The sequence below is a fragment of the Pocillopora verrucosa genome, chromosome 11 (genome assembly GCF_036669915.1).
Source record: "Pocillopora verrucosa isolate sample1 chromosome 11, ASM3666991v2, whole genome shotgun sequence".
Classification (NCBI taxonomy): domain Eukaryota; kingdom Metazoa; phylum Cnidaria; class Anthozoa; order Scleractinia; family Pocilloporidae; genus Pocillopora; species Pocillopora verrucosa.
The window spans coordinates 2,530,245-2,588,842 of NC_089322.1; the positions used below are offsets into that span (position 1 = coordinate 2,530,245).

Below are 58,598 nucleotides of genomic sequence, written 5' to 3' on the forward strand. Positions count from 1 at the left end.
ATTAGTCACTGAAGCCGAGTTTTACGGCGCTGTCATCCCGAGCAATCTTTATCTTCCTGTGAATTCGGCTGTCGCTTATACATATAACACGGCCTTGAGCAGTTTGTTATCTACTCGCCATGTGAAAAAAACTCGCGTGTTGTTATGAGATTTAATTCGTCCGGAATTTAAGGAATATTTCACTTTTAAATTCTGTATTAGAGAATAAAAAACTTTAGGCAAAAGTGCTAAATTCGACCTGCTGCGCCGAATAATTTCAGTTTGTAAACTTTGCAAATCGTGAACTTTAATGGTTTGACATTTTTGACAGCTTTAGTCTTGTTTAACCAATTAAATTATTTGAACCATACTAACAAGGATTCTGATTGGCTCCTTGTTGCATGCTTTATGAGAGTATGGAGCATGCTTATGACACTGTTGTTCGCTTTGAAAATAAAATTTGTTTTGAAAATTGAAAGTGATGCGTAGGGAATTGAACGGATTCTGTATTTTAAAACAAATAGAGAATCCGTGGCTGTGCTCTATTCTGTTTTAAAGTACTACGTCTCGTGTTTCTCCCTACACTTCTTTCCTGCTCTAGCCGTTTCCTGCGTGCTTTACAGCAGAACAGAGCGCAGCCTTCTCTTCTGATTTGCATAATTAAGATTCTGCAAATAAAATGCAAATTAACCAGACACGGTCTTCAATGGACCACACGCTCAGCAGTCAGAAATTTTCGCAGAATTCACATTAAGTATTTCTCTGAAACTTCCTAACTTAGTATTAAAACTTTGTTTAGAAATGTGAAGCTAATCCAATAGTTACTTTGGTATTTAGAGGAGGAAGTTTCCGAGTTTGTGCACACACTAAAATCCACTATTTTTTGCTTTGTACTACCTTAATTTCTTCTGCATTGTGTTGCATGCAAACTGGATTTCCCTCAGCAAATCATAATGTAGAGGTTTAATATTTTTAAAGGAAATGTAGAAGTTCAAATTTTTATAGGAATAGCAAACATTTATGTGGTGCATGTCGCGCGCTGATTGACTATGAAAATTTCTGTGAAATTTGTTTTGAAAAATATTGGGGAAGAAAGCGTTTAGTCGTTACTGCGAGCAAACGATTGAAAGGTCTCTGCCCCTTGCTGAGGCGGCCAACAATTTCCGAGAAACACAAGCTTAAATGTTGTGACTTTCACAGTCACCACGCTTTCTTCCGCATCCACTTTTAGCCAACACCAGCACTTACCTTTACATGGAAAATCCTGGTGCCACGTCGAGAGAAATTTTATTTGATCCTTTTTGGCATATTTTCCTTAGTTCATCCCAATATAACAAATAATACTGTCTAATTAAGAATCCGTTAGATTTTAAGACCGACGAGGAAGAGCTCTAATTAATCATTACCTTGCACAATGAAAGTGTTACTTTGTCAGAGAGTTCAGACAAAAATTCTTCTTGTCTCGCTAGTAATGATCAGTAAAACTGTGTGAGAGCTTTTACCTGCTTGACTAAGAAACTTCTAAAATAAGTCAGTTTTCTGCCATATCTCATTTAAGAGCATGCCAACAATTACAAAAAAGTGATTTTATTGATATCGGCTTGTAATACTCTAGGTATCTTTACTCGAAATAGAAATAATCAGATGTGAATTTGCTTCAGCCTTTGGATCGGCAATCAAAAAATAGAATACGAGAATAATTCCTAATTGTTCAGGTCAAATTTCTTATCAGTCGTTACATTCTAGAATTGAATAACGGTTTTAGTAACTTCTCCTAAATTTAGAATAATGCGCGGTTCGTCATCATTGTCTGTGTTTAAATATCCTCTTCAAGCACACTGAGTAGAAATTGGTCTCTATTTAACAAATGGAGAAGCCTTGACTGTGCTCGGTTCTGTTGTAAAGCACGCAGGAAGCGGTTAGAGCACGAAAGAAGTGTAGGGAGAAGTTTTGGCATTGTTTATATTTTTGCTCGGGAAGGACGAGTCTTAAAGAAGTAGTTCAGTTTCCCAGAAAGTTTAAACTAAAACACTTTATCTAAACTTGCGTTTCCAAGGTCATACATACTAATAGTGCATAAAATTTCTATTCGACTTTGTAACAGTCTTGTAACTTTACCCACTTTACAGCAGTCCTGTTTCTTTACTATCAAGTACTCAAGATTTGACAACTTGCCCAATATTTGTTTGCAATTTTTCTTTCTCTTGCATCAGCACCAATGGCAAGATAAACCAAAAAGACCACTGCACAAAATTTCATAGCTGCCGTGTAACTGTCTGAGTACCCCCTGATTTCAATGAGTCGCCATCTTGGATTTACCCATGATGCGATATGAATTACAACGTTGGTTTTTTTCTTGTTTTTCGATTTATCCTTTTACAAATTTTTACTTCTGACAACTCCGAGGAAAAAATACAAATGTTTTCCTCTTTTTACTCTCTAAAGATCATTTAAAACGATCGTGACAATATATTTAAGGGATTTTATTCTGAGCCTCGTTTCCATGTTAAATCGAAAATTCTCCATCAAAGCTACTCATCCACAAAGGTTATCATACAAATTGAAAAACACCCTAGGCAGTAGAATCACATGATAACACTTAGATTTTGTCCTTTGGTTTGGTACCGAAAAGTGGCTTGGCCCCTAGACTAATAGTTTCGGCCATGAATTTTGCTTGGCCTTGTCATGAGTGTATAGAAAGCCTCCATCAAATTACAGTAGAATGGGAGCATGTATATGTCAAGCATTCCTACCGTACAGATGTTGATGACGTTTCCTTATTTCTTCCAAACATATCCTTACGGAGGGTTTTCAATACATTCGTAGCTGATCTTCAAGATGGCAATCTGAGAGAGGAAATTGATTCAAGGCACGGACCGATTAGACTCGTGTACCATGTCCTATTTAATTCTATTGTGGGTACCTTTCCAGATCCAAGTCGACGTCGACGAGGGGGCCGAATTATACATTATGAAACCTGTTTTGTTAAAGTCGTATGTGATTCCTCGAGATGCCTCCTCTGTGGCCGTCGTTTACCTCGCGTGGTAGTCACCATGTTTCCACATGAAGACCGCAACTAAAGACACCGCATCGAGAAAGAAGCTTATGGAATATAAATCCAAAGTTTCGGCAAAATCAGATGAAGAACTTGTTATTATACTCATAAAGTGCAAAAGCCGGTCAAAATGAAGCCGCTCAATCAATGTAATCGTTAGATACTAGATTATCAAATCAAGAAACAAACAGAGCTATACCTTGCTAATGCAACTGAGATATTTTCATTAAGTTGTAACGACATGGTTCAGTTGCTGTGAGCGTTTTTAACTCCAGATCAAGTTGAACTCCATCATGAAGTCATCTGGCCAAACTGACTGAAGTTCCATGTCCCAAGTACAACTAATTTCCCTAATCTTAGAAGTAGAATGGATGTAATTTTTGAATATAGGAGATAATGCTGGGTGCAATGGAATTTAATCAATAAAATGACGATAGAAGTCGATCATAAATTCGATATCTGTATCTTTGACATCATGTTGAATCAAAGCTATTTTCCTAGCTATGTATACTAGTTTGATATTCCTAAAGACGAAAATAATGAGAGAGAGAGAGAGACTTCATGCATGCCATGTCCATCTTAGCAAGTGAAGAAGATTGCTGATGGGTGGTACTCCCATATAAAGTTTGAGATCTTTCACATCACTGTGGGGCTATTTCTGAATCGAAGCAGTGTATTTCTATCTTCGATCCCTAACGATTGAAAATCGAATTAAATTCCATGACAATCCTGTACTGGCTCCGTTGGAAGCAACGTGACAGACTAAAATTCTAAACTCAAAGATTTATTTCAGGTGACTGAAATAAATAAAAGCCATAGTTATTATTTTGATGATTGTATTCTAAATTTCATTTTTTTAAAACTGTGTGCAATATATAATTATTATCGTGTCTATACTTGTGCGAGTGGTTTAATTTAATGGCTTGTAAGAGACCACTTAGAGTGTTTTCTTTGAAGGAAATGGTTGAATGCTATATTTTTTATGTAGTTTGATTGTTTTTATGTGATTGTTTTGTAGCAACTTGCACAAGACTTGAGCGGGAAGATGTTGCAAAGAGGAATTAAATGGTATGGTAAGATTTTGCTTTGCCAGTGTATGCGGCCATTAGATTAGCAAAGAGTGAGGAAGTGCAAAAACATGCCCGATATATTGCAAGATTGACAGTCAGGTTCATGCTTTGATAGAGCTCAGTTAGTGGGTGAACACCCTGTGGCTGGAGGGCGGTTGAAAGTCCAAAGCAGTAGGCTGAGAGGGGGGCAGCAAAATCTTGATGGATAGGGTTAGGAGCATACCCCGCCATCAAGCCATACTCGCCGATAAAAATGCAGAGGGCTTAACGTCAAGCTTAGTACCCTGCATGCAGCCAGCCACTATCCAAGGGTGGGTTGAAAATGGCTCTGTAAGGAGAGCTCTAGGGGTGGGTATGTTATTGGACCCCTTGTCCAACTGGCAGTTTTCTATGAAGCTAGAAGGGACTTGTCTTATTCATCTTATTTGACTGCCTGCATTACAGGATGGGTGGTTATGCTTGTACCCTTTTCACACCACAGACACTAGGCTAACACTCCATGACTGGAGGGTGGTTGAGTGTCAAAAGCATACCTTTGGGGAGAAGGCTCTATTGACATTGCAAGAACCTGATGTCTTGGTTTTCGCTTGAAGGTGATTATCGCCATAGTGGCCTTGACTATGCTTTCAATGAAAAGTCTTCTATTAATGCATTACTAAAGGCGGATAATTCTATAACTGTAAACAGAATAATTGCTATTGGTCAGTTGGTTGTAGCAAATTGATAAAAATAGCCTTTTAAGATTGGTCTGATGAAGATAGAAATCCTCTTAAAGCGTAAAACACACCAAAATCAAAATTTCAAAGTACTGGTAACTAAACCCGTCACTGAAAGCGATCGGAACCTGGGACTAGGTCTGTCCTGCTAATTAAGGCGCCATTTTTGTAACGATGCAACGTACATTTCGACAAGATGCAGAAGCGCATAAGTATGAGCCACCCTGGCAAACCAAAGGATTTAGAGCTAGTGGGCATTTTACAGAAGAATTAGGTCTGTTTGGTGGATCAACTTCATTAAGTGCCCTATGGAACAGGAAATCTTTAACCCAGGAGATGAGATTCAAATGGCATGCCTCTGGTTCTCTTTCGCTCAATTACTTCAAGATGAACTGGATAAAGTTAAACAACACTGGTACACACATTTAATAAGGGGCTGTAGCCATGACACTATCAGTGGAAGACCGGATAAACTATTCTTTCTCCCAGAGCTTCATGGAAAGTAGATGGCCTACTTCACCCAATCCTGGATGATGAGATCTAATCCATGAGGGAGAACCTGACGCACGAAGAGGAGAAAAGTATCTACCAAGAGTACTTTGAATATGTAATTGAAAACACTGAGTTGCAGCTGCCCCACAATTGAAGAGTGACTCTTTCTGTTTAAAAGAACTCCTTGAAATTGCCAACGTATGATGTTTGACGAACAAGAACGAGCTGTGCGATATCGGTGGAGGTAGGTTCGCACATTAAGTGTTCCCTTTGTTATAAGCCCATCACACTAATGATCATATAGCCATGACTGATTTATGCTTTTTATTTTCCATTTCACTACTTTGCAAGTAAAACTAAATAAGGTCCGCATCAAACTCGACTTTAAAATCTTTTAAAATAATTATCCATCACAAGTGGTTACCAGTACATCTCACAAAGCAGTTATCTTTTGACAGCAAGTGTTATTTTCCTCGAAGTGCTCATAGGAACAAGAATGAGATCAGTAGATTTCAACTGGACAATATATAGATTCAAGTAAATGAACAACTTGGAAATTTGCTTTCTTTCTCATCATACTAAAGCAATGATATCTACTAATGACATTGGAACCAAAACGATACCAACACACACAGGGGTTTGCTACTTAAATTCCATTACTTATGGCAAAAAATCTGCCATCTCTTCCCCTACACTAGCAGTCAATTTTTATAGTCCTCCCTTTCTTTAGCAAATAGAGAAGCCATGACTGTGCTCTATTTCTGTTGTAAAGCATGTTGGAAGCTGCTAGAGCATGAAGGAAGTGGTAGAGTCCTCAAGCCACTTCTTAAGTGCTTTACAACAGAACAAAGCACTGTCAAGGCTTCTCTATTTGTTTTATAATAAAGAATGTTAAATAATGCATTAATCTCAATTTTCAAAAGAAACTTAAGGCAATAAATTATGACTGGTCTTAATGGGGGCATAGTTTTTTTACATTTTTGTTACTAAATTTGTCTTCCCTCTAATTTTGCCCACTCCTGTCTGTTTTAAATGCCTTTTTTGAGTCAGTTTTTGTTTTGTTTTGTTTTAGAGGAGATCACATTAAACCATCCTAGATATAATGCAGTTGGTCAAAATGCTTTCCTAGTCTTGATACAGTAAAGATATTGTGGCACTTTATATGGCACTTTTTATAAACAAGGATATCCTCTGAGATTTTCTTAAGCTCATGGCTCAGCCTTTTGTGACTTTGATAGAGAGTAACTCTTAAATGTGGTGCACATTTTTATTAAGTATTTAAAGTAATCACAAAAAAACAATCACAATGACTAAATAATAACTCTAAATCAAGACACAAACAAAGCCTACTTTTCAAAGAGCAGGAAGACTTGAGTGATTAATCTTCTGCACCCTAACATCACAATATACATTCTCCATAATATTCTATTTATACAAGAATGATTTGTTCAGCAATCAAGAGCTTCTTAAGTTGGAGATTATTTTCTTTATTCTCATGATATTCCTGTTTGATTCAGGGTTAATAATGTAGGGAGAAATCAGATGCTGGTCAGCTCTCAGTGATTGAAGGGTTAAGTCATGATTGGGCTAAGTATAACATCTGACCAGGTGAGAGATTGATGTGAGTTTGTTGGACCACTCATACAGCAAAGTGAAGCGATACCAATGCACTGGATACTAAGTTGAAAATTTCCTTATCTTGCAGGACACCTTAAGTTACGATTCAAAAGCGTGGTCTTCCAGATCTTCAGTTCCTCCCAAAAATGGAGTCACAGGATTGGATCACTTGGAGACTGTGTTACCAACCTACTGGAGCACATCCTTTGCAGTTCCCCTTATTCCAGAATCGGATATGGCAGAGGAGGATCAGGATATGAAAATGCATGAGGAAAAAGAGCTTTGTAGAGGGTAGACAATGGAGACAAAAATATCAAGGTATTTGGATACATTTTTCTTTATTTAAGACACTGAACTGCTCTGCTCCAAGAAAAAGCTGCATGCAACATGGAGTAATGATCATGCTCTAATTTCAGGTGGAATTTTAAACCTTTAACTCCCAGGATCCAATTGTCAATTCTCCCCTCTGGCTGCTACACATTTTTTTGTAAGCTAGTTATAAGGATTTGATGGTAGTTCAAGATAACAACTTCTACCTGATAAGTTTGGGTATTCTCATTAACTTTTTACTGGATAATGACTGGATATTATAGGGAGAAGTTACTTGTTAATCACTTGTGGGAGTTATAGGGTTAAATATGGGTTTTTGCTTTTGCTGTTAAATGAAGGGAAAGTAAAAGTGGGTCAGTGAATTAAGACAGGTTTCTCTTTGCATTGTAGTTACACAAAGGAAAATCTGCCTTTCTTGGGAAATTTATCACTTTTACTCTCACAAGTGGCCATTAAGTTACTTCTCCTTTAACCCTTTGAGTCCCAGAAGTGATGAACATGTAACTTCTCCCTATAATATCCATAAATTGTCCAACAATCAGGTAATGAGAATACTCAAACTTATCTGATAGATAGAGATGATTTTTGGGGGGATCACATGGTTTTCAGGTGAACGGTGAGGGGATCTGTCATTCACAAACAGACTATAGAGGCATTGTAGAAAATTGAGTGTTTTTTCTTTTGTATTTTTCCAGTTCACCCCCATTCCCTTCTTAAGAACCTCACCACACAAGCCACATTTACCTGATAGGGGTTAATCATTGAAATTCAAGTAGTAGAATGTAGGAAAAAATGCATTTACAATGTTGCCTGATATTCCATTTGAATAAGCTTAGTTGTCCTGCAGCTGTATCCTGAAATTCCACTTGAATAAGCCTAGTTGTCCTTAGTTGAGATGACTTGATACGCATTATTGTGAGTACAATTTAAGACCAAATTTTGTCAATGATGAAAACACACCTCCAAGGGCTTCTTTATTTCAACAGTTACAAACATTACTTAAGACATCATTTCCATAACAAGTTCTCAATCTTATCCAGTGCAGCAGCTCCTGAGATGATCTCAATCAATTCCCTTGTAATCACAGCTTGGCGAGTTTGATTGTATGTCAGAGTCAACTTGTCAATCATTTCACCTTTAAGTTCAGATCTTGCACCAAGATCTCATTAGTAATTCTCCTTACTGTCTACCATACAGTTCTTGTGATGTTAGTTTTGAGAATTTGGTATTGGATCAACTACTAATCCCCTAACTGATATTATTTCTTTATTTTTGTCACTTATTTGCTTGATATTGTATTGATATCACAAGGAGAAATTCTGTGTTGGTCACTTATGGGATTTAATAGGGTTAAGAGAGATGGAAACAGTAAACTTTGATGAGGGTAAAATTCTTTTGTACACCATTCTGGGGTTGAAATACTCATTCTCTGACCAAATCACATGAACAAGGGTTGATAATGTAGGGAGAAATTAGATGCTAGTCAGCTCTTAGTGGTTTAAGGGTTAAATCATGATTGGGTTAAGTATCACATCTGACCAGGTGAGAGATTAGTGCAAGTTTGCTGGACCACTCATAGAACAAAGTGAAGTAATACCAATGTAATGGATACTAAGTTGAAGATTTCCTTATCTTGCAGGAAACCTTCAGTTACCTTCGGGTCTCCAGTCTCAAAAATGGAGTCACCAGATTGGATCAGTTGGAGACCCTGTTTCCAACCTACTGAAGCACTTCCTTCACCAAGATATGTCATGGCATGAAGGTTGATGGGGTAACCAGGTTCTTGCAATGGGTGTCAATGGCAATGAACAAGATGATTGTAGTTCCCATGATTCCAGAATCGGATCTGGTGAAGGAGGATCAAGATATGAAAACACGTGTGGAAACAGAGCTTTGTGGAGTGCAGACAACAGAGACAAAAATATCAAGGAATTTGGATACATCTTCATTCAATAAAGACACTGAACCACTCTACTCAAGGAAAACGCTGCATGCAACATAAAGCAATGATTATGCTTTAATTTCAGTATTGGGGATTTTAAAATGTGAGTTTTTGCTTTAGCTATTAAATGAAAGGAAAATAAAAGTGTGTTAATGAATCAAAATCATGTTTCTCTTTGTAATGTAGTCACTCAAAGGAAATCAGTTTTTCTCGGGAGATTTGTCACTTTTACTGTCAAAAGTGGCCATTAAGTTACTCCTTCTTTTACACTTTGTCAACAGATTGTCTGGTAGATGACAATTTTGAATAACATCAAGTGTTTAACCATTTAACTCCCATGAGTGACCAAGACAGAATTTCTCCTTACAATATCAAGCAGACAAGTGATGAAAGTGAAGAAAAATATCAATTGGGGATTATAACTTGATCTAATACCATATTCTCCAAACTAACATAACAAGAACTGTATGGCAGACAGTAAAGAGAATCACTAATGAGATCTTGGGTGTTAAAGGGTTAAGTTAGGGCCAGACATGAACACTTAAATTACAGGAAATAAATAGCAGACCTTGAGAATAAGCAACCAGTTATCATTTTATCATTAAGGGAGGGGGGTTGGTGGTTATTTTGGGGGATCACATGGTTTTCAGGTGAATGGTTAGGGGTTTTGTCAGTCACAAACAGACTATAAAAAGGCACTGTAGAAAATAGAGTTTTTTTTTTCCATTCACCCCTATTCCCCTCTTAACCTTTTAACTCCCATGAGTGACAGAGACAGAATCTCTCCTTACAATGTCAATACAATATCAACCAGACAAGTGATGAGAATGAAGAAAAATATCAATTTGGGGATAAGTAGTTGATCCAATACTCAATTGTCTGAACTAACATTATAACAGTTATATGGTTGACAGTAGGGAGAATTACAAATTTGGTGTAGGAGTTAAAGGGTTAAGAACCTTCCCACACAGGCTACATTTACCTGAGTGGGGTTAATCATTCAAATTCAGTTGGTAGAGTGTAGGAAAAAATGCATGTAACCTGATATTCCATTTGATTAAGCTTAGTTGTCATGCAGCTATACAAAGTACTTGTTGTTCTGCTCCCATTGACACCTGAACTGCCTGTAACCATCCATGTCATGCGGTGGACTTGTGTGAGAGATCCTTCCCCCACCTACCCTCCTAAGAATAGTTTTGTCCCTAAAGTTCCTCTGTTGTAAGAGGATCTATAAACCAATTGGGATCTGTCTTTTGTGCAGATATTTTGATGACTCCAGGGGGTACAAGAAAGGCATCATTTTATGTGTTCACAAGAATTGATCAAATTTGAAATCAAAGGACACTGTGAATAAATCATGGGTACATTACCTTTGAATGAGTTTTGAAGATAAGTAAACTCCTCTTTACAAAAACATACACTTTTACATGTAAACATAGGCAGCCAGCGGGTAACCCTCGGATAGAGTTGAAACTACTCAGAATTACCTTTAACTGCTAGGGTAATGTTGGATGGACAGTTAGAATTCACATTTTGGCTATTGTTTGACCTACACCATTCCTTAAACTTAACTTTTTGCCGTTAAATCATATACTACAGCAGATTTCTGACATAAAATTTGTATGAATGTGCTTCAGGTTGTGAATGAATAACTTGCTCCATCCTTGTATAACATGTGTATTAGCCCATGTACCCTGGTGCGAAATGTTGGCTAAATACCTTGGCCACGAATGGTCTGTACTACTTTTGATGAATCTTTCTGGATTGTTTGTGATATATTAAACACCAGTACTACGAACATTCATGTGATAGTTAGGTTTACCATACAACTGATGAAACACAACTCTTAAGAAACAATCACTTGCACCACGAACATCTGATATTCTCTAGCCATGTTGAGGTAATCGAGATTGTAAAATTACACTTGTTTGTTTATTGTTTTTCAATGCCGAGGGAATTTCAACTTTATGGCGTGTTTCGAAGTGATAATCTTGAAAAATCGGATCGAAAGAGCATTTAAAGTTAAAGATGGTGTAAATCCCAATGAAAAAGAAGGTAGGACAAATAAAATTTCGCTTTCTTTAGACTTGATAAATGTGAAAGATAGCCATAACTTCTCTATCGGTGTTTCGAAACCTTGATTGTTTGTAGCAATACCTTGATAGCCATAACCTTGATAGCCATAACTTCTATATCGATGTTTCGAAACCTTGATTGTTTGTAGCAATACAACTCTACCGAAACTTCAAACTGTATTGGTTTTATTTTTTTCCAAATTCTGTGCTTCCAAATCGAGGGGTGCAGCTTATCTACGGATGCGGCTTTTACATGGACGTTTAAGGTAATTAAGATGGTTTGGATTATTTCCTTGAGTAACAGGTCCCGGGTTTAACTCGATATCTCCTGAAGTAAGTAACTTTGCCTTTGAAACAAAATACTTTATGGAATAACATTGAACAACAAGTACAAATTCATTATGAAAAATAACTGATACTTCACGTCTTTTTATGCTTTGCAGTTCTTGTTTTGAAAATATAAACAAGACTATTAGCAAAATACAACCTTAACCCTTATGCACGAGTGATTCCAACTGGTTTACCTCTAAACATTCTGGTTTTAAGATAGTGATGGTAATCAAGCGATAAAATCGTTTTCAACGCTGACGAATGTGGTAAACTTTGCACAATATGAGACCTAGCATACCTCTTAATTGCTTCACTCTAGTTCAGTAAGTTCAGAATTTTTTTCCACGGCAATCTTGATGGTTCACCATCACGACGGACACCTTTGCTGATACGATTGGACTTAGACCTACTTCTTCGATCCTGTATGATTTCTGTGACCATCAGATCAGTCTTCTGACTGCGTTTCGTTCGGCTTGGCCACAAGAGTGTTTTGGTTGGATATTATGGACTGATCAGTTATGCTACTGCTACATGTTTCTAATGTCTCTGTTTAACCTTATGTTCGAGTGCTCATAGGTTCCCTCGTGAGTTCGATCAAAGTTTCGCTGGTAAGGTTCACTATTTATAAACCCCCTGTGAGCTTGGAGGATCGACGCGCAAACGTCTTGAGAGGTCAAAGACTCCTCGCATTCAGCGTCTACACAGCTTACTACCACATGCTTACTGCGACGAGTATACGTCGAAACTTTCTCGAAGAAAAGACGAATTCTAATTCACCGTCGTGGCATTTACTTCGGAAAGTCAACAGACGCGTCCCGGTATTATTTCGAAAAGTTGATATCAGTAGACCTTTTTACCGTTCCCAGCGCCATATTGGAAATGCAACCGCGCACACGTGAGAATGAGGCTGGGGTTGACTCGCGTTAAATCTCTGTGAGTGCTTTTGGTGAAATTCGTACGTGGGCAGTAAAATTGTTCGATTTTTAAGGAAAATGGATGGTCCTAGCCGAAATCTCGATAAAGCTAATTTTTCTCCCAAAAAAGAAAGGAAAGCAGTGTGCCGCTTTTGGTTGTTCAAATACATTTTATGGCCCCAATGGTTTGCCTACGTGCTTTCACTTCTTCAAGTTTATGCACGCAGGCATGTATTTTTGCTAAGTATTTATCGTTCTATACTTATCTTATTTTCTGTAAATTATGGATGAGCGTAACTATTGTTGCAAAATTAGTACAAATTTTCTAGTAGGTGCCTGAATTTTTTTAAGTTCCGTAGAGTATTTTTTATTTCGGCAGCAAGTCAAGAAGTTCAGTGCTAATCACTTGTTTACTACAAGGCTTCACTAAAACACTCCAAGCAGAGAAACTCTTGGAAAGTAATTGCTTTTAATAAAATAACCAAGACACTGTATCTTCAGAGTTTTCACTTATTTTGGCACACCCAGGAAACTGACTCAAATTTGGTAGCAATTGTGACAAAAGAAGTTTTCAGTAGTTGTTGTTTTTGTTTTTTATGATAGCATAGCAATCCACAATGGATGCCACATGGAACTCTCAAAAAATATTTTGTGTGCTTTATGTATCAATCAATTCGATGCTTCAAATTGAAAAAAAGAAAAAAGTGAGTTTCAACAACTAAAAGAGTTCTTGACAAAGAGATGAACTATGACACTAAATTTTATTATTCACAAAATTGTCCTCATAATAAAAAGTTTGATAGAAGTCTCACAAAAAATAATTTCTCATACATTTCGATGGTCTGAAAGATTCTCTTTCAAGCAAATCAAATGGTATCTATAACAGGATAAAATATCTTTATTTGGATATATTTCTCAATCTTTAAAGTACCTTCTTTACATTGCAAAATTATATCATAACATTGGTTAACACATGCAATAAGAACTAGTATAGCAAACTTTTGAGTAGGAAGGCCTCTGAGTGCTAAGAATGGGAATATTAATTCACTGAATGTTTGTCACCCATGGAAACTTAAATGTGTGTAAAGGACTAGCATTGTTGAGATCAGTAGCTGAGAGGAAGCATTTCTGTTCTCTTCCTTTAACCCTTAAATACCAAGATCTGATTGTCAATTCTCCCTTCTAGTTGCTACACATTTACTTGTAAATAAGTTATGAGAATTTGACGTAAGATCAAGATAACTTCTGCCTGATAAGTTTCAGTATTAACATCTGTTTTCTGGATAGTGTTTGGAAAAGTTACATGAATCAGTCACTTCTGTGAGTTTTTAAATTGTCTAATATTTTGGTCTAATTCTTTCAATGGTGTCTTGCCACCTAATAAATTACCATGAGTCGCAAACTGAAATGGTTTTCAATGTATCACGAGCATAAGTTGTCCTGAACCAGATTCGTATAAAAATATTATGACATCTGTTAGTTACAGTTTTCCTCATGGGTTGATAGAAACAAGGGTTGTAATCAAGTGGTTCTACGGGCTCTATTGTATAGTTTCCCATAAGATAAAATGTACAAATGGCAAACTAAAAGACATCTTGGTGAACAAAATGGGAACAACTTTAACTGAAGAATATGGTACAACAACAAGTACCACATCAACAACAGCAGCAATAACAAATCTCCTCTACCTAGAGCGCTGCAGCCGTTGCCTCGCTTTCTAAGCCATCCTGAACAGCTTCTATGGTACTTCCTGTAATGCGTTCTTCTCAACACGATGTGGCGATATTCTCGTGAAACAACGGGGTAATCGTAAAGCTGATTGAAATTCATCTCAGGTAAATTACGGAGATTACTCGCCCATCCAAGGGCTGAAATCCCTACCATTGTTACTTCGTATCTGAAGTCGCTCTGGTTTTGTTCTAAGTCCTGGACATCTGTAAGAAGTTCTCGGTTTTCTCCACTACTCGATGGAAGGACGTGTCACATCAGCAAAGCATAAACTTGCAACACTAAGTCGACTCTAATTCAGCCCGTCGATTTTTAAATGAGATCAACCCCAGCCTCGTTATCGTGTATGCGCGGTTACTAATCCAATATGGCGCCGGGAACTATAAAAATGTCTATTGTTCTGCCGTTGACATATCGACCTGTTTACGTCTGAGTGAGTGACAAATTTGCATATTCTGACTCCTAAGAATAATCGTTTCTACGCTTCGCGTATCTACGACTAAAAATAAAGTGAGTCGATGGATCAAAAGTACGCTTCTCTTTATAAAAAGTTAGCCGTAAAACTTTTCCTATCAAAAAGAACAGAAGAAAATTAACTGTTAATTTTAATTAACTGTTAAAATGCAAATTAGCTAAGCTTCATAAATAATTAAAATCTTGAACCTTTTTAAACCTTAAAACCTTTTAACTTAAAGAAATTTACGGGTAAGATATTTGTTTAGGCAGGTCTAAACTCATCTCCTGTTATATGAGTTTATATATGTCGAAGTAGTGGCATGAAATTCTGCATTGTTTTAACTCAAAGTTGGTCAATTTAAATACTTTGCAAAACTTTTCACTTGTTTTCTTCTTATTTTAGGGTTTCAAAACCATTTCGTTAACGTTTCACGATGATTACAGTGAAGGCTGCATTAAATGATGGAGCTTCGGTATTCAATTCGGGTATGTAAAAGTGTTTCCAAGTGCATTTAACTTTTAGATACATTTTCAGATTAACTGTCTGTAGTGTTAGAACTTTGTTAGAAATGTGACGCTGATCCAATAATTACTTTGGTGTTAGGTGGACGAATTTACCGAGTTTGTGCACACACTGAAATCAACTATTTTTTTGCTCTGTATTACCTTTATTTCCTAGGCATTGCGTTAAATGCAAACTGGATTTATATCAGCAAATCATAACCTAGAGGTTTAAATTCTTTTAAAGGACATGTAGAAGTTTGAATTTTTAAAGGAATAGCAAATATTTATGTGATGCATGTCGCGCTAGGTGACTTGGAAAATTAGTTAAAATTTGTTTTCAAAATGTTAGGGAAAAAAGCCTTTGGTTGCAAGGTTGCAAGTTCCCTGCCTCAAGCTGTTGCTAGGCGACCAACGATTTCCGAGAAACACAAGCTTTAGTCACCGGGTCGTCTTCCGCATCCACTTCTAGCCAAAACCAGCCCTTACCTTTACATTGAAACTCCTGGTGCCATGTCGAAGAAAAAATTAATTGATCTTTTTTTTTCTGTAGTTTATCCAAATATAAAAGTAATACTGTCTAATTAAGTATCTCTTAGATATAAAAGATATTACAAAGAATTCCGAGAAAAATAAAGACAGTCGGATTCTGAGAAATGCGCTTATAGTACAATGAAGAAAGATTTGCTTGTCACGCCAGTAGAAATTAAAAGACAAGGAAAATTAACATACTACCCATGGTGTCATTCAAACAGGGACTTTCCTGAGGATATGAGTCTTTGTTTGTCTGTTTTTTTAACCAATGATAAGCTTCAAATTTTGTCTACACAATGGGAAAAATATTTTTGATTTGTAAAATTTTCTGGAAAGTTTAGTAGTGTTCATAAGCGCAACTTGTCACGCCAAGTTTATGTATGTAACGCTTGTCATCGAAGCACTATAGCGACACTTAGTTCCGTTAGTAACTACCAAGTTCATGATCAACTTAAGACTAAGATTTTGCTGCTTACGAATGTTGGTTTTGAATTGTATTTTAATAATTTTTTTTCCATCAGTAATGAGTTTCACATCAACTCTTTTTCTAATATCCTCTATAGTTTTACCAAAGACACTATTATTCATAAGTTTGAAGAAATCTTTCTCAAATGAATTTTTGGCGGTTGTTCGTTTCTGCGTGTTGAAATCGATGTATTGTTTTAACCAAGGCGACTGTTTAAATTGTAATGCTCTATGGAATTTCTTCAAAAAACGAAAACCATATACAATTGAAGGATTCTGTAATGAAGCACGTAATTTATTTTTGTTGATAATGTCGGAACTAGCTTTTTAACTTGGCCGATGCTCATATTGTATTTCTTTCTTATTCTTCACAATAACTGGAAAGTATATTTTGAGAAACATGGATTTTTTTCTACGGCTAATGGGTAATCATCATGCAATTCTTTTGGGTATTCAAGGTCGACCTCCAATGATATTTATCTGTCTGTCTTCTCCTTTCATGTTCTTATTTGTGTATTTATTAGCTATTTGACTAATCTCCAGCTGCATGATAAAATGGCTGTCATAACCTGGTAGTTTATGGAAAAGAACAGATATCTTCATATTTTCAAATTCTAATCGGAAATAATTCAAATTACAACCTTGATGTGCTGATCCCCTGTATTTTCCAGTGATGTGACAGTGGTCTCTAACTCTAATATCTTTCTGTGTGTACTGTTTTGCGACAAATGTGGTATTCTTTTGCCTGTCTGAAATGGATTTCATCCTCTTCAGACATTTTTTATGGTTTTTTTTTAAATGCTCCTCGGCTGTCTTTTAGCAATCTTCAACTTCTTCAATCATCTTTTCCAGGAATTTATAAACTTCATTTTCTCCTCTGAACGTAATTTTTCATACAAGGTAGCTTTGCTCTTTTTTTTTTTTTTTTTTGTGCGTGCACATAGTGCAGTTTGAATAAGATACACACGAGTAATTCAGGTTTTAAAGACCGAGGAAATCTCTGAAAATAATCTACAAAAGCTTGTGAATATTTCAAAGTAGACAAATATTGACACGTAAGATAACACGTATGATATATTTCACGGATTTTTGTGAATTAAAAATCACCACTACCAGACAAAAATCATTACCCTTTGCATCACTAGTAGATTGATAATCACTGGGAAAAGTTGGCAGTGAAGAAGTCTTGCAATAAATGTTCCCAACTGTTCTTAATTGTTCTTCTAATTTGCAATCAGTGACGAATCACTAACACATAGTGACTGGTTAGACAGATGTTTATCTAATCTCGGCCATCAATAGACACGTCCAGGCAAGACATTTCATTACATAGCCATTTTTTCCAAGCAGGAAAGAAGTTTTAAATCTCCGTTTCAAGTTCCTTATCAAACTCTATTCCCCCGTTGAGTGAGTTTATGTGAAATCTGTTGTATGAAATTCTGCACTTTTTTTAACTTAGTTAGTCAATTTAAATACTTAGCAAAACTTTTTATTTGTTTTTCCTCTTATTTTAGGGTTTCAGAAGCAGTGACTTTGTCGACGCCGGCTTCTTTTGCGTCCGTCGTTAACGTTTCACGGTGATCTGAGCGAAGACTGCATTAACTGATGAAGTTTCAATACTAAATTCAGGTATGTCAAAGTAGCCCGATTTAACAAAAATTCGTGTGGAAAAACCATGAAATCAAAGTGAACGTAATTTTTCATACACGGTAGCTTTGTTCTTTTTTTTTTTTTTTTTTTGTGCACATAGTGCAGTTTGAATAAGATACACACGAGTAATTCAGCTTTTAAAGACCGAGGAAATCTCTGAAAATAATCTACAAAAGCTTGTGAATATTTCAAAGTAGACAAATATTGACAATAGGGGATAAGTCCTCGAGCTCTTATCTTGTCTCAGTACTTATTTTTGTATTAAAATTCAGATATAACGCGCGCTGTCATTGGTTTGAAGAGCGTGCTCTATCAGAGTACAAAGCATAGAGAGCTGAGCTAAAGCTGTCACGCCATCTGCCAAATTGTACTTTGTCTGACCTTTTCCGGGACCTCTCTTTAACTTTTTTTCGTCAACTGAAAGTGAAATTTCGGAACAAGCGAGCCGGCAAGTAGTAACAGAAGAACCGGAAAAAGGTTCGAGCAGAGAAAGCAGAAACGAAAATCCTCAAAGAGAAAACGAAATGGACATGCCGAAGGTTTTCCCGCTCAGTTCGATTGCCAGGTTGCGTAGGGTAGTAAAATTCAAACAGAGCTAACACTCTTTAGTCTAGATAGTATCGTGTTCAAGAACAAAACGGAACAAAGCGAGAATGATGAAAAACATAACCAAACTAGCAAACCTTTTGAAATTCATACTAATCATGAGTTGGGTTTTGTTTCCGATGGATCATTCATTGCTTGCTTATACTCATCTACGGGTAAATATTAACAATAGCGCCACATTTTTGTCTCTCTCAGGCGCATTTAGCAAAGATCTTGCGCCAGCATTCTTCCGCTTTAATCGCGCTGACGGACTCAACATTAAGAAAATAATCATCTGAATCTTCGGACAATTCTTCTACTCCGTGAACTAGTTTGCTTTTTGCAGGCTTTCTGCACACCTACGATCTCGGGAAAAGGAGAACCAAAATCTTGACGGTGTTTCTGCCAAGCTGCACATAACTCTCACTTTCTTGCGTGAATCTTTAGGCAGAACTTACATTTGATTTGAGGAAGATCTGAGTCGCGCTGTCCCGATCCGAAGCCTTTATTACGTGGGACGTTGCTTCGCCACGAGCTGCCAGTGTTACTTCGCCAGTATTACTTTGCTGAGGGCTTCGCGACGTATTAACAACACTTCTTTCATCACTTACTCTTTCTTTAAATTGCTTTGATGTTTCATTTGTCGGTTCGACAAATATTGATGCATTTATTGAGAGTCAATTTGGGATCAGCAATCAATTCATTTCGGGTTAGATGATTTAGTAATCCTAGGAATATGCGATCTCTCAGGAGATTATCTCTCAGTTCTCTGAAGTTATATGCCTTCGCCAAAGAGTGTGGCGAGGTCGAATAGATATCAAATGACTCACCTCGTTGTTAGTCACGTTTATTGAACATATACCGTTCGTACGTTTCGTTCATCTCCCCGCCGCAAAATATCCAAATATAAAAACTGTCTAACTAAATATCTCTTAGATAATTAAGACCGACGAGGAAAAGCTCTAATTAATCATTACCTTGCATAGTGAGAGTATTAGTTTGTCCACGAGTTCATTTAAAAATTTTCCTCGCGTCGCTAGAAATGATCAGCGAAACTGTGTCAAAGTCTTTACCTGCTTGACTAAGAAACTTCAATGGTGGTCAGTTTTCTGCCATATCTTATTCAAAACCATGCCAACAATTTCAAAAAGTGATTTTATTAATATCGGTTTGTAATACTCTCCAAAGGTATCTTAACTTGAAATATAAATAATCAGATGTGAATTCGCTTCAGCCTTTGGATCGGCAATAAGAAAATAAAATACGAGAATAATCCCTCATTGTTCAGGTCAAATTTCTTATCAGTCATTACGTTCTAAAATTAAATTACGGTTTTTTAGTAATTACTCCCAAAATTAGAATGGTTCGCGGTTCGTCGTCATTGTCTGTGTCTCAATATTCTCTTCAAGCACCTACTAAAGACACGCACAGAGAATTACGAGGTGGTATATCATACGTTTTCAACTCAATTGTCAACACTAAATTACCTGCTATGCTCTCCAACCGACACAGCACCACAGTTTCTTTAGAAACTTACCTCATTTATTCATTTGTTACGTGCCTGGATTTTAGGCCTTTGACAAATGTAAACTACTTTGGTCATCATGCTTAGTAGAAATTGGTCTCTATTTAACAAATAGAGAGGCCTTGACTGTGCTCTGTTCTGTAGTAAAGCACGCACGAAGCGGTTAGAGTACGAAAGAAGTGTAGGGAGAAAGTTTTGGCATTGTCTATATTTTTGCTCGGAAAGTACGAGTCTTAAAGAAGTAGTTCAGTTTCCCAGAAAGTTTAAACTAAAACACTTCAGCTAAACTTGCGTTTCCATGGTCATACATACTAATAGTGCATAAAATTTCTATTCGACTTTGTTACAGTCGTGTAACTTTACCCACTCCACAGCAGCCCTGTTTCTTTACTATCAAGTCCTTAAGATTTGACAACTTGCGCATTAGTTGTTTGCAATTTTTCTTTCTCTTGCATCAGCACCAATGGCAAGATAAACCAAAAAGACCACTGCACAAAATTTCATAGCTGCCGTGTAACTGTCTTGAGTACCCCCTGATTTCAGTGAGTCTCGACGATGACTGACAAAATATTGCAAACCCCATCCTATCAACCCTTGAAACGCTTATGATTTTCCTTTCAATCTTTACAAATTTTTACTTCTGACAACTCCGAGGAAAAAATACAAATGTTTTTCTCTTTTTTACTATCTAAAGATCTTACGAAACGATCGTGACAGAATATTTAAGGGATTTTATTCTGAACCTCGTTTTCACGCTCTCGCCGTTTTTTGCGAAATTTTGAATCGAAAAATCTCTATCAAAGCTACTCATCCACAAAGGTTATCATACAAATTGAAAAACGCTTTAAGCAGAAGATGACACTTAGCCGCCATCTTGGATTTACCCATGATGCAATGTAAATTACACTGTTGGTTCTTTTCTTGTTTTTCGATTAATCCTTTTACAAATGTTTACTTCTGACAACTCCGAGGAAAAAATACAAATGTTTTCCTCTTTTTTATTATCTAAAGATCTTATAAAACGATGGTGACAATTTAAGGGATTTTATTCTGAGCTTCGTTTCCATGTTAGTGCCATTTTTTGCGAAATTTAAATCGAAAAATCTCCATCAAAGCTACTCATCCACAAAGGTTATCATGCAAATTGAAAAACACCCTAGGAAGTAGAATCACATGATAACACTTAGATTTTGTCCTTCGGTTTGGTACCGAAAAGTGGCTTGGCCCATAGACTAATAGTTTCGGCCATGAATTTTGCTTGGCCTTGTCATGAGTGTATAGAAAGCCTCCATCAAATTACAGTAGAATGGGAGCATGTATATGTCAAGCATTCCTACCGTACAGATGTTGATGACGTTTCCTTATTTCGTCCAAACATATCCTTACGGAGGGTTTTCAATACATTCGTAGCTGATCTTCAAGATGGATATCTGAGAGAAGAAATTGATTCAAGGCACGGACCGATTAGACTCGTTTACCATGTCCTATTTAATTCTATTGTGGGTACCTTTCCAGATCCAAGTCGACGTCGACGAGGGGGCCGAATTATACATTATGAAACCTGTTTTGTTAAAGTCGTATGTGATTCCTCGAGATGCCTCCTCTGTGGCCGCCGTTTACCTCGCGTGGTAGTCACCATGTTTCCACATGAAGACCGTAACTAAAGACACCGCATCGAGAAAGAAGCTTATGGAAAATAAATCCAAAATTTCGGCAAAATCAGATGAAGAACTTGTTATTATACTCATAAAGTGCAAAAGCCGATCGAAATGACGCCGCTCAATCAATGTTATCGTTAGATACTAGATTAGTCAAATCAAGAAACAAACAGAGCTATACCGTGCTAATGCAAATGAGATATTTTCATTAAGTTGAAACGACATGGTTCAGTTGCTGTGAGCGTTTTTAACTCCAGATCAAGTTGAACTCCATCATGAAGTCATCTGGCCAAACTGACTGAAGTCCCATGTCCCAAGTACATCTAATTTCCCTAATCTTAGAAGTAGAATGGATGTAATTTTTGACTATAGGAGATAATGCTTGGTGCAATGGAATAAAATGACGATAGAAGTCGGTCATACATTCGATATCTGTATCTTTGACATCATGTTGAATCAAAGCTATTTTCCTAGCTATGTATGCTAGTTTGATATTCCTAAAGACGAAAATAATGAGAGAGAGAGAGACTTCATACATGCCATGTCCATCTTACCGCCCTTCACCACTCAGAATGATAGAGCGAAAATCGACCATAAATGCATTGGTCTTCTACAGCTTAATTTGACGTTCGTTTTAAGATTAAATCAAAGCCTTGTTTTGTCACGCTCAGCTTTAGCTAAAAAGTTTTTTACTGAAAGCGAGTGAAGAAGATTGCTGATGGGTGGTATTCCCACATAAAGTTTCAGATCTTTCACTTCACTCTGGGGCTATTTCTGAATCGAAGCAGTGTATTTCTATCTTCAATCCTTAACGATTGAAAATCGAATTAAATTCCATGACAATCCTGTACTGGCTCCGTTGGAAGCAACGTGACTGACTAAAATTCTAAACTCAAAGATTTATTTCAGGTGACTGAAATAAATAAAAGCCATAGTTATTATTTTGATGATTGTATTCTAAATTTCATTATTTTTAAAATTGTGTGCAATATATAATTATTATCGTGTCTATACTTTTGCGAGTGGTTTAATGGCTCGTAAGAGACCGCTTGGAGTGTTGTCTTTGTAGGAAATGGTTGAATACTATAAATTTTTGATGCAGTTTGATTGGCTGTATATGATTTTTTTGCAGCAACTTGCACAAGACTTGAGCGGGAAGATGTTGCAAAGAGGAATTAAATGGTATGGTAAGATTTTGCTTTGCCAGTGTATGGGCCCATTACATTAGCAAAGAGTGAGGGAGTGCAAAACATGCCCGATATATTGCAAGATTGACAGTCAGGTTCATGCTTTGATAGAGCTCAGTTAGTGGGTGAACACCCTGTGGCTGGAGGGCGGTTGAAATTCCAAAGCAGTAGGCTTAAGGGGGGGGGGGGGGGCAGCAAAATCTTGATGGCTAGGGTTAGGAGCATACCCCGCCATCAAGCCATACTTGCCGATAAAAATGCAGAGGGCTTAACTTCAAGCTTAGTACCCCGCATGCAGCCAGCCACTAACCTATCCAAGGGTGGGTTGCAAATGGCTCTGTAAGGAGAGCTCTAGGGGTGGGTATGTTATTGGACCCCTTGACCAACTGGCAGTTTTCTATGAAGCTAGAAGGGGCTTGTCTTATTTATCTTATTTGACTGCCTGCATTACAGGATTGGTGGTTATGCTTGTACCCTTCCACACCACAGCCACTGGGCTAACACTCCATGACTGGAGGGTGGCTCAGTGTCAAAAGCATACCTTTGGGGAGAAGGCTCTATTGACATTGCAAGAACCTGATGTCCAGGTTTTCGCTTGAAGGTGATTATCGCCATAGTGGCCTTGACTACGCTTTCAATGAAAAATCTTCTATTAATGCATTACTAAAGGCGGATAATTCTATTACTGTAAACAGAATAATTGCTCTTGGTCAGTTGGTTGTAGCAAATTGATAAAAATAGCCTTTTAAGATTGGTCTGATGAAGGTAGAAATCCCCTTAACAAAGCGTAAAACACACCAAAATCAAAATTTCAAAGTACTGGTGACTAAACCCGTCGCTGAAAGCGACCGGAACCTGGGACTAGCTCTGTCCTGCTAATTAAGGCGCCATTTTTGTAACTTGCAATGTACATTTCAACGAGATGCAGAAGCGCACAAGTATGAGCCACCCTGGCAAACCAAAGGATTTAGAGCTAGTGGGCATTTTACAGAAGAATTAGGTCTGTTTGGTGGATTAACTTCATTAAGTGCCCTATGGAACAGGAAATCTTTAACCCAGGAGATGAGATTCAAATGGCATGCCTCTGATTCTCTTTCGCTCAATAGTACTTCAAGATGACCTGGATAAAGTTAAACAACACTGGTACACACATTTAATAAGGGGCTGTAGCCATGACACTATCAGTGGAAGACTGGATGAACTATTCTTTCTCCCAGAGCTTCATGGAAAGTAGATGGCCTACTTCACCCAATCCTGGATGATGAGATCTAATCCATGAGGGAGAACCTGACGCACGAAGAGGAGAAAAGTATCTACCAAGAGTACTTTGAATATGTAATTGAAAACACTGAGTTGCAGCTGCCCCACAATTGAAGAGTGACTCTTTCTGTTTAAAAGAACTCCTTGAAATTGCCAACGTATGATGTTTGACGAACAAGAACGAGCTGTGCGATATCGGTGGAGGTAGGTTCGCACATTAAGTGTTCCCTTTGTTATAAGCCCATCACACTAATGATCATATAGCCATGACTGATTTATGCTTTTTATTTTCCATCTCACTACTTTGCAAGTAAAACTAAATAAGGTCCGCATCAAACTCGACTTTAAAATCTTTTAAAATAATTATCCATCACAAGTGGTTACCAGTACATCTCACAAAGCAGTTATCTTTTGACAGCAAGTGTTATTTTCCTCGAAGTGCTCATAGGAACAAGAATGAGATCAGTAGATTTCAACTGGACAATATATAGATTCAAGTAAATGAACAACTTGGAAATTTGCTTTCTTTCTCATCATACTAAAGCAATGATATCTACTAATGACATTGGAACCAAAACGATACCAACACACACAGGGGTTTGCTAGTTAAATTCCATTACTTATGGCAAAAAATCTGCTATCTCTTCCCCTACACTAGCGGTCAATTTTTATGGTCCTCCCTTTCTTTAGCAAATAGAGAAGCCATGACTGTGCTCTATTTCTGTTGTAAAGCATGTTGGAAGCTGCTAGAGCATGAAGGAAGTGGTAGAGTTCTCAAGCACTTCTTAAGTGCGTTACAACAGAACAGAGCACTGTCAAGGCTTCTCTATTTGTTTTATAATAAAGAATCTGTTAAATAATGCAATAATCTCAATTTTCAAAAGAAACTTAAGGCAATAAATTATGACTGGTCTTAATGGGGGTGTAGTTTTTTTTACATTGTTGATACTAAATTTGTCTTCCCTCTAATTTTGCCCACTCCTGTCTGTTTTACATGCCTTTCTTGAGTCAGTTTTTGTTTTGTTTTAGAGGAGATCACATTAAGCCATCCTAGGTATAATGCAGTTGGTCAAAATGCTTTCCTAGTCTTAATACAATAAAGATATCGTGGTACTTTATATATACACACTTTATATGCACTCATATAGCAAAGTGAAGTGATACCAATGCACTGGTTACTAAGTTGAAAATTTCCTTATCTTGCAGGACACCTTCAGTAAGGATTCAAACATGTGGTCCTACAGGTCTTCAGTCTCTCCCAAAAATGGAGTCACAGGATTGGATCACTTGGAGACCGTGTTACCAACCTACTGGAGCATGTCCTTTGCAGTTCCCCTTATTCCAGAATCAAATTTGGTGGAGGAGGATCAGGATATGAAAATGCATGAGGAAAAAGAGCTCTGTGGAGGGTGGACAATGGAGACAAAAATATCAAGGCATTGAACTGCTAACCCTAACCCTTAAGCTGCATGCAACATGGAGTAATGATCATGCTCTAATTTTAGTAATGGAATTTTAACCCTTTAACTCCCAGGATCCAATTGTCAATTCTCCCCTCTAGCTGCTACACATTTTTTTGTAAGCTAGTTATAAGGATTTGATGGTAGATCAAGATAACAATTTCTACCTAATAAATTTGGGTATTCTCATTACCTGTTTACTGGATAATGACTGGATATTATACGGAGAAGTTACTTGTTAATCACTTGTGGGAGTTATAGGGTTAAATATGGGTTTTTGCTTTTGCTGTTAAATGAAGGGAAAGTAAAAGTGGGTCAGTGAATTAAGACAGGTTTCTCTTTGCATTGTAGTTACACAAAGGAAAATCTGCCATTCTTGGGAAATTTATCAGTTTTACTCTCACAAGTTGCCATTAAGTTACTTCTCCTTTTAACCCTTTAACTCCAAGAAGTGATTAACATGTAACTTCTCCCTATAATATCCATAAATTGTCTGACAAACAGGTAATGAGAATACTCAAACTTATCAGATAGAAGTTGTTATCTTGATCTAGCATCAAATCCTCATAACTAACTTACAGAGAAATGTGTGGCAGCTAGAGTGAAGAATTGATGATTAGATCTTGAGAGTTAATGGGTTAACATTTCATCCACAGACTGTATGGTAGTTGAAAATTTTGAATTGAATCCAGTTTTAAAGTGAGGGCCAGACACAAACACTTAAATTACAGGAAATAAATAGCAGACCATGACAATAAGTGACCAGTTAAAATTTTATTGCCAAGAGGGGGGGGGGGGGGCTGAGATGATTTTTGGGGGTATCACATGGTTTTCAGGTGAACAGTGAGGGGCTCTGTCATTCACAAACAGACTATAGAGGCATTGTAGAAAATTGAGTGTTTTTTCTTTTGTATTTTTCCCGTTCACCCCCATTCCCTTCTTTAGAACCTCACCACACAAGCCACATTTACCTGATAGGGGTTAATCATTGAAATTCAAGTAGTAGAATGTAGGAAAAAATGCATGTACAATGTTGCCTGATATTCCATTTGAATAAGCTTAGTTGTCCTGCAGCTGTAGCCTGAAATTCCACTTGAATAAGCTTAGTTGTCCTTAGTTGAGATGACTCAATACACATTATTTTGAGTACAATTCAAGACCAAATTTTGTCAAGGATGGAAACACACCTCCAAGGGCTTCTTTATTTCAACAGTTACAAACATTACTTAAGACATCATTTTCATAAAAAGTTCTCAATCTAATCCAGTGCAGCAGCTCCTGAGATGATCTCTATCAATTCCCTTATAATCACAGCTTGGCGAGTTCAATTGTATGTCAGAGTCAACTTGTCAATCATTTCACCTTTAAGTTCAGATCTTGCACCAAGATCTCATTAGTAATTCTCCTTACTGTCTACCATACAGTTCTTGTGATGTTAGTTTTGAGAATTTGGTATTGGATCAACTACTAATCCTCTAACTGATATTTTTCTTTATTTTTGTCACCATTTTGGGGTTGAAATACTCATTCTCTGACCAAATCACATGAGCAAGGGTTGATAATGTAGGGAGAAATTAGATGCTAGTCAGCTCTTAGTGGTTTAAGGGTTAAATCATGATTGGGTTAAGTATAGCACCTGACCAGGTGAGAGATTAGTGCAAAGTGAAGTAATACCAATGTAATGGATACTTAGTTCAAAAATTTTCTTATCTCGCAGGAAACCTTCAGTTACCTTCAGGTCTTCAGTCTCTCAAAAATGGAGTCAGCAAATTGGATCACTTGGAGACCCTGTTTCCAACCTACTGAAGCACTTCCTTCACCAAGATATGCCATGGCATGAAGGTTGATGGGTAACCAGGTTCTTGCAATTGGGTCAGGAAGCAGCCCCACTGTATCCTCTCATTGCTGATGGTTAATACCATGCTACCTCGCTAGATTGGGAAGCATGGAATCGGCTGATTGTCCTGATGCCTTTCTGCAGTGATGATGTAATCATGAAGGGTTCAATTCACATGTAGCAGGTAATGGATTCAGCAGGGTACAAATAAGTGTCATTGGCAATGAACAAGATGATTGCAATTCCCCAGATTCCAGAATCGGATCTGGTGAAGGAGGATCAGGATACAAAAATGTGTGTGGATACAGAGCTTTGTGGAGTGCAGACAACAGAGACAAAAATATCAAGGAATTTGGTTACATCGTCATTCAATAAAGACACTGAACCTCTCTACTCAAGGAAAAAGCTGCATGCAACATAAAGCAATGATCATGCTTTAATTTCAGTATTGGGATTTTGAAATGTGAATTTTGGCTTTCGCTATTAAAATGAAAGGAAAATAAAAGTGTGTTAATGAATCCAAATCACCTTTCTCTTTGTAATGTAGTCACTCAAAGGAAAATCTGTTTTTCTTGGGAGATTTGTCACTTTTACCATCAAAAGTGACCATTATGTTACTCCTCCTTTTACATTTTGTTTAGAGATTTTCTGATAGATGACAATTTTCAATAACATCAAGTGTCTAACCCTTTAAATCCCATGAGTGACCAAGACAGAATTTCTCCTTACAATATGAAGTAGACAAGTGATGAGAGTGAAGAAAAATATCAATTAAGGGATCATAACTTGATCTAATACCAAATTCTCCAAACTAACATAACAAGAACTGTATGGCAGACAGTAAAGAGAATCACTTATGAGATCTTGGGTGTTAAAGGGTTAAGTTAGGGCCAGACACAAACACTTGAATGATGTGCAACCAGTTATCATTATATCATCAAGGGAGGGGGGTTGGAGGCTCTTTTGGGGATCACATGGTTTTCAGGTGAACAGTTAGGGGTTTTGTCAGTCACAAACAGACTATAAAAAGGCACTGTAGAAAATAGTGTTTTTTTTCCCATTCACCCCTATTTCCCTCTTAACCCTTTAACTCCCATGATTGACCAAGACAATTTCTCCTTACAGTATCAATACAATATCAAGCAAATAAGTGATGAAAAAAAAGAAAAATATCAATTTGGGGATAATTAGTTGATCCAACACTCAATTCTCTGAAACAACATTATAATTAAATTAAGCTTAGTTGTCCAGCAGCTGTAACCTGATATTCCATTTGAACAAACTTGGTTGTTGTGCAGCTATACAAGGAACTGGCTCTGCTCCCATTGACACCTGAACTGCCTGTAACTGCCCATGCCACGCGGTGAACTTGTGTGAGAGATGCTTCCCCCCCCCCCCCAACCTACCCTATTAAGCATAATTTTGTCTCCAAAGTTCCTCTGTTGTTAGAGGATCTATAAACCAATCAGGATCTGTCTTTTGTGAAGATATTTTGATGACTGTAGGGGTTACTAGAAAGGCATCATTTTATGTGTTCACAAGAAATGATCAAATGTGAAATCAAAGGAAACTGTGAATAAATCATGGGTACATTACGTTTGAATGAGTTTTGAAGATAAGAAAATTCCTCTTTACAAAAACATTCACTTTTACAAGTAAACATAGGCAGCGAGTGGGTAACCCTCGGATAGAGTTGAAACTACTCAGAATTACCTTGAACTGCTGGGGTGATGTTGGGTGGACAGTTAGAATTCACATTTTGGCTATTGTTTGACCTACACCATTCCTTAAACTTCACTTTTTGCCGTTAAATCATATACTTTAGCAGATTTCTGACATAAAATTTGTATGAATGTGCTTCAGTTGTGAATGAATAACTTGCTCCATTCTTGTATAACATGTGTATTAGCCCATGTACCCTGGTGTGACATGTTGGCTAAATACCTTGACCATGAATGGTCTGTACTACTTTTGATGAATCTTTCTGGATTGTTTGTGATATATTGAACACCAGTGCTACGAACATTCATGTGATAGTTAGGTTTACCATACAACTGATGGAACACAACTCTTAAGAAACAATCACTCGCACCACGAACATCTGATATTCTCAAGCCATGTTGAGCTAATCGAGATTGTAAAATTAATTAAGATGGTTTGGATTATTTCCTTGAGTAACAGGTCCCGGGTTTAACTCGATATCTCCTGAAGTAAGTAACTTTGCCCTTGAAACAAAATACTTGTGATTTCGTTTCTTATACTTTATTAAATAACATTGAACAACAAGACCAAATACAAATTAGAATTTGAGGCTATAATGCAACCACAAAGAACAGCAACTGGTTATCGCATTGAGCCAGCCCGTTTGGTCGAATGTCTGCATTACCTTTACTATTGGCTTCCTAAAGAACAGTGGTGGCACCTTTATGGTGATGGCAGAAAGTATGGCAAGAAGGACACTGTTTTGATGGCTATTAGCAATGTAAACAATGAGCAGAAGTTAAATGGAATAAAATTCCAAAGCCCGAAAGAAATGTGGCCTATTCATATTTTTCATCACAAGGACAGCCGTCGAAACCTTGAGCTTAACATTGGAGATGGTCATGGTGGACCAGGTATATGCACACTTACATGTTAAACATTTATAATCCAATATTAACTTTTGATAAATTGACCAAATCACTGTTAAATTTTCCTAAAATTGAAATGAAATACTCATAAGCTGATCATTTGAACAATTCAAGAAAAATAACATGGTTCAACAAAATTGATTTCAGTCTTGTAACTTTTTGTGGTGCTTGAACTCTCTGAAATGGTACAAGAGGAATTGCAACATCTCTAAGGATAATTAGTGTTATTATAGATCATTTGTCCATTAATATTGTAGGATACTTAAATGAATGGATTAAAGACAGTCAGAACCTGGGCCACCAGGTGTTCCTTGGTGCAGACTCTAAGTTCTTGGATGTTGTTGCTGATCCAGAGCTCAGCCCACTCTCCCAAGACAAGTGGAACCTATGGATGCAATGCTCAGCATCAGAAAAGGGAAAAGTAGATCCATCCACAGGACTAAGAACAGACCTCAACCTTTCATTTGACCGTGCTCTTCCCAAGTCGCTGCTTCCTGCTCTTACTGGTGATCATATCCTTATGTGTATTGACCATGGCTTCACCAGAGTTGCAGAAAATCTAATAATGAAGGTTGTCCGGACATGTCTTGATCTGGAGTCAAGGTTGGTGTATTAGTTAACATGTGCTGTTTGGGCAGTCTGCGTTCATGATTAAAACCTTAAAAAATTTTCGATCGACTGTAGATCATGTTCATTTGTATACGCTGTGTTGTCTCACATGTCCCTGCTTTTACATATTGAAAATTATTATTGTCACCTTTTTCTATAGGTATGGTAGAGAGCGAAAGAATGCTGCATTGGCACATCTTACTGCTAACATAAATGCAAGAGATGTCAGAGGAGGTCATTTTGAACTTCCAATTGATCCAAAAGGTCACCAAGGTGACCTCAGCCTCAATAAGTCCCAGGCCTACACCATCCTAGCTCCCTCAGAGGACTTCAAAGACAAACATTACAATCACATCTTGGATAATGTAAGTTCTGGTGTTTACTTAAATCCTCAAACCTGACCAGTTAAGTTACGCAGTTATAACAAGTAACATAATTACTACAAAACACATGCTGTACATGTACATGTATACCCTTAGTGATTACTTAAAATAGTTTTCCAATTATATCTCTCAGTGATGAAGCTCCTGTATTATATTCATAGGTTCTTCCAAGTTGTGAACTACAGCAGATGTTGTCCCCAAAGCTTGCTGAGGCCCTTGGAATGACATCACAAAAGATTAACGACATTAACTGTGTGAAGTTTATTTGGTGGCATTTCTATCAGATGTATAGGATACTGAGGAAAGATACAGCTCAACTAAAGCCAGGGCATCCAAGTAGTTCAACAAATGTTGAAGACTATGAATTTGGATTACACGACTCTGAAATTTCCAGATATGTTTACCATGCCAATATGTTCCATGCTTTGATGATCTTCCGTTATGGCTGCAAAGAAGTAACTCCCTACATGATGAAATTTGTGGATGTTGTCCCAAAACATCTCTGCGGCACCCCATTCAAGTCACTCATGCGTGTAGCAACTGATGGTGGAGAACGGACTCATTACATGCATATTTGTTTTTATTATCAGGGATGTAAAACCAACACTTACAAATAACTACTAGTATTGACAAGTGTAGGGTCTAGTTCCTTACTATCATATTCTTGACAAAATCTTTCTCTTTGCTTCCAGCATTCAACACGAGATGGTGGCCTTCACAAGCCTGACACAATTCTTATGCTGTTGTCTTGGTCATACCGAAACTTGAGGGAGAGAATAAATGACTGCCCTGAACAGATTAGGACTGACTTTGAGCATTATGCACAACAACATGTTGCAGCATATACAATTCAGAAGTGGTAAGTGTCTATAATAAGATAAAAACACCATCCAATTTTCTATATTTAATTACTTTCATAGTTAAAACCAATTTTCCCTAACTCAAAGTCAAACCACAATTACAAAATTACAGTATATATATATATATATATATATATTTTTTTTTTTTTTTAATTACAGGTGGAAGATTGTCCATACCAGACCAAATCCTCCATTGGCTGTGTCTGGTGCAAGTGTGGTTAGGCAATTGCTGCCACTTAAGAGGATGGACTTTGTTTTAGTTGGAAGGATGCCTGGTAGGTGAACATTTCTAAAATGTCTAAACATTCAGAAATATTAAAATAGTTCTGATTAACAAGAAAAAAATATATACATAAAATAACAATTTTACAAATATCTCTAGACCCCCTACAATAATAATATTAATCACATGTCATATCTTTTTTTTTAAGTTTTTGCATAAACAAGAACAGCAAAATGTTTTATATATTTGATTTTATGTTAATTATGTATGTGTATGTGTGGTTTTAGGATCAACACAGAAGAAATTTAAAGAGAAAGTAGAAAAAAATGGTGGAAGAGTTATTTCAATGCCAAAAGAGAACCTACCGCATGAAAGATGTTATCTAGTGTGTTCAGAAGATGAGGTCAAAAATGATCGCTCAAAGCTAAATAGTGATTTGGTTATGGCCTGCCAAAGGGGATGGACAGTGGTGAGACCGAGTTTCATTGAGTGGGCAGTAAAAGAAAGAATTCCACCCAATGTCGAAGAGCATGCAGTAGACCTGACTCCTCTGGCAGCTTTGTCGACAGGCACATGTGGTGCAATGAAGCAGTCTGTAGAACGGTTACGATTTAGGTAATGCTTTATTTCATGTTCAGAATCTAATTTCTTGTCGTAACATCATACATGGTTACAAACATTTGATAAATGATCAGAATAATGCTAAGATATAATCAAGCATGCAGGTCATGATCACAGTCTAATGTCATATTATCACTTCCTGAGAACAGAGAAAAAATATCTGACATTTGATTGCACTGTTTCAGTAAAGAGATTTCTGGTTTTGCTGCCCTGAAGAGAACAATAAGAGAAGTGGAAAAGGGCCCAGTTGATGAGAGTGGTAACAAATCTCAGATTAGAGTTCACAAGAAGAAAAAAGACGCAATGGTTTCCCCCAAAAAGCCACCAAATGGTTGGACAGCATTTCTCAATGAGAAATTAAAAGAGGTTAGTTGAATTAACTTTTTATGTAAATTTCGACTGATAAGCTGAAATAATGTCTGATGCTTTTACTTTAATTGCTTCTAGAGAGTGCAAAATAATCAGAGTCGTGGACGAACAGAAAGGATGACGTTCCTCAAATCAATTCAAAGCATGGCAGAGGACTGGAGACAACTTTCTGACCTGGAGAAGAGAGACTATAAACAGAAAGCCATTGACCTCCATTTGTCAAGGAAAGAAGCGAGACATCAAATTCGTGAGGAAACAAAAGAGAATCGCCAGAGAGAACAGCTCAGGGAAAAGGCTTATAAAACTTTCGCTAGTATGAGAATTAATGATAACCGAACTGTAAATAGGACAGCTTAAATCGTCTCAAAAAGCAAAACGATGGTTGGAGATGTAAGAAAAATAATAAACATTTTTTTTTTGTTCAAAGGTTGTGTCAATAAGTTAAACAACATTGCGGACATTGATTGCAATTCCTCGTAATACGAACAAACTAATATGCTTCGTACAGTCAGTCACGGACTTTGGAGAAATGGAAATTATCAAGCGTGTTCTGTTTTGCTTTTTTGATTGGCGATGATGTTGGCATTTTAGGGAGAGGGTAAATGTTTTGTTCGGTTGGTCATGACTTTTATTGCATTTGGTGGCTTTTAAAAAAGCCGTTTGTGAGGCAAACTAAGATAATTTACCAATTGCTCATCAATCAGCAACAGTCAGCAGCAGTGTCTTGGCGGTAGCTGTGTTGGCGAAACGAACTGGTGGACTCTGCGAACTTAATCTTCACGAGGAGGGATCGCGACGGCAGGTCCAGGGCAAACTCTGCGAAGGTTGCGTAGAAGTAGCGGTCGTCTTGTTAAAGCTTAACGTCCCATTTTTCACCAAGCAGGGGATCGAGATCGTCGAGTCCATTCTTCGATTTCTCCACCTTGAAATTGTTTTCAACCGCTAACCCAAGTAATTCAAGATCGTGGCGGAGATCAGCTGGGCCCATTTTGATGACGAAGGTGCGAGCTGCCTTGGAAGACATTCCTCTGTAGATCTCGCAGCGAAGCTTGGCTGCCAAGTCGTACCGCCGAACTTGAAGCTGATAGGCGCGGTTGGCCATGTGTAGCTGCAGGGACTGGGACAGCCGCAGGATGGCTCCTAGTCGGACTTCTAAGACCACTTTCTTTAACTGAGACGAAAGTTTAGTGTCCTGAAGTGTGTGTACCGTGGATGCCGGGCAGGTCAACCTGAAGTTTGCTAGCGGGCGAACGGCGACACCATCTGACAGCTGGCACTTCTGAGCATTAATAAGAACCTCTAAGCCGGACTCGTCTTGGTAGAGCTCCAGGACAATGAAGACGACGTCTGCACTGTTCGGGGTGATGCTCACGAGATCTCCGCAGCTGATTTTGATACCATCAAGGCGAACGATCGTCGCGAACTGCGGGGCTATGGCTGACTGGACACTGACAGGCGCCGATACGGGAGGTGGTGGTGATGTTGCTGGTGCTGCTTGGGGCAAAGCTGCTGGTCTTCTCCTCTTGACAGTATCAGGAGTGGGTTCTGGCGGTGGTAGTAAATCGCGGAAAGAAGCAATGATTTCTTCGTTCCCGCACTCCACTGTAATGAGTTCTAGAAAAGGATCCACCACTCTGACCGCGGCCGGTTTTCTGATGCCCTCGATGCTGATGAAAACTTCGTCGCCTGGCAGCAACTTGTTGAAATTCACGCTGGGTCTCCAACGCTTTCTGGAGCGAACGTCAATCAGTGTACAGGGGCGAAGACAGTCGGCGCTGAGAACTATGTCAAACTATCGGCTCCAACCATCGAAGGTAACCTTGTACCTGTCGCCTTTTTGACTTAAGATGGTGCATATATACCATCGACCGTCATGAAGACCTTCGTATTTTTTTCCGATTTCATAAGCCATAGTTTATGTCGTCGTGTACACGCGATTAATGAGCGAGATAAATAAACGAACCAAGATTTCTACTTGTTTATCTGTCGCTATGGCTACCAAACAACGATTGTAAAGGATCCCAGAACGAGGTTGCTCATTGGCTTGTTTTGGTCACGTGTGCAAACGAAGTGTTGCTATGGTAAAGCTGAGTTGGAAGTGAGCGTGCACCTACGTGGAGCGGGAATCTACAACGTATACTTAAGCTTTTCGAAAAGTAAATAGACTACCGACGTGTTATCTGAAACTGACGGCAATAACGGGCCAAAAAGGAAGGTAAAATTCCGCACAGCCCCACACTACATTATACGTTCAGTTCTTGGATGGAGTGACAAAAACAATACATTACCATTGGGAAAACAGATTTGTTTTACGATAGTATGGGGCAGTACGGAAATTTTACTAAAAGGAATATTTCTGTAATGTTTTGCTTTCTTGGCGAAATTGATGGTCGACCTCGCAAATCTGCCGCATTTGAGTCTTAACACAAATTTAAAACCCGGCATTTGAAAGGTAATTTAATTTTACATCTGACCGATTTTTAAACAATATAACCTAATCAAGATAACGCCACTAATTACGTCTATTCTTCTTCGATGAAAAGCGCTACGTTTCGGTTGTCTGCACAAGAAACAATACTTTCGAACACTGCGTACACGGGGGATTACATGATTGACAGTCGGATTGACAGGCCTGCGTGAAGTTACGCATGCTCTCTTTCTCTTTTCTAACTTATTTGCATTTTCCCGTGCGACGATTTTCAATGGGCGCGATTCTGTAATGACAAATTCATCATGAAAAATAACTGATACTTCACATGTCTTTTTATGCTTTGAAGTTCTTGTTTTGAAAATATAAAAATGAACAATAGCAAAATACAACCTTAAACCTTATGCACGAATGATTCCAACTGCTTTACCTCTAAACATTCTGGTTTTAAGATAGTTATGGTAATCAAGCGATAAAGTCGTTTTCAACGCTGACGAATGTGGTAAACTTTGCACAATATGAGACCTTGCGTACCTTTTAATTGCTTCATTCTAGTTCAGTAAGTTCAGAATTTTCTTCCACGGTAATCTTGATGGTTCACCATCACGACGGACGCCTTTGCTGATACGATTGGACTTTGACCTACTTCTTCGATCCTGTATGATTTCTGTGACCATCAGATCAGTCTTCTGACTGCGTTTCGTTCGGCTTGGCCACAAGAGTGTTTTTGTTGGATATTATGGACTGATCAGTTATGCTACTCATGTTTCTAATGTCTCTATTTAACCTTACGTTCGAGTGCTCATAGGTTCCCTCGTGAGTTCGATCAAAGTTTCGCTCGTAAGATTCACTCGTAAAAGGTTCACTATTTATAAACCCCCTGTGATCTTGGAGGATCGACGAGCAAACGTCTCGAGGGGTCAAAGACTCCTCGCATTCAGCGTCTACACAGCTTACTACCACATGCTTACTGCGACGAGTATACGTCGAAACTTTTTCGAAGAAAAGACGAATTCTAATTCACCGTCGCGGCATTTACTTCGGAAAGTCGACAGACGCGTCCCAGTATTATTTCGGAAAGTCGATATCAATTGGTCTGCCGTTGACATATCGACCTGTTTACGTCTGAGTGAGTGACAAATTTTCATATTCTGACTCCTAAGAATAATCGTTTCTACGCTTCGCGTATCTACGACCAAAAATAAAGTGGATCAATGAATCAAAAGTACGCTTCTCTTTATTTTGTAGTTACTCAAAGGAAAATCTGTCCTTCTTGAGAGATTTTATTCTCACAAGTGGCGGTCGTGACCGAAGCGTTACATTGAATTTATTGATAGGTTCGTGACGGAAGTACAGAAACATGACAGGCGATTTGGGTTGATTGATTGTGAGATCGGAGTTACTAGTGAGTAGAAGAAAAAGAATAGAGTACATCAAAGCCAGTGGAAAAATGCAGTGAGATCATATTGTTAGTCTCCCATAATATTCCAACGCTTTGATATTATAAAATGATGCAATGAGAGTATTTCAATCTTTTATATCCAAAAAATTATTTCTATCTTTTACATCTATCTTTTGCTTCCATAAAATGGAAAGTAGTATAGAGAGTTGGCGTTTTTAAAAGATCAATTTTTCAAAGTGGTTTCGTACCGCTATATCCCATACTACTAGCTCGACGTTTCTCAGTTCGTGCCTTGCGGAAGTCTCTGTTCAGGGCGCCCCCCTGGCAATGTGAAAGAAGCGAATATTTATGCACACAAGGACCATGTGCATCGAACACAACAAAGAATCGGACATGTAATCTATTACTTCCACTGCGAAGAAGCATTTCATTGCTCCAGTTTTGACTTAAATTGCCTCATGTAGTAGCGTATGATCGCTGTCGTTAGAAAAAATTGAGATTTGAAGCTGATATATGGCAAAAACTAACAGTACAAGATTACAAGTATCTCTTACTTTATTGCAAAATAGATTATTGTAAAACGAACACAACACCAATGACAGGATAAACCAGACAATTATCTGTGCGAAACTTCTTCACCACCCAAAGTTATCCTCTCATTTACCTCATACCATTGTCAGGAAACCAGGAATTTTCGAAAATAATCGATAGCCTTGAGATATATCTTCTTTTCCGACTCCAAAGAAAAATGAAACAAGCAATGGATTGAGGAAATTCTGATAGTTCAGAGAGTGACAGAGACAGAATGCATAAACTAATTGAAATATTTAATTGCTTCTTTATCAACTTCATTTCGAGACTTTCTCAACGATATTCGCTTAGTCTCAGCGAGTAGAATAGAATTTTAGAAATCATTGCGAATTATCCCAAAATAAAAGAAGAAACATGGTAATTACAAGTTTAGGAAGACCTCGGGATTAACAAGACGGCTCTCGCTCTGGGTGTCCTTAAAGCTTCGTCGCACAACTTTACAATACTTATTACCTTTTCATTTTTTTATGTTTACCACAAAAACATAGAATTTATCATGGGATGACATATTTCGCCTTTTTGACTGTCTCTATTTGGTTACTTTGCTCAATGTGAATTCCCACGGAAATGAGTAATCAAAGAGGACATTGTAAGTCAGGTTCGAGATTCTAGGATAAATATAATTGCCACTTCATCATACATCAAACCTTTTCAGAGCAAACCTACATTTTAATTAAAAATATATCTACCTCTTCAAATGACAATGGATCTTTTCAAGATTGCGACCTAAAGTACCAATCCCCAGCGGCGACGGTATCAGAAACATCAAGTAGTTACGCTCCCAATGCAAATTCAACTCTTAATCAATAGTTCCTACCATCTCAATTTGATTATCTGATAGAGATTCCTCATGAAAACTTGAATGTTAATTTTACAGTGGAAATCATTACAGTTAGAAATCATTGCGAATTATCCCAAAATAAAAGAAGAAACATGGTAATTACAAGTTTAGGAAGACCTCGGGATTAACAAGACGGCTCTCGCTCTGGGTGTCCTTAAAGCTTCGTCGCACAACTTTTCAATACTTATTGCCTTCTCATTTTTTTATGTTTACCACAAAAACATAGAATTTATCATGGGATGACATATTTCGCCTTTTTGACTGTCTCTATTTGGTTACTTTGCTCAATGTGAATTCCCACGGAAATGAGTAATCAAAGAGGACATTGTAAGTCAGGCTCGAGATTCTAGGATAAATATAATTGTCACTTTATCATACATCAAACCTTTTCAGAGCAAACCTACATTTTAATTAAAAATACATCTGCCTCTTCAAATGACAACGGATCTTTTCAAGATTGCGACCTAAAGTACCAATCCCCTGCGGCGACCGAAACATCGAGTAGTTACGCACCCAAAGCAAATTCAATTCTTAATCAGTATTTCCGAGCATCTCAATTTTATTTTGAATGTTAATTTTACAGTCGATTGTGAGTTTCGCCTCGAACAGGGGTGTTAAAACTAAATGCTTGGGGAAGAGCTCTCCATGTTGGTTACTTCACATGTTCCAATGTAAGTTTTGGTTGGGAAAGATTGTTTTGTAATACTGATTAATTAATCTCTCAATATAGGTTTTATTACACAGATGATGCATGTTAAAAGGTCTTCAATGGGTTAAAAAGTAGCCGTAGGGCGGAAAATTTGAAAGATTTCAACCGTTGGTCGCATAAAAAGTTAATCGCAAAATTTTTTTTTTCAAAAACAGAACAGAGCAAAGTCCAGTCTTCTCTATTTGTTTATTAAGGGACGGCTCGGAAGACAGATAAGCATGATCATGATTCTGTAAATAAACTGCCGGGTATGGTCTTAAATGGACTACACGCTCGGCAGTCAAATATTTTGCAGAATTTACACTGAGTTTTTCTCTCAAACTTCCTAACTTAGTATTAGAACTTTGTTTAGAAATGTGAAGCTAATCCAGTAATTACTTTGGTGTCTAGTGGACGAATTTTCCAAGTTTGTGCATACAATGAAATCAAATATCTTTTGCTCTATATTACCTTTATTTATTCTGCATTATGTTAAATGTAAACTGGATTTCTCTCAGTCAATCATGATGTGGATGTTTAGATTTTTAAAAGAAATGCAGAAGCCTAAATCTTTTAGAGGAAATCAATAGAAGTTTGAATTTTTAAAGAGAGAGTGAACATTTATGTGATGCATGTCGCGTGCTGCTTGACTTTGAAAATTTCTCTAAAATTCGTTTTAAAAAAGGTTCGGAAAGAAAGCGTTTATTCGCTACTAAGAACAAACGATTGAAAGGTCCCTCCTCCTTGTTGAGGCGACTAACAATTTCCGAGAAACACAAGCTTAAATGTTGTGACTTTCACAGTCACCAGGCCGTCTTCCGCATCCACTTCTAGTCAACATCAGCACAAAGTAATATTATTAGTATCGACTTGTAATACTCTCCAAAGGTATCTTAGCTCGACATAGAAATAATCAATCGACTTGTAATACTCTCCAAAGGTATCTTAGCTCGACATAGAAATAATAAGATGTGAATTCGTTTCAGCCTTTCGAGCGGAAATCAAGTAATAGAATATTATAATAATTCACCATTGCTCACTTCAAATTATGAGAAGGAGAATTATTTGTGTTCCTCTAAAAGGTCGAATATAAATTTTATGTACTATTAGCATACGCATGACCTTGGAAATGCCAGTATAAATAAAGTATTGTAGTTTAAACCTTCTGGGAAAGTGAACTACTTCTTTAAGACTCGTCCTTCCCGAGCAAAAATATAAACAATGACGATATTTTCCCTTTATAGACTTTTCTGTTTTGTTCATGGCAAAATTAAGCAATGCTGATATTTACCCTGAGTTTTTTTCAGCTACAGCAAGAAAAGTTTCGCGTAGAACTCGTCGAGCTCTCAAAGAATTTCCATTTGTTTATGTCGTGCGATCGAACTGCCATGTTTGTTTTGCATGTTGACACTTTCAAAGCTCGTGCTACGTTTGCACCCAGATCTCAAGCGGTCAAAAATAAACTTTGGAGCCTAGTTGGGACTGGAAAGTACAGGTCTGGCACAGAATTTGCTGTCATGAATAGCTCGTGTTACTCGTGTAGGGAAAGTATCAAGCAACTGAAGTTACATAAAAAGTACATCTATAAAAGCACTGCGATCGTACAAGTGTTGATGACATCTCCATATTTTATACCGACATTCCTTTACCGATGGTGTTCGACAAATTCAAGGAGAACCTTCGAGCAGGCATCCTGAAAGGAATATTTGATTGTCGATTGAGAAGATTAATATATTACTTTCGCCTTGATTTTGTCTTGGGTACCTTTCCAATTCGAAGTCAACGACAGGGAACCAAAAATCGTAAAACCCGCTATGTGCGTGTGGTATGCGCCACCTCAAGATGCTCTAATTGTGGTCTTCCTGTGCCCAGAAGGGTGATCACAATTTTTCTGGATGGAGGCTGCTGCTAAAGATCTCTCATTGAGATTGAAGCTTATGGAACTTAAATCCAAAGTTCTGGTTAAATTAAAATGAAGAACGATCTATTATAGCCATGAAGAGGGAAACCCAGTCAAAATGATGTAGCTTAATCGATGTAAATGCGTTAGATACTAGCTGAGTCAAATTAAGGCTGAATTAAGAAACAAACAAAGCTGCACCTTGCTAATGCAGCTGAGATTTTTACGTTAAGTTTTAACGACACGATGAAGCAAATGTAGGAATCATCCACTACATACCACTTTAGCAAAATGTTACGAAGATCATTTAAATCTGAGCATTTTTTAAATGCGTTCTGCTCACATTGTTTGACAGATTCAATTCGGTGCGGTGTGATCATTAACTTTACTGATAGCTTATCAAAAATATATTTCTATCCCTTCTATGTTCCCAATAAAGCTTTCCTAGCAATGTTGGAAAATAGACATTCTGGAAATAAAGAACCAAATCATGTTCTGCAAGTCCACCAGTCTTTTTACGCGAGCTGATCCTATGAAAGAGGGGTTGGGGAGAAAGATGCTTTCGAAAATGGATAATTGAGAATAATCATACTAAAACTTTCGGAAACAATCAGTATGACAAATTTCTAACTGAATCAGAGTACAGTAGTCTCTGATAAATTTAATCTCGACATATTCCGAAGACATTTTGTATAACTCGTTTAGTCGAAAATATTTCTCAGGGAACTGACTTGTAACAGAGAATATGGTAATGCCATATCTTCAAATGCAGTATGTAGACCAATTCCAGTAACATTTTCAAAATTCGGTTGAGCAAAGATTCGTACGAAAAACTTCCCATTCAAAATAGTATGATAAAGTTATGTACAAAAAATGGCATTTCTACGCGAGCAAGGAGGCTTGTTTTAACTCTCCCCAATTGCTCCACTTCTGAAAGCCACTGCAATGAATACCCTTCTTTGAGGGATACCCAAGTGAAGAAAAAGGGGGATGAGGCTTCCTTTGAGGTCTACAAATTAGGTTTCAGAGCCTTGGTTTGACTCGCTCAGCTTTAGCTAAAAAGTTTTTACTGAATCATTTAAAATCATTTAATTTTGACGATGATGGCTGATCGGGAGCAAACGATTCCTGATGGGTGGTATTCCCACATAAAGTTTCAAATCTTTTAAAACACTGTGGGGCTATCTCTGTGCATTACTATCTTCGATCCACAAGGGCTGAAAAGTGAAGTAAAAATCACAATGCTGAAATAGCTCCGTCAGAAGCAAGGTGACAGTCAATAAGTCTTAAACTCAAAGATACAGTTATTGTTTTGAGAATTATCTCCTAAATTTCATTATTTTTAAAATTGTGTATAATATAAAACTTTAATCATGTCTTTTCATGCTCGTACGAGTGATTTAATGGCTTTTAAGAGACCACTCGTAGTGTTGTCTTTATGGGAATTGGTCGAATGGTAAATGTTTGATGTAGTTTAATTGTTTGTATGTGATTTTTTGCAGCAACCAGCAGAAGACTTGAGCGGAAAGATGTTACATACAGGATTAAATATTGTGGTAAGGTTTTGTCAGTGTAGAGGGCCTTTAGATTGGCAAAAATTGAGGGAGTCTTCTTTCATTTTAAAGAATCCGGGTAGTGCTTGCCGTTTTAATTTTTCTTTCATTTCCAAAAATTATATCTGATTAGATTTGCTTCAAGTTTCAAGTTCAAGTTTATTAAGTTTGCAGGAAAATCTTTGTACAATAATTACCTCCTGCAAATAGCGAGCTAATCTAGGCAGGCGGTGTTAAGGACATACAACACGAATTACAAAAACACGAATTATGCGAATTACTCGATTTTGCATACATTATTTGACAAAAGAGGGAAAAGGTGATAAAAAGTATATTAATATATTATGTTTGAATTATAATTAAGATGCCTTTTTTATTTCAGAAATAAGAGTGCTAGTGTCAGCATAACTATCCAGACTTCCTAGAGTTGCAAATAGTAATGCTTGAATTTTCTTTTTGAATATGTGCTTCGGCAGACTTCGATAGCTTTCGGGAATGCTGTTCCAAATTTTAGCCCCAACGATAGAAAAAGAGTTTTTATGATGATTAAGCCTAGAATAGTTAATATAGTAGTTACCAGAAGATGCTGATCGGGTATTATACTGATGTATGTCTTGTGTAGAAATAAAAAGATTACAGATATTTTTAGGTGCAGAGTTAGTGGTTATATCAAGCATTAAGATTGATGAAAGTTTGAAGTAGAGCATTGTTATTGGCAGGATGTTAGATTGCGCGATATTTTGCAAGATTGACGGTCAGGTTTATGCCTTGACAGAGCTAAGCTTGTGGGTGAACACCCTGTGGCTGAAGGGTGGTTGAAAGTCCAAATCAGTAAGCTTAGGAGAGGCTGCAAAACCCTAATGGCGAGGGTGAGGAGCATCACCCGCCTTTAAGCCAGGCTTGCCGATAAAAATGCAGGGGGCTTAACGTCGTGGTTAGAGCCCTGCATACAACCTAGCCACTTACCTATCAATGGATGGGTTGCAAATGGCTCTGTGTGAAAAGCTCTGGGGGTGGGAAAGGTAGGTTATTGAAAACATTGTCTAACTGGTGGCTTTCTCTGAGGCTGGGGGGGCTTGTCTTATTCATCTTATTTGACCCTGTTTCACCTCAGCCACTGCGCTAAAAATCCATGGTGGGAAGGTGGCTGAGTGGCAAAAGTATCCCTTTGGGTGAAAGGGCTCAATTGACATTGCAAAAACCTAATGCCTAAGTTTTTGCTTAAAGATGGGCATCGCCATAGTGGCCCTACTCACACTTTAAATGGAAAGTGTTCCATTAATGCATTACACATTTGGTTACAATTATTAAAATAGAAAATTCTTGAAAGATTTGACAAATTACACTGACTGACGTGTCGTTGGTATCGAGGGTTATTCCATGTTTGCCAGTAAAGGCGGATAATTCAATTACTTTAAACAGAATTATTTCTATTAGTCAGTTGGTTGCAGCAAATCCATAACAGCCTTTAAAGATTGGTATATAGCATAGCGATGAAGTTTGCAGTCAAGTTAGGAGAAATTGTAAGACATTAATGTCAAATACGTTCCAAGGGTTGATAGGATGGGCTTTGCAATATTCCTCAGTTATCGTCTAGACTCTCTAAAATCAGGGGGTACTCAGAACAGTTAAACGGCAGCTATGAAATTTTGTGCAGTCATGTTTTTGGTTTATCTCCCCATTAATGCTGATGCAAGGAAGAGAAAGAAAAATTGCAAACAAATAATGGGCAAGTTATCAGATCTTAAGGACTTGATAAAAAAGAAACAGGACTGCTGTACAGTGGGTAAGGTTTACAGGATCGTTTCTGTCGTTATGAGAGGTGAATTTCATGAAGGTTTAAACTCAGATTGTCACACTATTCTCATTTACAAAAACACTGTTTTGACAGAAGAACAAATTAAGGCAAACCACTACTTCTTGCTAATAGGATACAATATTGATGCTGATCCTGTCGCATGACAATCTCAAGAAAACACGTGAGAACGCACACGCATGAAATATTCATTGGCATGTAGCGAATGGACTATGCAAATTTACTCTTATTTTTTAATCATAAATCAGCTAGTTTGCCAGACTTATGCTTTGAAAGGGCCCATTAATCAGAATTTGAACTTCTGACGATTCCCCCTCAAAAAAGCGTTGACGGGCTCCATACACAAGCTTTCCATCAAGCAATAGCTGTAGGCCGAATGTAACGCTGAAATAAGTATTGACGGTATTTCTGGACGTATTCACTAAGACCAAAAAAAAGTACGATGTCCTTTGAGCGAAATTTGAGGCATATCTGGTCAAGTGGATACGTCCTTCGAAACCGTTAGCGCGATGGCGAAAGTATGTTTTGGCATTGTTTATATTCTTTCTCGGGAAGAACAAGTCTTAAAGGGGTAGTTCAGTTTCCCAGAAAGTTTAAACTAAAACACTTTATCCAAACTTGCGTTTCCAAGGTCATGCGTACTATTCGACTCTGTAGAGGAACAAAAACTTTACCCACTGTGCAGCAGCCCTGTTTCTTTTTTATCAAGGCCTCAAGATCTGACAGCTTGCCTATTTTTTGTTTGCAAACTTTCTTTCTCTTAATTGCATCAGTAGCAATGGCTAGATAAACCAAAAAGACCACTGCGCAAAATTTCATAGCTGCCGTTTAACTGTCTTGAGTACCCCCTGATTTCAGTGAGTCTCGACAATAACTGAGGAATACTGCAAACCCCATCCTATCAACCTTCGAAACGCCTTTGACATTCCCTACAATTTCTCCTTACATGACTGCATACTCCATCCTTATGCTTTGTTGAGAGGATTTCTACCTTCATCAGACCAATCTTAATAGGCTATTTTTATGGATTTGCTACAACCAACTGACCAACAGCAACCAACAGTGGTGGAGGTGTGAAAGGGTACAAGCCTGACCACCAGTCCTGTAATCCAGGCTGTCAAACAAGATTAATAGGACAAGCCCCTTTCCGCCTCATCGAAGACTGCCAGTAAGACAAGGGTCCAACAACATACCCTTCCCACCCCTTGAGCTTTCTACAGAGAGCCATTTGCAACCCACCCTTGGATAGGTTAGTGGCTTAGCTGCATGCGGGGCACTACCCTTGACGTTAAGCCCTCTACCTTTCTATCGGCAAGTCTGGCTTGATAGCGGGTGATGCTCCTAACCTTGGTCATCAGGGTTTTGTGGCCTCTCTTAAGCCTACTGCTTTGGACTTTCAACCACCATCCAACTACAGGGTATCTCTCAAAGAAGGATACTCATTGCAGTGGCTTTAAAAGTGAAGCAATAGGAAGAGAGTTAAAACAAGCCTGCTTACTCGCCTAGAAATGCCATTTTTTGTACCTAACTTTATCATACTATCTTGAATGGGGAGTTTTTCTGTACGAATCTTTGCCCCACCGAATTTTGAAAATGTTACTGGAATTGCTATACATATACTTCATTTGAAGAAATGACATTATCATATTCTCTGTTACAGGTCAGTTCCTGATACGTTTTTTTTACTGAACGAGTTTTACGAAATGTCTTTGGAATACGTCGAGATTAAGTATATCAGTTATACCACAGTCCTCTGATTTAGTTAGAAATGGACTTGCAGAACATGATTGTGTTCTTTATTTCCAAAATGTCTACTCTCCAACATTGCTAGGAAAGCTTAATTAGGATCATAGGAGGGATAGAAATAATTTTCGAGCATAATTCTCTATACGCTGCATGTTGTACATATTATATAAGAGGAAAATAGCTGTGATTCAACATGATGTCAAACATTCACATATCGAATTTACGACCAACTTCTATCGTCATTTTATTGATTAAATTCCATAGCACCACAAATTATCTCCTAAAATAAAACATCACATCCACTCTACTTCTAATATTCTACTTCTACTTCGGGACATGGGACTTCAGTCAGTTTGGCCAGATGACTTCTCGATAGAGTTCAAGCAGTTCAGAGTTGGAAACACCTACACACCTGAATCATGTCGTTACAAAAACGTTCTTACGCATTTACATTAAGCTACATCGTTTTGACTGGCTTTTCCACTTTATAACCATAATAGATAGCTCTTCATCTATGCCAGAACTTTGGATTTATATGCCAAAAGCTTCCTTGTCAGTGAGGGTCTTTGGTTGCGGTCTTCATATGGATACATTGATATTGCCACTCTGGGCACAAGACCAACCTGACAAAAACGATTTCTGCACTTTGAGGTCGCACAGACGACTTTCACCAAACGGGTTTCATGATGTTTGAATCTCCGCCCTCGACCTCGAACTGGATAGGTTCCCACTACGAAATCAAAGGGACAATAGTAAATCAACCTTTTTGGTTTTCCTGGTCGATCTTGAACTTCTCCTTCCAGCATGCCTGCCTTAAGCATGGTTTTGAATTCATGGAAGACCATCAATAAAGTAATGCCAAAGCGAAATAAGGATATGAAATCCTCATCTGTACCGTGACAATGCTTGTCGGAAATTTTCTTCTCGAGTATTTTCATCACATCGAAACTCTTGAGACACGAGTGACATTGGAAGGGATTCATGAATAACGTGGAAAAAGATATTATACTTACTCTGAACAGAAAAAAAGGAGAAATCGGAGGAATTGTGGGTTACCCTATTGATGGGAGCATGGTGACGAGAAAACGAGAATAAATTAGTTGAATGAAAAGCGCTTCTTGATACTGTGGGGATTAAGAGTGCCGATTGAAAGATGACCCTGGTCGACCCATTGTGAAAAAAGATAAAACAAGAGTTTATATAACCGTGGTATAACTGATATATTTAATCTCGACGTATTCCGAAGACATTTTTCAAAACTCGTTCAGTCAAAAAAAACGTATCAGGAACTGACCTGCAACAGAGAATATGATAATGTCATTTCTTCAAATGAAGTATGTAAAGCAATTCCATAAACATTTTCAAAATTCGGTGGGGCAAAGATTTGTACAGAAAAACTCCCCATTCAAGATAGTATGATAAAGTTAGGTACAAAAAATGGCATTTCTAGGCGAGTAAGCAGGCTTGTTTTAACTCTCTCCCTTCTTTGAGGGATACCCTGTAGTTGGAGGGTGGTTGAAAGTCGAAAGAAGTAGGCTTAAGAGAGGTCACAAAACCCTGATAGCTAAGGTTAGGAGTATCACCCGCCATCAAGCCAGACTTGCCGATAAAAATGCAGAGGGCTTAACGTCAAGGGTAGTGCCCCGCATGCAGCTTAGCCACTAACTTATCCAAGGGTGGGTTGCAAATGGCTCTCTATAGAAAGCTCAAGGAGTGGGAAGGGTATGTTATTGGACCCCTTGTCTTACTGGCAGTCTTCTATGAGGCTGAAAGGAACTTGTCTTATTCATCTTGTTTGACAGCCTGGATTACAGGACTGGTGGTCAGGCTTGTACCCTTTCACACCTCAGCCACTGTTGGCTGCTGTTGGTCACAGCAAATCCATAAAAACAGCCTATGAAGACTGGTCTGATGAAGGTAGAAATTCTCTCAACAAAACATAGGGATGAAGTATGCAGTCATGTAAGGAGAAATTGTAAATAATGTCAAAGGCGTTTCAAGGGTTGATGGGATGGGGTTTGCAATATTCCTCAGTTATCGTCGAGAGTCACCGAAATCAGGGGTACTCAAGACAGTTACACGGCAGCTATGGAATTTTGTGCAGTGGTGTTTTTGCAAAAGAATAATGGGCAAGTTGTCAGATCTTGAGGTCTTGATAAAAAAGAAACAGGACTGCTGTCTAGTGGGTAGGGTTAGAAGATCGTTTCAGTCGTTTACATTAACTGTTCATCATCGCTATCAGGTTGTCTGAAGGTTTGGAATTTCAGTTGGATAAAAATTGATCGTTAAAATGATGGTTTGGAATACCTGTATTTATCTACTTATGATCGATTGCTTAAGCTGATCTCTTAGCTGATCTCTCCTCTTCAGTACGGTTGCCTATTGGGGCAAAAACATAACTCAATTTCTCCAATGAAACACAACGTTTTCCAGAACTAAACAACAATCTTTTCCATAAAACAACAAAATCTTCTGAAACACGACAATCTTTTCCAGAGCGCAACGAAATTTTCTGATACAGAAAATGCAAAGCTAACAAAAGCAAGCTAAACAATTCAAAGTACTGGTGACTAAACTTGTTGCTGAAAGCGACCGGAACCTGGGACTAGCTCGGGCTACATGCTGCTAATTAAAGCGCCATTTTTGTACCGTTCATGTGGTGGAATTGAGCTAAATTAGCTTCTTCTAGTTCAGTAAGCGATCATCTAGAAGAAGAAAGCATTATCTAGAAAGATTATCTATAAGAAGTTTTTTTATAAGAAGTTTCATAATTTAAGAGATACGTATTAAGGTAGCACTGAATTTTTAGCGAAGTGTCATGGCATCACGACGTGTGTATGAACGTTGAAAAATACAGTTTGTAGGTTGAAGCATTTGAACTTTAACGCGATGATTGCCATATTTTGACATGGACGTTGTCCAGAAACAAATCATGAATGAGCTAAGTGGCCTAGGATTTCCAATACGTGGTTGTATTGATGGATGGAGTCGAAAATGATGTGGCTAACAGTCAAAAGGTCGAACAACCATCCAGAAACTACTTTCAATTTTTTAACTGCGTTGCAGGGTTAGAAGGCTGTCCAGTGAAACTGAGGACTGACTGTGGAACAGAAAATGGTGTAATGGCAGCTTTGCAATGTACATTTCAACAAGATGCAGAAGCACACAAGTATGGGTCATCTCCGATGAACCAAAGGATTGAGGGCTGGTGGGTATTTTACTGAAGAAACAGTTTTTGTAAAGCATGTAGGAAATGGCTAGAGCATAAAAGAAAAGCTTGATTGCTCAAGCTGCTTCTTAACCCTTTAACTCCCAAGATCTCACTATTAATTCTCCTTACTGTCTGCCATTCAGTTCTTTTGATGTTAGTTTTGAGAATTTGGTATTGGATCAACTAATAATTCACTAATTGATATTTTCTTCATTCTCATCACATGTCTGCTTGATATTGTAATGATATTGTCAGAAGAAATTCTGTCTTGGTCACTCATGGGAGTTAAAGGGTTAAGTGCTTTACGACGGAACAGAACACTGTCAAGGCTTCTCTATTTGTTTTATAATAAAGAATCTATTGATTAAATTCCCCATGCTTTGCTTTCAATTTTCAAAACAAACTTTAGGTGATAAATTATGACTGGTCCCTAATGGGGCCATGTTTTTTTTTTTAGTTTTTGGTACTAAATTTGTCTTCCATCTAGTTTTTCCCACTCCTGTTTGTTTCACAGTGCTTCTTTTGAGTCAGTTTTTGTTTTGTTTTGGAGAAGATCACATTAAGCTATCTTAGATATAATGTAGTTAGTCAAAATGCTTTCCAAGTCTTAATATGGTAAAGATGTTGTGGCACTTTATATGGCACTTTTTATAAACAAGGATTTTCTTCAAGATTTTCTGAAATTCATTGCTCAGCCTTTTGTGACTTTGAGATGAGAGTGACTCTTAAATGTAGTGTGCATTTTGATTGAGTATTTAAAGGAATCACAAAAGACATTCACAATGACTAAATAATAACTCTAAATGAAAACACAAACAAAGTCTACTTTTTAAAGAGCAGGAAGGTTTGGGTGATTTACCTTCTACACCCTAACATCATAATATACACTCTCCATACTGTTCTATATAAACAAGAATAATTTGTTTGGCAATTGAGAGCATCTTCAGGCGGTGATTATTTCCTTTTCCCTTGTGATCTTCCTGTTTGATTCATGGTTGATAGTGTACAGAAAAATTAGATGCTAGTCAGCTTTAAGTGGTTAAAGGGTTGTCACCATTGGGTTAAGTATAACATCTGACCAGGTGAGAGATTGATGTGAGTTTCCTGAACCACTAATAGAGCAAAGTAAAGCAATACCATTGCAATGGATATTAAGTTGAAAATATCCTATCTCACAGAACACCATGTGTTGCATGACATTCCAAATAACTACTACTGAACAGGAGTCAACAGACATGACACACTGATGCTCTCTTCTCAGGGGCAGCCTAAGTGAGGCCTATACCCTGACATTAGGCAACGGAGATCTGTCTGTGTACCGTCCCATGAATGGGGAAGAGTTTGGAGACTGAGTTGGTGGAGGATGGATGCTGGTCATAAAGATCAATGACAAACAGGTAATGCAAACATATTGAGGGCTCCAAAATGCCATTAACTCATAGAATGTTCACTCTTTATCACCTGGGAAGGGGAGGGGGTGGGACAGTTTTCATTGTGTCCAATAAAATTTGTCTGATTCTCTTTTCTCCCCTCCCCCTCCCCCAAGGGCTCTGTAATGTTGTAATAACCCCTCCCCTCCCACTGGCAGTCAATTTTCTAGAGTTTTTCCTTTCTGCTATGTTATACTCTGATCCCCTTTCTGTTAGCACCAAAAACTGTGTGATTCCCCCCAAAATCTTCTGACACCCCTATCCCCCAGGAGATAAAAAATGAGTGTTTCCTTATGGGGGCATTGTTTTTTAAGTTTTTGATATTCTCTCTAATTTTGCTCACTCCTGTTTGTTTCACAGTGCTTCTTTTGAGTCAGTTTTTTTTCTAGAAGAGTTCACATCCAGAAATCCTAGCTAAATATACTGCAGTTAGTCAAAAAGAGCTTCTTCAGTTGGTGATTATGTCCTTTACCATTGTGACCTTCCTGTTTGATTCATGGTTGATAGTGTAGGGAGAAATTAGATACTGGTCAGCTCTTAGTGGTTAAAGGGTTGTCACCATTGGGTTAATCAAGTATAGCATCTGACTACATGAGAAATTGGCGAGTTTGCTGAACCACTGATAGAGCAAAGTGAAGGGATACAAATGCAATGGATGCTAAGTTGAAAATTTCCTTATCTTGCAGGACACCTTTAGCTAGGATTCAAATGCATGGTCTTCCAGGTCTTCAGTCTCTCCTGAATATGGAGTCACAAGATTGGATCACTTAGAGACCCTGTGACCAACCTACTGGAGCACACCCTTTACCAAAATCTGCCTTACCATGAAGGTTGATAGACAAGGAAACTGTGAATAAATCGTGGACACTTTTTAAAACATTCAAATGGGTTTTGAAGATAATTAAATTCCTCTTTATAAAAAAAGTGCACTTTTACATGTTAACATAGGCAGCCAATGGGTAAATCTCGGATAGAGTTGATTGCTGGGGTGATGTTGGGTGATTAGTCAGAATTCACATGTTGGTTATCATTTGACCTGCACTATTACTTTAACTTCACTTTTGCTACCAAAGTGTACACCTTTTATGGCAGATTTTTAACATAACATTTTTATGAATGTGCTGCAGGTTGTGAATAAGTTTCACACTCCATTCCTCCTTGTTCTTTTCAAATAATATTCTATTGGATTGCAGTTGAATCCCCACAAAATTGCAACTGAATGACTGGCTGGTTGGCTATCAGTTTACAGGGTCCTTTTAAATAACATCTGACTTTTGTTGTCAAGTCATATTCTCAATTTCATAGTCAGTGTAGTCTTTTATACAAGTCTACTTAATATTTTCAAGAGATGTGACCATCTTGTTTCTGCTGCTGACAATTAGCAAAACCTGTAGCATACTTGTTGCCTTTTGTGTTACACTTTCTTAGAGAGATCTAGGCACAATTTGAATTTGTTTAATTTTTAACTTTTTTAATTATTAAAAGATGCTTGGATGCTTTGTAGTGATTGTGCCATTTATATATTGTACTGTAATGGACAGGTGTCATTCTGTCCTTATTATCAGCTCAGTAAATAGTTGGAAATGATAGGAATTCAGATTCTTTGTCCATTTATATACTTATAGGTCTGTTTCCTTCTCCTGATGCAAAAGTTATTATCTTGTTAACATTTTCATTCATATCTGGTTCTTACAATTGAGTATCTGCAGCAGTAATAGCTAGGTTCACTGAACAACTGATGGGACACAACTCTAAAGAAATAGTCACCTGCATCACCAACATCTAATATTCTCTAGCCATGTTGAGCTAATGGAGATTGTAAAATTAATCAAGATGGTTTGGATTATTTCCCTGAGTGACAGGTCTCGGGTTTAACTCGATATCTCCTGAAGTAAGTAACTTTGCCCTTGAAACAAAATACTTGTGATTTCGTTTCTTATACTTTATTGAACAATATTGAACAACATGTACAAACTCATCATGAAAAATAACTGATACTTCACATGTCTTTTTATGCTTTGCAGTTCTTGTTTTGAAAACATAAACACAATCAAATGAAAAATACAACCTTGGACCTTATGCACGAGTGATTGCAACTGGTTAACTTCTTTACGGTCTGGTTTTAAGATAATTACGGTAATCAAGCCATGAAATCGTTTTCAACGCTGACGAATGTGGCAAACTTTGCACAATACGAGACCTTACATATCTCTTAATCGCTATACTCTTGTTTAATAAGTTCAGAATTTTCTTCCACGGTAATCTCGATGGTTCAATATCACGACAGACGCTTTGCTAATACGATTGGTCTTTAACCTATTTCTTCGTTCCTGTATGATTTCTGTCACCATCAGATCAGTCTTCTGAATGTGGTTCGTTCTGCTTGGCCACAAGAGTGTTTTGCTTGGATATTACGGAATGATCAGTTGTGTTACCCATGTTTCTAATAGCTTTGTTTAACCCTATGTTTGATTTATACTTTAGCTGATACGAGTGCTCATAGGTTCCCTTGTGAGTTCGATCAAAGTTTCGCTTGTAAGATTTGAGGGGTCAAACACTCTTCGCATTCAGTGTCTACACAACTTACTACCATGTGCTTACTACGACGAGTGTTAGTCGAAATTTTCTCGAAGGAAAATCGAATTCTATTTCAACGTCGCGGTAAGTGCTTCGGAAAGTCGACAGACGCGTCCCAGTATTATCTCGGAAAGTCGATAGCAATTGGTCTGGCGTTGACATATCGACTTGTTTACATCTGAGTGAGTGACAAATTTGCATATTTTGACCCCTGATAACGGTCGTTTCTACGCTTCGCGTATCCACAACTAAAAATAAAGTGGGTCAAGGAATCAAAATTACGCTTCTCTTTGTTTTGTAGTTAATCAAAGGAAGATCTGTCTTTCTTGAGAGATTTATCACTTGTACTCTCACAAGTGTCGGTCGTCACCGAAGCGTTGCATTGGATTTGTTGATAGGTTCGTGACGCAAGTACAGAAATATGATAGGTGATTTGGGTTGATTGATTGTGAGATCGGAGTAACTCGTGAGTAGGATAGTGAAAATGGTGTACATCAAACCAGTGTTATTGTTTGTCGGGAGATCATTTACGACATGGCCATTAACTCACTTCTCCTTTAACCTTTCATCAACAGATTGTCTGGCAGATGACAATTTTGAATAACTTCAAGTGTTAAAGTGAGGGCTAGACACGAAAGCTAAAATTACAGGAAGTGAATAGCAGACCGTGACAAAAGCGACCACTTATCATTTTATTGCCAGCGGAATTTTTGGGGGATCACATGGTTTTCAGGTGAACAGTGAGGGGCTCTGTAAGTCACGAACAGACTTTAAGAGGCGCTGTAGAAAATCGAGTGTTTTTATTTTTTTTTTTCCCATTCACCCCTATTCCCTTCTTTAGAACCTCGCCACGCATGCTACATTCACCAGATAGGGGTCAATCATTCAAATTCAATTGGTAGAAGCAGGAAAAATGTATGTAACCTGATATTCCATTTGTATGTGCTTGACTGTCGTGCAGCTGTAAAAGGAACTTGTTGTTCTGCTTAGTGTCAAACTGTTATACTTCAAATTCTGTTGTATATACCAAGGGCAATCATGAAGTGGAATACCTCTTGTTGATCGCGTGAATACGGCTAGCAAATCCCACGACCTACTAAAGACTTCTATTTAGTTTGTATTTCATCGATGTTTTTTAGTGTGGATGAAAGACATCAACGATTAAAAAAAAGTATTCATTTTCGAACAAAAACGCAATGGTTGGTGAGTCTCATACGATTCGCCTTTAGGAGATGACTAGGTACACATCGTGAGCGAAATTCAAGAACACATTTAGTCAAGGATGGAAACATACCTCCAAGGACTTCTTTATTTGTATATGTAATCACATGAGGCCAAGTACTATTAAGGATTAATTGCACGAGAGTTTTCAAAATTTTCCAAAATTGCCCGAGTCGCGAAGCGATGAGGGCAATTTGGAAAATTTTGAAAACTCTCGTGCAATTAATCCTTAATAGTACGAGGTTTCATGGGATTACTTGTTTATCAATAAAGGGCAAAATTTATACGAAGGAAAATCACGCGCGCACGGATTAGCCAATCATTAACAGGTAATCATGCCCTCTCTTGATTACTAAAAATGCCCTCGATTAAGAAAAAATGCCCTCTCTCTCAACCAATCAGCGCTCAGTAATTTTGCCCTTTATTGATAACAACAGTTACAAGCATTAATTAAGACATCGATTTAATAAAAAGTTCTCAGTCTAATCAGTTGTATGTCAAAGTCAACTTGTTAATTATTTCACCTTACGGGAGATGGACCACGACTTGGTTCCCCGCGTTTTCCTGCGGTTCAGGAAGTTTAATTGGTTTTACTTTGAATTGTCATTGGCTCTTAAAGTTATTTTCGTTTCTTCTAGTTGGCCGTTGCGATTAGTTTGGTGTTTGTTTTACGACACTCAATCGAAATGCAATGCAAACAATTACGGTAAGCCATTTACGAGAACCACAAGGCTCCTGTTAGGACAAAGATACTCGTAAAGCCTTTGTCGTGACACATATATTCATTCTCAACCAAACAATTCACTTTTGCACCCCAAAGGTTTTGCAATTCGCCTCAGTTTTAAGGTGAGGGGGTTTTAAACTTGAAATTGGCACAAGTTCATTTATTATTTCTTATCTATCAACCTGACCGGAACATCGAGTAGTTATCCAGTGCAAATTCAACTCTTAAGTAGCATGAAAATTTAAATGTATATTTACATTCGAGTGTGGGCTTTGCCTTGAACAAGAGTGTTAAAACGAAATGCTTAGGGAAGAGCTCTCCATGTTGGTTACTTCACATGTTGTAAGGTAAGTTTTAGTTGAGAAAGATTATTTGTAATAATTTATAAATCTTGCAATAGAGGTTTTATTACACAGACGAAGCATGTCAAAAGGTCTTACAAGTCCGGCAATTAAAACGCACTGTAGGATTAGAAGATGAAACATGAACAATGTTGTAAAACCATGAAACTTGAAACCGACAACGGAGAAATTGTATGAGTAAGTTGTGATTTGATTCAAGGATATAAATATGTGAATGAGTACATCGATAACAAAGAAAACAAATTTAAAATTATGAGAAATTCAGTTCATTATCGAAAGTATCACATTCAGAATGTAATCTTTAATAAATGCAGTAAGGGCAACATGTAGATAACAACGATTGATAAAAATAAGATATTTGAGATTTTTAAAAAGACTGAGAGTGTGCTACCGTCAAAAACGTCAGAATTTTATGAGAAATATTGGAATAGAACTAAAATACTAATCGGTGATGATATCAAAACAATTAACAATTGAACGGCTTCAAAAACATTCTTGGAAAAGCGTGTGTCAAGAGAGTTCATAACAATTATGCTTTTGTGAACGTTAGAAATTAGCATACGTGAAAAACATTGATAATATTCATAAGTCACGTGCAGTGTCTTTATATCTGATAAAACACCGCATACTAATAAGGATGAGGTTTATCGATATAAAGTCACTGCACGTGATGTATTATCTACCATTTGATAGGTTAATGGGCTTATGAATTATTAATGAATTTTTGAAGGTTTGAGAATTATCTTATTATTTTTAAAGTTGTGTATAGTATATAATTATTATCATATCTATACTTGTACGAGAGGTTTAATGGCTTGAATGAGACCTCTTGGAGTGTTGACTTTGTAGGAAATGGTTGAACTCTATTTTTGATGTAGTGTGATTGTTTGCATGTGATGTTTTGCAGCAACCTGCACAAGACCTGAGCGAGAAGATGTTGCATAGAAGAATTAAATGGCATGATAATATTTTGCTTGAGGGAGTATTATTTCATTTTCAAGAATTAAGTAATGCTTGCATATCTGATTGGATTTGCAAAAACGTGCCCGATATGTGGCAAGATTGACAGTCAGGTTTATGGCCTGACAAAGCTTAGCTTGTGGGTTAACACCCTGTGGTTGTAAGGTTGTTGAAAGTCCAAAGCAGTAGGCCTATGAGTGGCTGAAAAACCCTGATGGTTGGGGTTAAAAGCATCACTCGCATTCAAGCCAGCCTTGCCGACGAAAATTCAGGGGGCTTAACGTCAAGGGTAGTGCCCTGCGTGCAACCCAGCCACTGATCTATCCAAGGGTGACCCACCTAGGAGAGATATAACCTACCCTCCCCATCTAGGGATGGGGAGGGTAGGTTATATTGGACCTCTCGACTAAATGGTATTATACTCTGAAGCTGGAAGGGGCTTGTCCTATTCATCTTGTTTGACACCCTGCATTACATGATTGGTAATCAGGGTAGTTGAGTGTCAAAAGCGGCTAGGTTTTCGCTTGAAGGTGGGCATCGCCACAGTGGCCCTGCCTGCGCTTTAAATGGAAAGTATTTTATTAATGCATTGACATTTAGCTACAATGATTAAAATAGAAAATTCTTGAAAGATTTGAAAAAAATTACATTGGCTGACGTTTCGTTGGCATCGATGGTTATTCCACGTTTGCCAGTAAAAGCGGATACTTCTATTACGGTAAACAGAATAATTGCTCTTGGTCTGTTGGTTGCAGCAAATTGATTGATTCCTTACAGTATTTTGAATTTTGTCCGGAAGAATCCCAAGAAAATTTTGTTAAAGTGTCACGCTTGGATCTCTTCGTACTCTGTGAACAGAGTCGGCGAAAAAGACAACGTTCAAATTTTTTCACTTTCTAGAGGCGCTTGAGAATTCTAAATGAAGATATAAAATATTTCAAATAGAAATTGGTATTTTTCAAAGAGAAATGTGGAAAAATATCAGACTGCTGGACGTTTAGTTATTCGAAGACCGTGTCCGGTAGTGTCCGGTGAAAATTTTCTTAGTGTCACGCTTGGATCTCTTCGCACTCTGTGTACAAGGTCAGCGAAACGGATAACGTTGGCATTTTTTTCACTTTCTAGAAGCGCTTGAGGATTGTAAATGAAGGTAGAATATTTTCCAACGAAGAATTGGAATATTTCAAAGGGAAATATGGAGTTATTTGAGGACCGTGTTCAGCCGTGTCATTGAAAAGTTTTCAAGTGTCAAGCGCATGGATGGCTTCATACTCTGTATACAGGGTTAGCGAAAAACGTCAAGTTCGAAATTTTTAGGCTGCCTGGAAGCGCTTGAGGATTGTAAATAAATATAGAACATTTACGTATAAATATGTTTTGGATTTCGAAGAGAAATATGGAAAAATATCGGACTGCCGGACGTTGAATTATTTTAAGTTTAGTCACTTCATTGCAGGAACGTCAGCGACACTAACAGTTTGCGCTACAATTCTCATTTGCTGCTTTGCATGGACAACAACCTCGACAACTCTTTCGAGCGCAAGATCCTCTCCACGGGCAGAAAACTTCAAATGACCCTTAGTCCTATTTAACAAGGATGGCAAACCTCAATTTAAAAAAATTGATGAATGAATGAAAACGTGGGGGATCAACTTTTTCACCTTCTTCGAAATGCTCGCAAGGATTTTCGCGTTCCTCTTTAGCAACAACCGATCCATAAGCGTTTACTGCCTCGGAATCTACTAAATCAATGGATTCATCTGATTCCATACCGGATTAAAACGTATAGAACTGTTTTAAAGAGAATTATTTTGACAAGCTCTTCAAATTCATCGGAGAAAACGCAGAAGGTATTTTGAGACCTGACATGGTAGAAATAACTGACCTATCAGAGGCGCAATTTAAACAAAAGCTGTGGTTTCAAAACAAAAACAAATGACCCCGTTGCATCAAGGTTGGAAATGAGCCTTTAACTCCCATGAGTGACCAAGATAGAATTTCTCCTCACAATATCAATTCAGTATCGAGTAGATAAGTGAAGAGCTTCATATTGTTCCTCCTGGAACTGCATGAGTTGCCTCCTGAAG

The 58,598-nt window shown here is 37.8% G+C and overlaps 2 protein-coding genes and 3 long non-coding RNA genes across 7 annotated transcripts; all 5 read left to right on the top strand.

Annotated features, from left to right (window-relative positions):
- Window positions 1-4,050: 4,050 nt before the first annotated feature.
- LOC136284286 (uncharacterized) lies at window positions 4,051-10,443 on the top strand. Of its 2 annotated transcripts, none has more exons than XR_010719117.1 (4): window positions 4,051-4,102; window positions 4,549-5,556; window positions 6,830-7,247; window positions 8,899-9,035. It is a non-coding gene; the product is annotated as an uncharacterized lncRNA (long non-coding RNA). The 2 variants fall into 2 exon arrangements; XR_010719118.1 differs by adding an exon at window positions 9,483-10,443 and having other exon boundaries at window positions 4,066-5,556; window positions 8,899-9,304.
- Window positions 10,444-15,075: 4,632 nt separating this feature from the next.
- On the top strand, window positions 15,076-28,079 carry LOC136284287 (uncharacterized). Its single transcript, XR_010719119.1, has 7 exons — window positions 15,076-15,190; window positions 17,719-17,833; window positions 22,755-22,804; window positions 23,263-23,410; window positions 23,916-24,273; window positions 25,276-25,505; window positions 27,247-28,079. It is a non-coding gene; the product is annotated as an uncharacterized lncRNA (long non-coding RNA).
- A 1,578-nt stretch (window positions 28,080-29,657) lies between these two features.
- On the top strand, window positions 29,658-30,612 carry LOC131776851 (uncharacterized). The gene is made up of 2 exons (XM_066158603.1): window positions 29,658-29,981; window positions 30,254-30,612. The coding sequence occupies exons 1-2, from the start codon at window positions 29,684-29,686 to the stop codon at window positions 30,610-30,612; spliced, it is 657 nt and encodes a 218-aa protein (XP_066014700.1). The 5' UTR covers window positions 29,658-29,683.
- Window positions 30,613-31,683: 1,071 nt separating this feature from the next.
- Window positions 31,684-33,727, top strand: LOC131781165 (uncharacterized). The gene is made up of 5 exons (XM_066174560.1): window positions 31,684-31,847; window positions 32,008-32,123; window positions 32,359-32,686; window positions 32,878-33,058; window positions 33,140-33,727. The coding sequence occupies exons 1-5, from the start codon at window positions 31,726-31,728 to the stop codon at window positions 33,416-33,418; spliced, it is 1,026 nt and encodes a 341-aa protein (XP_066030657.1). The 5' UTR covers window positions 31,684-31,725; the 3' UTR covers window positions 33,419-33,727.
- Window positions 33,728-48,665: 14,938 nt separating this feature from the next.
- On the top strand, window positions 48,666-52,229 carry LOC136276985 (uncharacterized). Of its 2 annotated transcripts, XR_010715708.1 has the most exons (4): window positions 48,666-48,719; window positions 49,093-49,234; window positions 50,499-50,634; window positions 51,354-52,229. It is a non-coding gene; the product is annotated as an uncharacterized lncRNA (long non-coding RNA). The 2 variants fall into 2 exon arrangements; XR_010715707.1 differs by having other exon boundaries at window positions 48,678-49,234.
- The last annotated feature ends 6,369 nt before the right edge of the window (window positions 52,230-58,598 follow it).

Excerpts from the sequence above, each read along its gene's own strand:
- LOC131776851 (XM_066158603.1), top strand. The coding sequence starts at position 29,684 with ATGCAACCACAAAGAACAGCAACTGGTTATCGCATTGAGCCAGCCCGT. Across the intron at positions 29,982-30,253 it reads AGATGGTCATGGTGGACCAG|GATACTTAAATGAATGGATT; the intron begins GTATATGCACAC and ends TTAATATTGTAG.
- LOC131781165 (XM_066174560.1), top strand. The coding sequence starts at position 31,726 with ATGCTGTTGTCTTGGTCATACCGAAACTTGAGGGAGAGAATAAATGAC. Across the intron at positions 31,848-32,007 it reads GCATATACAATTCAGAAGTG|GTGGAAGATTGTCCATACCA; the intron begins GTAAGTGTCTAT and ends TTTTAATTACAG. Across the intron at positions 32,687-32,877 it reads GTAGAACGGTTACGATTTAG|TAAAGAGATTTCTGGTTTTG; the intron begins GTAATGCTTTAT and ends GCACTGTTTCAG.